The sequence below is a fragment of the Calypte anna genome, chromosome 12, assembly GCF_003957555.1.
Source record: "Calypte anna isolate BGI_N300 chromosome 12, bCalAnn1_v1.p, whole genome shotgun sequence".
Lineage (NCBI taxonomy): Eukaryota > Metazoa > Chordata > Aves > Apodiformes > Trochilidae > Calypte > Calypte anna.
In genome coordinates this window covers 8,194,720-8,266,808 of record NC_044258.1, presented here as the reverse complement: position 1 = coordinate 8,266,808, position 72,089 = coordinate 8,194,720, and positions in this window count along the sequence as shown.

Here is a 72,089-nt window from a genome sequence, read left to right as displayed (position 1 = left end):
TCAAACGTGCACAATTCTAATGCTGAAGAAGCAGCATCTGTAACCAGAAAACCAGACAAGACCAGCAGTGGGTTTCTCTTCCATGAGTCTTTTGTTTGTCTCTGTACAAAAGTGATGAAATGTCAGCTGTTTTCTACATGTGTGAAAAGATCTTGCACAGAGGACTCATGCCTAAGAATGTGCACATGGTGTGTTTACCACAAAACTGATGTTGGTTTGCATTGCCTAGGTATATGGTATTTATACTAGAGTGATGAGAGTTTAAAAAAAAAACCAAAAACCAAAACCCAACCGCTTGGAGGTATTGAGAAAAGACTTGACTTTCCAATAAACTGATTTATTTTTTATTTTTTCAAAGTACATACAAGTAATGAGCCATGGGAAGGTTATGGACTAAGAGAGTAGCAAGGGTAGGCAGAAAAGACGTTTAATTTGGAGCTTGCCAGATACCCTTCTGGCAACTAATTATCAAGGGGTTTATATTCTGTGGGGTGTATCTTGTTTCTTGGGTCAAATTTGGGTGCATACTTTCAAGGGAATGCATTCTTTGGAAGCTGAGACACACTATTCTCTGTCTTCTGAAAGTAAAAGAAGTGGGCAAGAAAGATGTCTTGATATAACCCTTGAATTCAGATTTTTGGTTTTAGACAGTGAATACGGAAACATGCTTTCAAGAGTTAGAGATGACAACTTAAAACAACAAATCTGCAAGGCAGGAAAACGACAACTGTTATTGACTCATTATTATAACCAAACTGACACTAGTCAATTTACTTTCTAATATAACACATAAAAGTTTCATTAAATATCATGTCCCCAGTTCCAATGCCATGCTACTTATGTATATATATATTTACCTTATATACCAGGCATATTTAATACACCACTCACTAGTCTATGTTGATTGAATGTTTGGGTTCTAGTAATTAAGAGATAAATTATTTACAGATTGACTTCAGTTATTCTGTTCTGGGCTCATTAATATTTTAGCTGTGTATTTGGATAAAAATGGCTTAATGGTTTCAATTAAACACTGAGTAAATCCCCTTTAGGGGAGCCAGTTAGAAAGGCATGACCTATTCAGTGTGAGGTATCTGCAGATGATTGATTAAAAAAACTTAGTTCTGGGTTGAGGAACAACTTTTAAATAGCCTCATTTCCAAACATACAGTGACCAAACCACTGGATTGTTTTAGAAGACAATGAAAATGCTTGTATGTAAATCTAACTTTGTCTTGATTACAAATTTGTTTCATAAATTAGAAAAAAAGATCTAAGGTAAGCGTTCAGCTCATCTGGTTTGTAACAGAAACCATGACTACAGTGGATAGGGTACAAAGATGAGCTCATGCAAGAATTCTTCTAAAAGAGTAATTTATCATCTAGGTAATTTTAAAGGTTTCTCATGCCATTGCAAGAGTGGCAGAAGCAGGGTTTTAAAAATATATTCTTTGTAGTATCCTAGTAAATTGATGCTTAAAATGGAATTTCACCAAGGACAGACTTCCCATCCTGTAAATATTGGGTAAAAATTTTCAATTTAAAAATCTATCCTGAAATAGATCACAGAAAATTGATTCTTCTTCCACTAAACAAGGATCACTTCCAGTATCATTAGCAATTGTTCCCAAGAAGATTCTGGTTTGGATTATATTATATATACAATGGGAATTTATCTGAGGTTTCCCAAGTTTACTAGTTCCATTCCCATGAGCTAACAGACAATAGATCAAGTGCTTAACAGTCAAGTATTCCCATGGCAAATATCCACCAACGTCCCTTTCATCTGATGCAATGGCATCGTGCCCATTCTTCTGCTTCATCATTCTCTTTCAGTGCATAGAGTGTTCCATGAAAGGGCCATATCATGTATTAGACTATGTGGGAGACATTAAGCTTAATCTTTAAAACCTTATGGTTCTGTTTCATTTTTTGCTGACCACTGGAAACAATTACAGCACAGACAACACATGAGAACATCTGACAGCTTCTTCAGTCCCTTTGCACTCAGTTGCTTGGTTAGTCTTCAGGTTTTTGTTTATTATAATCACAGTTCAAAATCTATGTTTGCATCAGTATCCTGAAAATGAGCAAGAACCAGGCAACTGTGGCCAAGGTGGCTGTTATTAGATACCTGTCAAGTAGGTAAAATATACTTTTAGGCAGACTTACTTCTGTCATTAGGCCAAGCACCACATCAACAGCCACTGCTATCAATTTATCTGCATTTTTTTGTTCTTGCCATTACAGAAAGCTCATAGTTTTCCTGCTGATTATAGTTATCACATCTTTATAAGCATAATTAGTAAAGTTTACTTGCTGCTGAAAAGCTTTTCCTAATCTTGGCTTTCACCTAAAAACAAGGCAAGAAACAAGATTTGGGCATCCACAGAAAGTAATAAACCAGATAGATTTGGTGACTTTATATACAGTGATTCCAGCAGGACCCATACCTTTCATTCTAGAGAAGTGGAGTCTCTCTCGAAGGTGCCTTCACCAATATGCATAAGGAAGGCTGAGCTGGTCAGAGAATTCAGGAACTTCTGAAGAACAGTTTGAAGATGAAAGTCTGGTGGCTGTGGAAGTGAGAGGGATGACTGATGAACTGTAAAAAAAAAAAAATTAAAAAAATCCTTTAGTCAGGAAACCAAAGCTGATGGAAAGACAACACATTTACAGCCAATTTCTTGTAGAAAAAGTGAAAAATGATAAATTAGGAGGACAGCATTCAGTTTCCAGAGTGGTTCCAAATTCTGACCCTAAACTAGATATTACTGGGGATTCTCTCACCAACAGAGAAGTTTCCAAAGTTATCAACAGGGATGGTTGTTCTTGTACTTATAGTGCACTTTACAGAGGTTTGGTCCCTGTTTATTTTTTAATAAACAATCTAAAATGTCAGTACTTGCTGGTACTTTTGGAAACGTCTTTGTTCTAAAGTGGCATGAAATTCAAAGAAAACTCAGAAGTTCTGTAGACATTATTATTGATGGCTCTACTTTAGGCTTTGACCCCATATATATTTCATGCAATAGTTCTGTCCTGCTCTAATTGACATATTAAAAGGCAGAACCAAAGAAACATTTATACCCCTGAATTTCTTAAATTATAAAAAAATATTGGATTTCAGTGGAACTTTTTGTTCAAAGGTAATTTGGTTTTCATGTTCCCTGAATCAAAGAAAATGTCTTTAGATGCATTTTTAAAAAATTAGTTTAATCAGGCTGTATTCTCTACCTTTGATCTGGTGTGCCTGTGTCTGCTCTCTTGAAATACCTCATGTATAGAGGCCTTTTGAAGCCTTGAGAATTTTACTTGAAATAACAAACATATACAGCTAAATTAATGTGACATCCTGTTCTCTTTGAGCGTGGACATTGAATGAGACAAAAAAAAGGTCTTGTATGTTTGTAAATAGTACTCAGAAGGATTCAGAAAACCAGTACCTTGCTATAGCTTTCCTAAGACTGTCCTTGCATTATTCTTTAGAAAAACAGTAGATTCTTGCAAAAATAAGCAGGAATGTCCAACTAGTCTCTTAGCATTTCTTTTCACACAAGGTTCGAGGTCTTTCTATTACACTCAGCAGAGGAACTTATTTAACGTGTAACTCTGCAGAAAAGTGAAGTACAGAGGATAAAATAAGAATGAGAAAACTCTCAAAGTAATTAAATGTTCCTTTTGCATATGTGAATGATGATCCATTCTTGGCTCAAGAATAAGATAAATATACATTCCTCAGAGGAGAGATGAAGGATTGATGTGGATTTTTCAAGGATTTTTTTCTGAGGAAGACGACATCTTGTTGAAAATGACTGCAATAAATTATAGTGAGTAGGTGTGCATTCTGTTTCTATCATTCAAAAGTCTGAATAATGACTTCTGTTAGGAAAAAAAAGATGGCAGCTATTCAGGCACTGAATTCATACACTATTTATAATTACTTATATACTTATATACTGTACTTATACTACTTATATACTGTAGTTCTTTGAGAATAAATTATGACCATAGAGGTTGCCATCATGCAAAAATAAAAGCATACTAAGCACCACATATGTAGCAACCATTATTTTGCAAAAACTGATCTTATTACAGATTAAGAAGGACTCAAGTCTCTTATTGGTCGTCATAAATACATGCTGCCAGGAACAGTGCTGGCATACAACAGTGTGTGGGCTGTGTGTTCATTCTCTATTAGGATCCCTGGCAAAAGTGCAGGCACAGATAAATTAGCTTTTTTATATACCCAACTCAATTTGTTGGCCTGCCAATGCTTCCTGACAGATGATGTAGGCATTGTAACTTAAAAGGTGTAAACAAAAATCTGGACTGTATAAGGGTAGTTGATTAGAAGGCTGATCTTGCCACAAGTGTAATAATGCCTTGCTCTGCAGGAAGTCCTACTCATTTCATTGGTCTTGAATAAATTACCAGCCAAATTTGCTATGACAAAATCAAACCCATATGCTAAATTAATTAAATTTTTGCTCATTTTTAATCAGAGACAGAGATGTAGTAGACATTTTCCACATGGGTCATGAACCAGCTGATACACTTACTGGTAGACCCATTTTCTCTTAAGTTTACCCTAACCCAAGTGGGCTTCAGCACTTCAGCTTCCCCGAACCCTGGAACACACTAAGCTGCATCTCCGCTCTGGAAGTGGGGTCTCTGAGTCCTGCTGCTAAAGGCTTTGGGGCCAGTGCTTCTCTTGCAGATTGCTCACCAGCTTTGGCATGAGTTTTTATATTGTTAAGGCTGTTCAGCCTGGTTGTGACACGATAATTTTATAATTTAGATAGTGCAAGGAATGTAATAACAATGCAAAATCAGATGCCACCTGAATTAATTTTATTCCTGTGATTTTTCTACTTCTCTTGGAAGTTCATAGAATCATAGAATTGGCTGGGTTGGAAGGGACCTGAGAGATCATCAAGTCCAACCCTTGTTTATATTAAGTTCCTTGTTTATAGGAAGCCATGATGCTTCCTCTCTTCTGTTCCTTGTAAAACTTCTCCTTCAGAGTGTGGCATCAACCCTTACTTTGAGACTTTTCCTCCTGCTTCACATTTGTCTCCTGTCACACTGCTCTTTGCTTCTTTTCCTTTTAAATTCTTTCCTTAAATTGTAGTGAGAGATTCTTTCATTTTGATCTGCCTCAACCCCTCAGTGAAAGGATCAAAGCTTCCCAGCATGTTTTGTCTCCCTTTGCTCTTTTGCTTCCCCTCACTTTCTTTCCACCCTTCTGCTCTTCAGGAGTTCAGAGATGAAAAAAAAAAAAAAAAAAAGTTTTGTCCTAAGTAGAGCAATGTCTTTGCATAAGGAAATTATCTTCAAATGGATAATTAGCACAGTTGAATGGCCTTCAAATATTAATCCTATGCCAAGCATCAGAATTTCTTCTATCCCCCCTTTAGGTTTTAATTCAAAGTTAAACGAAATACAAATGAGACACTAATAAAGTCTTAGTCTCTGAGTACAACATTTGACCTGGCATAAATATAATATGAAACAGAATGCTTAAAGTGGACATGGAAACACACACTGAATCATCAGGCATATGACGTTTTTAAGCCCTGTGAATCTTTTCACCTGCATCTTTCCTGCATGTTTGTACATAATTTACTGCCTTTTTTTCCCCCCCCTGGAGTATGACTAGGATAGCATATTTTACCAAAGAGCAATCTTAACAGAAAACATAACTACATTTACATGGGATTTCCAGAAAGTATTCAGAAATTCCTTGGCTAATAAACTTATTTACCACAAGTGGTAATGTGCAGGTGTGCATTCTTAAATAAGCAAACATCAGCTGAAAATGGGTTACACAAAACCTGTGAATACAAGATGAATCTTGCATACTGTGAACTTTCATAATGCTTTCTTTTATTGTTTTGTGTGTCTCCATGAGTGGAAAGAAATTTAATTTAAATAATAAAGAAGTACTGCAATACAGGAAACTCTCATACCATGGCTCTCATCCCACCTTATTCTGCCTGAGATAAAATGTTCTCCAAGAAGACAATCTGGCACAAGTCCAGCCTTACTGGTGATTGTTTCTCTACTGTATCCAAAGGGCATTTTGCATTTGTTTTCTCTTCTCTTTCACCTTTTAAAAAGTGTTGGGTGCCTTTTGATACCTATTTTTTAATGCTATCTGACTGGAGACCAACGCCAAGCCCTACATTCGCCTGCACTGAACATTTCACCATGACAAACCCAGTGACAGCAATTAATGCACAGAAGAGACTGGACTGCAGCAAGGATCTTGTTGAGAGGGTAGCAGGTTTCCACAACTCTGGCTTCCTTCTTTTGGTGGTTCAATAATTCTATCCTGGACACATTGGCTGCAAGGCCATATATCAGTAATATTTTGCCCAGTCACTCGCTTCACAAGGCAGCTCAGGTTTACAAAGTCTTAGCAGTCTCTTTTCCAAATCAAACCAAACTTGAGATTTTTGGGGTGAGACCAGACTGACCCACATGGCCCTGCACTCCAGTTACCCTCCTTGAATCTAAGAACAGCTGTGCCAGAGGAAGCACGGTGGCTATGTGCTCTCTTTTATAACTAACACAACACTTGCCTGCACCCCAATGTTCAGTCTCAACAAAACCTGTGTGAACACAGAAGGAGAAACCCAGCTTACCCTGCAGAAAGATGCAACTTCCAGCAGATCCCAGCACTGCTTTTGTTGTCCTCGCTCCCAAGGCAATTCTCTGATGAGCAGCAAAAAGGGAGACCTGCCAGGTGGCAGATTCTTCATCTTGGAGTTCCATTTTCTGTTTTGAGAGCATGTACTAACCTGGGTTAATAGCAGGCACGGAAGCCAACAGGAAAGAAACTAATGGATAAACTTATTAGGGACAAACGTAGGTCTGCTTTCATCCCCCATGCTGTGTCACAGTTTGGAATTCTTTGATCACCAGTGGGAGATCTGACAAATTCTAAAGGAAAAGAAGGGATAGGTTTTAAATGCTTGGAGAGATTTCAGTTCTCTGGAACCTGTTTATCTAAACCAAAGCAAACACTATCTTCAGTGACTTGTCCTTGTGACATATTTCCCATACACAGCATAGATTAGTAAAGCATGTTTTTAGATTTGTTGACATTTAATAAAAGCTAAACACTCCATGGGAAAATAAATTGGTTTTATTCTGTAGCCATAGCTGAATTTCCTTTGGGTTGGAATCTTAGCTGGGTGCTTCTACATTTATATTCAATTAGAATCAAATACAGCCAAGAAAAATTAAATCAAGAAGTAGGTCTTTATCAGTAGATGTAGACCATCATTCTGTCATATTCTCACGTGCATTAGAAGAATATATATTCCTATAATTTTACTTGTATTAAAGTCTTAAGAAAACCTGGCAAAAATGTAGATTTGCATGAGTAATCAGAACAGTCATTTAAAGGTTTAGAAAATGGATCATTGACTTAATCCATATGTTTTAGCCTGGATCTCTAAAATGTCCCATGCTTGTTCTGAGATGAAAATAGAGCAGTTTTAAGAAAGTCAGCTGGAAAAAATATAGCTATGTTAAACTTCAAACTATCTGATAATAAAATATGAAACAAAATACATTATGTATACTAGCAACATTCGAAAGACAAAGTATTTTATTGTGAGGTTATGCTAATGCTATTCTCTTGGAAGTTTATTCAGCACTTCATAAAATATAAAATAACCCACTGAGTCTAATTGTACAAAAGTATTGATGTGAGAATATCTATGCACTAGCATCATCACTCTATGTGTATTTATATTCAACACTTTAAGGGTTTAAAAAAATGACACCTAAGAAAGCTGTAATACTCATTAGCAAGTCTTTCCACAGCTTTCAGGTCTGGCCAAACAGAAGTGTTAAAACCCATTTTCACCTAAGAGAATTTGAGCTGATGACTTAAATGGCATCAGGAGGCAACAGACAGGGAACGAAAGTATTGTAAAGCAGGACTTAAGAATGTAAGCTTTTTATGAGCATTTAATACAGGAATGCATACATATGTGCACACACATATATGAACTTCTCATAGTTATTGTTAATTATGGAAACACCAAACAGAATGTTTTCCCCTCTAAGCAATTTATAGGATTCAAGTGCCAAATCTTTACATGCATATTGAACGGAAAATGTATTTTACAATTTACTTTAACTACAGAGTTTGCAGTGTTACTTCTTGCTTTACCAAAACTTGAGGACATATCTCAGATTTCTCCACTATTTTAATAATTTTTTTTTCATTTCCATTATCCTGTGATCTGCTGCAAACAACCAACTCCACTTACTGTTGCTAAAATAGCCTCCCTGTTACATGAAAGGACAGTGCTGGTAGTGAACTGAATATGAAAGGTTTATTCTAGTAATAAGAAAATCTTTTCTTTAATACCACTTTTTCCTACCATCTCATAGTGAAGGCAAGATCAAACACTGTCTTGAACACAGTAGTTCTATACTTCGGCAACAAAATGCTACTTTATAATGTGGAACTAAAAAGAAAAAAAGTCTGTTGTTCAGCAGTCTCTCTGAAAACTATTTGGCTTCTTCTCTCATCTTTGTGTATAATGAACTCCAAATCTGTGCCCTATTACTTTGTAACTCTGCACACGTAGCCTCCCCCACACATCTTCCCACCATCAGACATTGAAGTCGTAGGCAAAGAGCAGATCCACAGTGCTAGTACACATTTCCCTGGGATTTGGAAAAAGCCTTTAAATAGATTTTTATTGGTTTTTAAGAACAAGGTTATTTTGTGCTAATAATGGGCATACATTAGGCTTTAGATAATTGCTTTATGTAACTTAAAGTTCTGCCTTTCAGCTAAACAAACACTGGATGTGTTCACAGGTGTATTGTCCTCAAGGGCATTCTGCTTCTCAGGGTGGCAGCTGCTGCCAAGGTGTTGCTGATACAGTTCTGTGTATAATTTATTTGAAACAGGTGCTGGCTTATGATGAAGATAGACAGGAAACTAAAGCAGACAACATGTTTAACCACCATTTTAAAAGTTCAGGTTCAGAAAGACAATGTGCCTGAGCTATTTGGTTGATGTTGCCAGTGTCTTAGAGTTTACCAGCTCCCAGAAACCACCATAAGGAAGAGATTGTTCATGAGCTGCAGGAATTGCATTCTAACAAGCATTGCATCCAATGGCGCCAATGCTCATTCCTCTCATTTGGAACCATCAAAAATTATAGAATGTGTTCCCAAGTTGATGGTAAAATTACTCTGAAATGAGGTTAATATCTAGAAGAACTCTCAGGTGGAGGATTCTGTGCAGTACATAACTGTCATGTGCACAGGCATCCTGGGACACTTGTATGCTTGCAGGATTCCACAGTTTCCCTCCTGTATTTTACTGTGTGAAGACTACAATGAATAAGTGGTAAACACTGATATGTCAAAGCAAATGTAAATCTGATTTACAAAGAAAGGGACACTCCAGAGGAGAGTTCCTCTGCCACCACTAACTCTGTCACCCCAAACATGTGATGCAGAGGGCAGATGAGGGGGCTACTGTTATGTGGGCTGCTGCTGCACAGCACAATGCAACAGAGCAGAGACCACATCCAGTGCACATGGGAATAGGTGGAAAGCCTTCTTCTGACCTCAGTGGGCTTTGGATCAGATTCCAGAAGAAAAAAATCAACTCCTTTATTTTCTGTGGCCAAGTTAAACCATTAAAGTTACTTAAACATTGCTTTTTCCTCCTCCCTCCCCCCATCTTACTTCCCTTTGCTTTTATTGTAGTTTTAAATAGCTTTTTTTTTTTTAAATAAGAAACTTTTTAATAGGAGTTCATGAGGATGTTTATTCATGGATAGCAGTTTGCATATTTTAGCAAGTAATCTCCAGTTTAATCTTTAGTCTCTATAAGATACATATGTACTAAATATGCATACTAAATATTTTTGAAAGAGGTTGTTAAAGTGTGTGCATAGTCCTTAAACCTCAAACCTTAAATATCTCAATGATTTACATTTTAAAATAATACCCAAAGGCATTAGACCACATTATGGACTAATATCCTGCCAAATTTCATTTTTTTGGGGGGGAATGTTTGAGTTACAATATATGAGTAAAAAGACAACTGAAACAACAAAATTTGGTCAAGAAAATATTGACCCCAGGCTGAGACCCTGTATGCCAAAAATGTTGACAAAACTTTAAACCAACCCTAGCAGGCATGCCATGTTTAATATTGGCAGTATATAGGAAAAACTTCAGCAATTTAATGCTTGTATTAATTTAAAAAGCTTTTATGCAGTGCAGTGGGTATAAGCTTTTACATTACCATTCCTAATTTATACCAGCTTTCCTTCTCTTTCTCAAAGGATAAATGGTCTACAGTAGACAGGAGAGAGGGCCATAGAGAGCAGTCCCCCAAACATAGAAGCCAATGAGGCTGTTTGCTATATCCCACCCAAACCTGCATACCTGACTTGGAGAGATCACCACTTTCATCTGATGGATAATTCCATTTTCATGACATTAACACTCCTGGATTATTTTTTCACATAAATTTTTCATAGGAAAGCAAATAGTTGAAGTAAACCCAAATCTTTTTAAAGAAATATACGTAGAAAACCATTATTTATATTGAAACCTCTTCAAATAAATATTCCCTTAATAAACTTGTGTAAGGAATGATAATGTTTCATACCCTGCTAAGTGATGAAATACGATGCCACAAAACAATTGGGGAAACCTGATGATTGACTATTAGACTTCTTAAGCAAATAAATGTGCACTAATTAAAGGTAGTTCTTTGTGATGAGAGTTCCACTGCACTGATGCTCCATAAGGAAGTAACCAACTCCCTAACGAAGAGCTTTGCATTTTAAAAGTCTACTCTCTACCAAAATAATCTGTGAAACATGGTGGTTCAAGCTCACACATGGTTATTAATCAGTGGTTGAACTGCAACAATCAGCCTGTGAGTGCAGCATGAAAGAAGGGGTGAAGATGCCCTCCCAGGCTGCGGTTGTGCCTTTTGGAGTCAGTCGGAAGGAATTGTGATGGAGCTGTGTGTCATAACCACATGTGAACAAGTTATGCCCTGATGATTAAAGAATGACTAACAAGTCCCTTGCTTGATTACTAAACAAACAAACCCAAACAAGCCCCCCAGGATCAACATTGTGGCAGCTGAGAAGCAGCAGGGCAGCCCTTTTCCCAGCATTGGCTTCGATCATGTCAAAACATGCATTCCTAGCTACACACCCAGGCTGTGCTCTAGCTAGGTACTGGAAATCAAAGCAAAACAAAAAAAAAACAACAACAAAAAGAAGATGACAATACAGCCATTGAATGCTTCACTACAGACAGTGGCTGTTCTAGCATATATAAAACCCACTGGTATGGTCTGGGCACACTTGCTGACCTCAGTCCTACTAGTCCCAAATCAAGGCTAATTCACAGGACTTCAAGGTTATGGAAAGCCAACCTGCAATCCATTCTAACTCAGATCATGAAGGAAACTTGCTAACAATGACTATAAAGGCTGTTCATCCTTTAGCTAAAAGGATTTGAGTCCTGAAGCATTAGGTGATAACCCACACATCTGCATGGACTCCCCTAGTGGGGAGGGTTGTGTGTCTCCACTTCTTGGTGCTATTATGATGAGTGACTCATTCAATATGCTGGAATAAATTTTTATAAACAGTTCTGAGTGAGGAATTACAAATTAATAAATGACTGAAAGTCACTTCTCAACAATCTCAGTAAACATTTGTGGAGATTTTGATAACCGTACTTTCAAAATGGTATCCTCAGCAGATGTTATTTTCCAGTATTGTTGGACTTATATTTTGAATCAGATTAGATGCATCATATCAAAAATATAAAGTAATCAAAGTCAAAATAGAACACTTTAGTTCTGACAAAGTAAAATGATTCACCCAGCTCAGGGTGAATTATTTTTCTCTGACATTCTTCTTTAATGAACATTTGGAATTTTTTGAGCTTTGTTCCAATTTGGAACACAGCCAGATTTCAACACCTTGCATGAGATGGTTCTTCTATGTTTGACAGAGCTCTAATTTGCATCTTTTTCTATGAATGGAAAAAAACCAAAGGATAAACAATTGTTCCCCTGTTTCACACACTGAGCTATGTTGAAAGTGAGCTCCACTTGAGCAACAACTGCAGCAAACTTGTGCATTATACACATCGTTTATATTTTCATATTCAAGACATGAAATCTGCAAGCTTCCTGCACCCTTCTCATGCCACTGCTATATAAAATTTAAAGCTTACCCATCTTTCATCCCAGAAGAATGACTGAAGGAAGTTATTTTTTCCTTCTTCCATCTCCTTTGTTAAACAGGAAGACAGTACATGTAAAAAAAGATAAAAACTTTAAAAATCAGTAATAGTGAATCTATTCTATTAAAGAGGCTATATAGTCAGGTGCAAAATAATTAAGTTTTCTGATTACTTTAAACAGGGACAGAGGAGTGTGGCAGAAAGAGTCATTTGAGTTGCCTGTGTTAAATTGTGCAGCATCTTCCTTCTCCTCAGACCTAGTGGAAATCATGCCAATGGTCACAAAGCTTGACTGTGGCAAACATCTGAAGGCATTGCTGAAGAGTGAGAAAATAGTCATGCCTGGAAATGAATGGAAAAGTCAGTCACCCTCAGTCATACATTGAAAATTTGACAGCAGACAAAGAGCAGGCTTTGAGTAACACAAAGCAAGAGGTATGGACTTCAGACTTCCTGGAATTTAAATAAGGTTACTGAATAATACATGTTTATCTTAGAGATCATTCTTAATTTCCCTGATTCAAACCCTTTTGTTCCATTCCCTGCCCTGAACTGGTACAAAAGCCAGGAGCATCTCTGAGAAGCATGGGTGGCTTTTCATGATGTGTCAAGCACATGGGGAGAACTGGAAGGACACTTTGCCTCTCATATTGGTTAATGCTATGCAGAAGATAAATAGGAATGAACAAATGAGAAGTAGACAAAGAAAAACAACCAGCATCTTGGCTCCCTTCACAGGCACTGAAGACACAAAGGGATTTTTAATAATCTTAATGGTTCCCTAAATTAAAAGTTTCATCCATCTCAGATAAACGTTCACTTTGTCATTTTCCTTGATGTGGTTTGGGTATCTCAGAGGTGATGGCTTCTCTTCCATGGCTGAGACTTGCAAATGAACTGCTTCAAAAACCTCCACTGTATATGTGACTGAATTCAGAAAAGGGGTTTTGGATTTTGAAAAATTAAAGCAGAGTCACACTCCCAATTAAAATTCTAATCCCCCCCAATTAAAATTCTAATCCCCATTAATATTTTTGTTTTATCGATTGCAGAAATAAAAATTTGTAGCCACTCTCCACCATGACAGAAATATGGAAATTCATGTCTTCACCCTCATGTCTCTTCACGGTTGTGGAAATTATAAAATGCTGCCTCTATATTTCAGTAGTGAAAAGGCATTTTGCACTGCCTAGTGAAGTATAAGCAAGTATCAGCAATATTAATTCTGGAAGCAGATTTCATGAGCAATATTTACTTCTGGATATGTAAGTACACAGTAACTACCTATGTGTTTGCAATTGTTCATTTGTCTTAACATGTCTGCAACGTGAAACTTGGAAATTATGCATATCACTGGTGCCAGCAGTCTTAAAAGTGCTTAAATTTCTGAAGTTTTTGTCTCTAGAAACATATCTGTCTCTAGAAAACCTGCAGAAGAGGAATAAATCTAAATATTATTTCAGGAGATCAGATCTTCTGGATTAAATGATTCTGCACCAAATTCAGTGACAGCATAAACAATGCAAATCTTTTCTGAAGGCATCAGGTTTTACACCTGTTTATTCCACAGTTCAGTTTACTTCTCAGTGTGTAAGATGGTTGAAGAGGGATTCACATTTACACAAACACTGCTGTTCCTTGTAATTTAATTACTTACTTTCATTAATCTAAACCCATGACAGACATCTTGATGATGGCAAAAGCTGTTTTAAAGCACCTCTCCATTATCTCATCTGGAGATGCACTGAGTCTTTTCTGGTTGATCTGGAAACAGCAGAGAGAACCAACCTGAAATTACACCAGCAGGAGTAAAAGTCTCCAGGGTCTATTCTGCTGACAGATCTATTTCAAAATATTGAAAATTCTGGCTGTGTCCCATCACTCTCCAAAAGCTAAAATGAGCAGATGTCCAAAAGTGACTAAGCAGCACAATGAGTCCCCTATACCACAAGATCACCAGATGTCCTCTGCAGGCAGCTTAACTTCTCAGTGCTGGGCCAAAGGCAAGAGCAAAGGATCTGGCATGGCTTTAGAAATGATTTTCCTCTTAAGTGTATCCTGTGGTTTTTCTTTTCTCCAAAAACAGAGTCTTGTTTGAAAATAAAATCTTTAAAATATACAGCAGAGATAAATACAGAGCCTCCCCTTATTTCAACAATTTCCAGGGCTGGTCCTTCTGCAGAGCCCTGGTTGGTCCCTAAACTGGAAGGATCCAGTTTTCCCTTGGCTGTCTGACCAAATGTCATTAATTCTAGCTCAAAGTGCAAAGACTTTAGAAGAAGGAAGACAATACCTCTAAGCAACACAGAACTGGAAAAAGAAAAGAGGGTGGGGAACAGGCCTCAAAGGGATTACAAAACAAAGCGAAAGAGTGAAGACAAAGAGACTATAAAACACCACACTTGTGGGACTGTAAGGAATGGAGGAGAAATTCAGTTCATCCTCTGAAGATGTTACCCCCAAGAAAAACCCCCAAGAAATCTTGTTGTACCTGTGCTCCTGAGCCTGGGGCTTTTGATCAGCTCTGGGGCAGCTGCCCCTCTCTTGCTGCCCTGGAGCCTGGGCCAGCACCTTCCAGCAGACACCATGAGGAAACCTCCCAGCAGTTTTCTTATGGAAACATCACCTTGTCATCTCCATCTTCCCCACACGTCCAACATTATATTTGAAGTATTGAAAAAAGAAGCCAGTGAAAATAATGAAATCCATGAAACTGTGACTGATAAAACAAAAAGGCAGCATTAGCTGTGACTGCCCATAATTAAGTTTTCAAAGGCCCGACTGCTGACTGAAAATATTACCTGCTCATCTTCTCCCAGTCTTGTTTGGAATGGATTTGACAATTAGGGGTGCTATTCCTTTCTCAAAACAAGTCTTTTGTTATGTATTTAACAGGCATTCTAAGGATTCTAGCAAAAGGCTAACTTTTTGCATAGTTTCTCTGCATTTTATCAGATGATGCCATAAATCAAGATGAGAAAACAATTTACTCTTGACTTTCCTTTTGGTTTCCTGATCCAAAAAACCAGTGAATCTGCACATGGAATAAAGGGAATCTAAGCAGAAAGTCGCTTAAAAACTTAGACCACTGCTAGAAAAAATTTAAATATACGTAGTTAAAAACATACCTGTGTTTAGACCAGTATTTTTTTTTATTGCATACAAATCTTACAACATATACACAAATTTCTACATGCAAGAATCATATGTGTCTTTCAGTAAAGTTCAAGGACACATGGGACAGCATCTGATGCTGACTGCTGAAGTAGGAAGAAGGTAGAGGCCAAAATTCTCCCCAGTTCCCCAGGAGAGCCACCACACCACATTTTTTAAAATCATATTGTGCACACAAACCCAAACCACACGGACTTATAACTTCGGAGGCAAAATCTGTTTATGGTAGAGAAAAGCAGAACCATCACCATCCATGTCACCTCACTGGGTGCCCTCTGGATCCTCAGGTGCTTGCTGTGCTTTGGCAGTGCCACATGGCATTACTTTCAAGCCAGTGTTTTTTTTCACAACGTCCATTTCCTCAGAAACTCTGGAAAGTGGCCACAGCTCTGGCGCACAACCCCTAAGTAAAACAAACAAATAAACCAACCCAGGCCATTTCATACAATCAGGAAATTCCAGTTGGCTTGACCCAACGACACCACTGGGATCTTAAAAGCTGAGCAGTATAGGAGTGGCTGGTCCTGCTAAAAGGGGGACATGAGTAGGTCTGAAATCTTCATTGGAGATCAGAGCAACCAATTTTGCAGTAAATTAGTTTAAAAACCTGTAATCACAGACTTGTTTTGCATTCAGTTAAAGCAAAATGCACTTGTAAATATAGTTCTGATACATGATCATCACAGAATCAGTACAACTGGTAATGATGTTTTTTTTAAAAAAGACAACAAACTTGTTTTGTTTTGCGTGTAACAAAAGGACAACATGTATAATACAAAATAACTTAATTTCTGCATAAGATATCAAGGAGTTCAAAGCAATACTTGTTCCTCTTTGTGAATGGAGTTTGGATGGGCATCTTAATGAAAGAAAAACTTCCCAGCGATCAAAGTTGCTCTTTTTTCTTTTAATTTACTTGATCCACCCATGAAGGAATATAGAAAACTCTGAAAGCAGTTGTCACTTTGAAATTTCCCAGTGTTTTAATTAAGTTGCAGAGTCTGGAAAAAATTTGTCAATTTTCCCTTTGAAAATAAGGCAGGCTTAACCTTCAAGGCAGTTTCTCTAGGTTGTTAATATAGCTCTAACCCAAAATTGTGTTATGCAGTGAGGTAAGACTAGGTGTGCTTCACACTGTTTTCAAGCTGCTGGAAAGACTTGAGTCTTCAGTGGATTTTGACTCATAATTCTGAATTTCAGTTCATTTAAAATTGTCCCTTTCCCTTCACTAAATGCTCTGTAATTAGTGCTTCTTTGCAAGCAGAAGATGCAGATAGAAGTGTTATATCCCTCTCATGTATGTTCATGCTTAGTTCAGGAAAAACAACTTTTTACCACCTTTTGGATAAGAATATGTATTTTAATTCAGAAGAATTAGAAGACTGGAGGCAAACAAAGCTGAAGCAAAGCTGCAGAGGGCACTCTCTAGCTGATACAAAAGGACGGGACACAGACTGAGAACAGATAAGATGAAAGAGAACAGAAATGGCTGGCTGCATAAGGAAAAATAGGTATAGATTCAACATTTCATTTCCTTATGGAACACTATTGAAGTCAAGAGTCTTGGCACTAGGTTTAAATTAGCATAAACAAAAGGAGAATTTGCCTAAGATTGACACTGGAACACTAAATGGTTAGTCTAGACCTAAACTATGTGTTGTCAAGGGGTTTAAGAACTAATTGTCTGTCCATAAGAGCTGAGCCAAGAGCTGAGAAACTGTTGGACTCTGCAGAACCTAGTGGGAATATTTTTCTGGGAATGGTTGCCATTTCTGGAGTTTTGGTGTCTTCTACCATTAACAAGGGTCCTCTTTTAAGAATAATACTGGAAAAGGACAGATGTCCTAAGAGAAATTGACATTAAAAAGTTGATCATGTGTTTTTCTTTGATGCAACTTTAAAGATAAGATCTGCATTCCACAATGAAAGGACAACAGTCCAATCCAGGTTGGTAATGTAATTTGGCAGTGCAAAGATGAATACCAAGGCGTAAGGTCTTGGCTGCTCATGCATTATTACACCCAGCACTTTGTGTGGGGAAAACTGAAATGGGTTTGGCATGTGAGAGGTAAGAAAGCCCAAGTAACTGGAGATTCCATAGATAAACCTACGTTGTCTACAGAGGGAAAGCCTTTAGCATGCTAGATAATATTTGAGATTAACAGTTTTTGTTTAGTAAAGCTACAGTCAGACATCTTTAATCCAAACACCTTTGTAGAGCCTGTTTTTATGCAGAGCTGTGGGCAATGACCAAAAGTATTATTCCACAATAAGAAAACAAAACTCATTTATGAAATCATATACATTCCTTAATACAGGGGGAAAAAAAGAATAATATACATTTACATATAGCATAAAAATAACTATACATGCCAGACACTTTTTGTCAAAATCTCCTGGACACTTTAAAAGCACAATAAACATCTGGTTTATATCTGAGTGCCAAACCTTAAAAAAAGGACTCTCTTGTTAAAAGTCCAGCTCCTTAGTTTAACTAAATTACCAGGTGTTTATAAAATATCATTCTCTTGTGAAGCTACAGTAAACAGGAAAGATACAAAATCCAGCAAACTGAGAATGCAGGCTTCAGCTGTCAGGATGGTATTGGTAAGCTTCAAGTTGCTATGCTGGTATGCAGTGGTGCAGTGACTTAAGCATAATGTTCACTTGAAGGAAAAGAGAACAAGTTTAGGACAATAAGTAAGATTTCCAAACAACTCATGTTCTAACAAAGGAAAAAAATGACAATGGAAAAGGAAATAAAGAGGAGTAGAGAGTGTCTTATGACCTTTACTGTAATGTAATAGAGTCAATGCTCTGGGCTGTAAAGCAACACCATTTACACTGAATGGATTAAATTCAATCAGAACATCTTTTCTGATAATTTGATTATCTATGAGCAGTGTTTCTGATTATGTCTCTTTTTCTCTTTTCTTTTTTTTTGGGAAGAAAACGCCAAAACATAACATGACATTGCTGCATAACATGGAAAACCTTATCTTGCTTGTATATAAGTACATATACATATATCAAATTAGACAGCTGTCTCTATAAATTAAAAAAAAAAAAAAAAAGTAGAAATATGATGAAGAAAGCTAAGGAGATATATGTTGCTAAGAACAATAAGAAGCTTTTTCAGGACTGTGCTGTCTCCTCTGCAGTTCCTTGAAATGGTACAAACACATTAAATCCACAGTGTTATTAATATTATAGATGAGACAGAAATCATACGTGTAGTATATAGACACATGCAGACACACACATCATCCTGTGTAGTATTGGAAGAGAAAAATGATACAGCCAAATGACACAAAGACCATAAACTCCCTTGCACCACATTTCCAAGGAAGTCACTGTTAAAGTCCTTTTAGTAGAGATTAATATTTTTATATCAAAGAACCCATGCACCAGAAAGCCAAATGCTGCTAGAGAACAGTAGAAATATGCAATGTTGCCAAAGCCAAAGAGAGGGAGCAGAATGATCACAGTAATTACAGGTCAGTTAGTCTGGCATCAGTCCCAAGCAAAGTAATGGAAAAGCTGATAAGGAATTCAAGCAGTGTAAAATTGAAGGATGACAGTATAATTGGTGTCAGTCAGGACAGATTTATGGAAAAATAAATCTTGTCAAACTATTCGATGAAGCTAATAACACAGATATAAGACTTGTAGAAGACATTTAACTTCATAACTTACTATAACATGATTAAAATGTTAGCACTGAGTAAAGTAGTTTATGAGGAGAGTGGAGAATGGTGGTTATTCCTTCATGTGATTGCACACACTAGTTTTCTGCCTGGTATTGCTCTTGCTAACTGTGCAGTCAGGTTAACTATTGGCAGGTTAAGCAAGCAGGAAAGGAGACCAGAAACATCCTATCACCAGAGGACCAAGGCAAGAAAACAAGAAACAGGTATGAAATTGTAAAGGCAGAGGCAATGCCCCACTAACTGCAACAGAGATAGCTTTTCATATCAGCTTTCTAGAGGAACCAAACCCTAGGAAACTTCTGCAGAACTTGTCAAGTAGAGCATGCATTATAAAACATGCACTTAAAATCTGAATGGAGAGCAGTGTCCTAAAATCTGAAGTTCAGAGTCATGGGCAGGTTCGACTCTATTACAGACAGTTTTGGGGGGATTTGTGGCAAAACACATAGACTGATTCCTTAAACATACATCAGGGGATCTGAATCATTGTACATTTCAAGTCCTACTGAACAACTAAGTCCAACAGATTTTGTGTACGTACATCACAACAGGGATACTTTCATGTCTCATTCAAATCTCTAGGGAACACTGTATATTTTGTATGCCTTTTTTTAAGGATTTGCAAACTTCTAAAACTTAGCTGTATTACTACTTTGCTTGTGGGTTCAAGAAAAGAAAGGAATCTATAAACCTTTGATCCACATGCTACAGACGTACTAGGGAGAAAGAAAAGAAAACACAGTGCTGTCAACAGGAAGATCTACTTGTTAGTTTGTATGAATGGGGATAATTACTTCCAAGAAATGGGAATTGTACTTGTTTTCTTATTCATGGAAAATACATTTCTTTGGAAGAGCAATTTTTATATAAAATATTTCAGAGAACATTTTATATCACATTGAATCCCAAAGACACTTTTTCTGGTCTCACCACAAAACATAGAAAGGGCACTCAGTTTCATGGTTGGGTAGAGGAAAGAGAATGTCGAAAAATTTTATTAATCTTTTCATTTTTCATAGTTTTAATAATCTACAAAATTACTAGACCTCATCAAACGTGCTTTAAGTACTGTGTTTCAGAAAGTATGGGCTATGATTTTTGTATATCTCACTATAAGGAACTCTGTGCCCTCACAAGAGAAACAAAAAAGTTGCAGTCAGCAGCATGTTTATTTTAACAGAGAAGTTTACCCAGCAGAACATGCTACTGTGCATCAGACAGCTTCTTATCTGGCAGGTCCAGCTGAAGGGCAGCAAGTGACTATTTGAGGATGGCAGTTTTCCTCCACCTCACCTAGATGGCTTTGAATTGAATCCTAAACAGCTGGGCTTTTGGTTCAAACCAGTTGTCTTGGCTCCCTCTATAGTCGAAGGAAAGACATAGGCACCTCGGGACAGCAGCTGATCTCCCTGGTACCACTGGGCTGTCTTGGGTGGGGTGCCAGGTCCTGTTGCCTGATGGCTACAGAGGGAACCTCAATGAGCAGCTCAGGCTGGAACTCAAACCTTCAACAGGCAACACCAGGTGAGATGAATCAAGAAGTGATTCAACTGATACATACTCAAGTCAAAGTACAACTGTGCCCATTAATTTAGTCATGTGGGTCAGGTTTCAAAGATCTAGATAAGCACTTGAGCCTGACTCAGGCTTTATAAATATCCATTTCATATTTGAGTCAAATGTAGCTATAAACTGAAACGTGAGAACCTTACACATATATTAGAGAGGATTGTTATGAAAATCTCTAACTGAGAAGGCAAAATGAGGGGGTTGCTTTATAGCTTTCCCGTGACTCAAGGGAGGCATGGAGCAAGCTTGCAGTTTTCATTTTGCCAACATTCTCACCAAGAAAATGGGAGAATGCTTGTTCTCCCTTGTTCAGCTTTGGTGCGGGTCTGTGCAAACTATAATTTGAAAGTAATTGTGATAATTGCTATAACTACAAGAGTTAACACACACAAGCTTAATTTTGTTCACATAAAGCTGTGCCAGTAATGGCACCATTCATCATTTTCTTTTAAAACAGTAACAGGTGTTAATCTCCAGCCAGCAACTGGAGCAATGCAAGTGAGCAATAAGCAAAGTGCCAAAAAAGAGAAACCATTCTCAAAGCTCTCTGTCACAGGAAAACAACTTACAGTAATATCTCTGTAACTGGAGTCATCTGAAGAGTGAAGAATTATTTGATTTTTCAGTGATGGGAATTGTTAATAAATTCAGTTTTTCTCTTCTACCTTGGTCAGCTTTCTGCAGAAAACTGAGCAGTACAACAGACATATCTTGTCACTTCTCCCTCTTACAGAAAATTAGTCTTTTTTTTTTTCCCCCTCTTTTTTGATAGGCTGCTGAATTATTACATTTTCAAACATAATGGAAAATAGTGCAGAGTAGAATTTAAATAGGGCCTTAACAGTACTTTTGCTATTTTTCTAGTTTTAACAGCTACTTTGTAATATTAAATGCCTTGCACATCGTTTCCTCCCAGGCACATAACCTGTCCTTCCAGGGTTCTGGAAGTTTCCTGGGAGACACCCTTGGCACTGTATTGTTAGGTCTTCTGTTCACTGCCATACAATGCTTCCTGGACATGGAGGGGAAAAAAAAAAAAAAAAAAAAGAAGAGCACGGTAAGACAGACCAAAACAATTTTTTATAAACCATTTATCAGAGGTCAATCTCAAAGTACTTTACAATGGAAGATCCACCTATTTCCAAAGAAGAAAATAAACCACAGGGAAAGGATATGAATATATGTATATAATGTTGATTAAATTCTGCAAAGTTTAAAATAATTTCTCATAGTATTGATGCTGTACTCTCTAAAGATGATTTGAAATCAGAACCTCCAACCCAAAGTCTATTCTGGAATAATAATAATAATAAAAAATATCACAAAGTATAAAAATGAGCTGAAACATTAGCAATGACATGAGACTGAAAGCTGCAAAACATTGGCACTTACAGCCACTTAAATATTCTATTCACAGTGTTCTTCCTTATTGTGTTATGTTATAGCATTAAGTACATAATTAGTAACATGGTAAAAAAACAAATAATATTAATTATAACAGTGAAACATTTCTTATTGTAGCATATTTCCTACTAAAAACATAAACAAACATAGTGGAGTTTTTTTTCTCCATTGACATTTTTGTTGATAAGAACACATTTCTGCAAAACACTTCAACTGTCAAACACTATTTTTTTCAGAGAACAGTGCTCAGTTTAAACTGTATGTTAAATTTTGTGCCTGTTGATATTATATTGGGTGAGTTTTTTGCTGTGGAATTACTGTCATGTTCAGTGACATCAGCAAAACCCATGTCATTAATTTAGGGGTTCACCACTCAACCACATGTTTAGCTTTCTGGGTTGATGGGTTGAAGAAATTTATTCCTGCTGCTAACATAAGATGAATAGAGATTTAGGTTGCTGAACTGTAAGTGCTGTTTGGAAAAGATGTGCTATTTACATTATACACAAAACTATATGATAAACAGAGACATGAATTAATTACTATATATGCATTTGATATAAACACACAACATTTACATATTGTGAGCTCTATACGTGCCTGTGAAAATGAGATCTTGCAAGACAAAATTTTGAATAATGATCCTACATAAAAGCTTGAATCAAGAAGTGTGTTCTGAAGAACAGATTTTGCCCTAGAAAGCAAAAGGAAGATAGCTATTGACAGAAGAGCTACAATTTCACTGAAGCTGCTGTAGGAGAAACTAAGGCACTTATCTGCCATCAGCAAGTTCAGTGTCTGATGATGCTCACAGTGATACAGAAGCAGAAGGGAGAAGCAGAGCTGGCACCTCCCTGAAACCTGTCACAGCTCCCCCTGACACACACAGACCTCCTGGTGCAGCAGAAAACAGCTAAGACAGGGCTACTGGCACCTATTTATCAGCAAATGAGTGAGGGATGCATTATACTAAGCATATGATTACATTACCTTCATTCCCAAACACTGACTGCTGGTGCACACTCTTGGGGACTCGGGAAGGAATTGTGTGGACTTTCCAGCTGCTGAAAGAAAGCTGACAAAATCATAATGATGACATTTGAAAAAATAAAATCACAAATGTGGCATTTAGTTTGGGGAAAGACTGATGGAAAATGTGAGAAAGAAATAAAAAAAAGAAAGCATTGAGGTGGACACAGATGTTTGGAGCATCCGTGAGTTTATCTTGATTTGTTATAAAGCACAACTGCACCCATACCTAGGGAGCATCTCTAAAACACCTGGGGATACAATTTGACATTATTTGCAATGAACCTGTATGTGTCCTCTGTGTGTTTTAAATACCAAGACTTCTGTGTATTGAGAAACTGAGCCAGTTTTAAGATGTCAGTCAAAGGCAGCCTCTGGCCAGTGTTGCTGCTTGGCTGATGTGATGCAGCTCCTCTGGTTCCAGTGAAGCCTGTGTGGAGCAGCTGGCATGGCTGATCTTCACGCATGATCTCCCCCTGAATTTGCTGGATTTGGGATCAGCTGCAGAGAGCACAAGTATTTAGATAATGGGTTCGCCTTATTTGAAATTTTAGGCTTTGAGAAAGAGCAGCAGCTTTGCAGTGCACCCAGAAACTTGAGCAGGAAATGAAACTTTTTGCAACACAGAGAAAAGAATGCACATAGGTTATATTTTTCATATGAACATCATTAGATATTCTAGATATTCCTTCACCTCTCTGGCTTACAGATTGCCATTTCTGGGAAATTTGTATTTCAGCAAATCCCAGACTCTGTTCTTGGGATTATTTTTTGGTTTTTTGTTTGTTTCTGTTTGCTTCTTAAAAATGAATTTATTTATATTGAGAGAGAACCCTGAAGTTTAAAATCAACTCACATGCAAAAAAAAAATAAATCACAGAAATGGTGTTAGTACTGTAAAACTGACAAAACCCCAGAAATTTGTAAATTTAAATGTAAATTCCACTTTCTTGATCAAGAAAGGACCAACCCCTCCAAAATAAAAAGAAAAAAAAAGAAGGGTTCAAGGGTTAACTACTTTTTTTTTTCCACTATTTTGTTATTATAAATGCCCAGGTAGGGTGCATTTTTTTTCTTCCACCTTTCAACTACTGAATTTATTCTGCCAGTTATTTTTTTTAATAATAGGTTTGTATGCAAAGGTAGATTAAATAAAAGAAATTATGTGTGGGATGTGAGCTCTCATTATACAAAATGTTTCTATCCCTTTGGCATTAGAGATAATTTTCCAAAAATAAATTGCTCCAGTAATTAGTTTCCCTGAGTATATTACCTACTCTTGCATGAATTCTGTGGGGAACAATTATTGTCTGAACCACAGAAAGCAAATACGAATGCTAGGATAAACAGAACTGTTTAGGTCAACTTAAAAAAAAATCCAGCAGCACAGTGATTCTTTTACAGTTATGAAGCTTTTTGAGTTTCATATGTTTTAATGCTGTTTATTTTGCATGGCTCCTTAAGTCCTCTTAAAAATTAAAAAGAAATTAAACATAAGTTACATATTTCTTTACACTATTGTGGCTTAACTCCTCAAACGGGGTAGTTTTAATTCAACAACTACAACAGCACTGTCTTTTATTTGTCTAAGGACATAAAGTCAGTTTTACTGCATTTGTCCTTTTACCATTCCCAGCACTTTGGAGGACCTGAAACTTGCAAAAATAAAAAGAAATTTCTCTGCATTATACTCTGATTAGTTTTCAAAATGTTAACTCCCAAATGTACATGTCCCAGACATGGGCCTCTGGTTCTTTTCTTTTAGTTTTGATTGAGCAAGTTTTAGAACTAAAGCTAGAAGCAGCCATGGGCCACGTGGCTGGTTACAGTAGCATGGGAGAATGCATCTTCCCATAGGGCAGTAAGGACCTATGGATCTCCACATGGAAACTTTGCTCTCAGTGTTGGGGAAAAAAAAATAAAAAAAATCAATAAACTGAGATAGATTTACAGAGAATTTGGAGATACTAAGAAGGAGTAAGTCACCAGAGAGAGAAATTTGGGATGGGAAATGGAGTAATATTGAGGACCCTTTTTGAGCCTTTTAGAGTCAAATGATGTCCCCACAGAAATCCATAGTAACTCTTCCACAGCCTTGCATGGGGCCTGGATTTCATCTTCTACAGCCACGAATACCCTACAGCAAGTTTGTTTGTCAGTGAGGAGAGAAAATAAAAAAACAATGCAAGCATTTCTAGCACACATAGTGAATGAATTAATGGTATTGACTCAGTCAGAATATAATAAAGTCCTGTATCTCATTTTTAAAAATAGTACAGTATGTTGGTATGTGCATCTAAGCCATTCGTTAATTATTTTTTTTTTTTTAATATTGCATGATGACACCACCTAATGATGCATCACTTAGGGATTTTGTGCAGACACTTTAGGTTTATACTAACAGCATAATTTAAGAAAGTATCTTATGTAAATCTGTCAGTCTCCTAGGGTCTAGGAATGAAATGTAATGCTAATTTGATTTAGTAATTTGTTCTTTCTCCCCAGAAACACACAATTACTGCTTTTGAAAGACTTTTTTCTTTTTCCATCATGCTAGGACTAAACTGAAAGTTGAGTCGGCAGCAAGGCCCAGGCTGGGAATGTAGCAGACCTCTGGTACTCAGCCTGTTCCCAGCCAGAACATACAGTGCTGGGAGATTTATTTCTGAAAACGGAATGTTCATTATCTATTTTTTTTTTCCCTTACAAAAAATGGAAACAAAATAAGTCTTCTTGAAATTCTGCAACAATAATCTAAATGTGAAATGAGAGCTGAATATAATGTGCCCCTCCGTGTGTCTAGAAGAGAGGGGACTGGTAGCTGTGAGTCTGCTTGCAGGAGAGAGGCAGGGACATTCTGTGTGTGTGCATGTACAATACTGTAGAAATAGTTCTTCAGATTAGTGGCTTCCTGTCCTGATCTGTAGGTTTTTCTGTGGAAGTAAATGGAAATAATTGATCTGACTTCCATCAGCGCATAAAAGAGATTGTTGGCCATTTGTTTTCTGCAGGGCTACTTAAATACAGGGTGACACAGCAAGCAGAAAAGATCACCCACAAATTCAGCAGCAATCACAAATACATGGTAGGCACACCCAGGGGACTGATACATTCCGTCATTTGCAAAGTATGACTTCCTTTTCTCTCTCTCTCTCTCTCTCCCCCTCCCTCTTTCTTTTCCTTTAAGGTTACACGATGTCCCTCCAGGTTCTGCAGTCTGGGTTTGATTAAATAATTATAATCTTCAAGCAGCAGATCTATCATTTACATTCCTCAACATGCCAACATGTGCCTTTTGTGGGGATGCCAACCAATACCAAAGCTTCTCTCATTATTGTCACTGAAAATACAGTGGTTCAATGTTTGTGCTATTTCCTGGATTTTGGCGATATAATGTTGCCCAGCAATTTGCTGTCAGTGCCAACAACACTAAAGAACTTCATAATAAATCCTTTCTATATTTACTCAGTCCACCACTGTGTCACTGAAATTAGCATTTTACGATCTTATGCTCCAAAGCACCTATTTTCTCTTTTAACTCCATCCTATTATGAATCCTAACAGAAAATCCATCACAGCAGGGTTGGCTTCAGCTTTTCTGTATAATGATTGCTGTCAGTCATGTTTGTTTTCTGAAAGGACGTGGGGCTTTTAGCTCCATGGTACACAACAGTAAAGGTAAACCAAACTAACAAATAAGACAGAGTGTTTAATTTAGGGATACTGCAAAGAGATTGGTTTAAAACATCAGATGTCATCACTTCATGTAGACTAAAGTATAGAAGACAAAATTTACAAACAGAGAAAGATACCACAAAGAAACATGATCAGATCCTGCACTGAGGGCCAGATGGGCCAGCTCCACTCATCTGAGTGACAGGCATAATGAAGAGAGAGTGTTTGTCTGCACTGAATGAAAATACCATGCTAATGGAAGAAAATAATAAGCAGAGCAGAGCCTTTAGCAATAAATTGTTCTCAGGGATACTCCAGCCAACACATCATGGAAACCATGGGACCATTTGGGCTCAAGTATGGCTGTATCTGGGTAACCCAGCCCTTTGCTGGAGAAGAAGAGGCTTGTGAAAAGGGACACTGTGGAGCACAGAGCAATTTTATTTGTTGCTTGCTGAAATAAGTGGAGGTTGGGATTTTATGACTATTAGGAAGAGCATCGTTGATATCCACTGATAACTACAAAAAAGCTCAAAAATTTTGCTGAATATTCTGGCATAGAGCAAGTTCACCAAAAACACCCCCGTGCCCCAGAAAGAAGTATTTTGAAAATGTGCTTGTGTGCACGTGTGGAGTCACAAGGCTGGGAAGGAAAGTGCTCTATAATCTCAGCCCTCATGGCAAAAGCAGCTCCCGAAGCGCTTTGTGATGTGGGTCCACACAAGCTGAGTTAAAAACTTCCCCAGACACAACCTATCGTTATGAAAATCTCACAGCAGAAGTCATTTAACCCATCCTGTCGTGCTCTCGTGCCACGGTTACACCAGTGCAACCCTCAGGGCCACAGCGCGGGCTCTTGTGAAGAGGACATCCTTTGTGGGATCCATTTAGGCATTCTTACTAATAACTGGGCATGGATACTATCAAGGAAAACAAGATACTGCATGTCAAAATAACCCTGTCTGATTTATGAAATAAGAATCAGTGCTATTTGGTTGCACAACAATCAGTGACTACAGAGCTCCCTTCTCTCGATGTGAGACCCGTGGGATTTGCAGCAGGATATCAGCCACCAGAGGACACTCTTATTTCTCCAGGAAAACTGTTCTGGGCAGCACAGAAACACCAACAGGAGACTAAGCCAAGAGGCTCATAAAGCTGGAAAACAACCTGATCCTCAGGTCAGACCAATTTTTAAAACAACTTCCAGAGCATCATTTGCATATTGCTTTCCCTGAGACAGGCTACAAAGCAGGATTTGCTTAAATTGGGTTGTACACCCTGGGACTAAGACACCTATTAAGCTGTTTGATTAAGTGTGATAATGAGACAGGCACATTTGAGTATGCAGAGCAAATGTTTCAGCTGGTTGAATTATTAGGGCAGCAACTGAGCTTTTTCTGTTTAGGACTTTTGTGGTATTCATGCAGCAGTAGTGCTTTTCAAAACTTCAAGGTGATGGAAGGATATTGAAAATGTTAATAAACACAGAAAACAAAAATGTTTATGCAATGCTGCTGACATAGATATCAAGCTGTGTGTGTAGTTAGCTATGTGCCACATGTCATACATGCACTAGCTGAAAACATGGGACCAGGTATAAAAAATGCCCAGTTTATGCCTCTGCAGGGGCCTCTTCCCTTGGCACAGGCATTCCAACTTCCTGAAACTTTGGCAACTCAGCATACAAAACAGTAAAGCGAAACAAAAAAAGAATCCAAACAACAAAACCGACCCCGTCTTTCTGTTTGATTTTTCTGCTCTAGATGTATTGTTCAATTTTTTTTTCTGGTTTAAATTTGTTGACTGTGCGTCAGTCCTAGAATTTGCATGGAGAGGCATTTCTGTTACCATTATAAAACACATCAGTCTCTGGAATAAACCCTTGGAGCATGACATACTATCATGGCTGTATTGTTCATGGGCTCCTTCCTGTCAGCACTGAGGGCAGAGTACAGAAAGAAGGAATTTGGGCTCATACATCTGAGTCAAAAGCAAACTGGGCAAAGGGACTGGCATGGCCTGCAGCTCATCAGATCAATGCCACTGAGCTGAGCGATGAGCCTACACTTTTTATGAGTTTAAGCAGTAAGCAGAGACTGAGCCCGAATTCTTTAGACTTGTGGTGTGACCAGAAGCCACCTCTTTTTCTGCTTCTGATTTTCCTCAGTAGTAAGGAAAACTGCACTACAAGAACAATATTTCACTAACAATTTCTTCTAAAAGTATTCTAATAAAAACATCCTGGAACTAGCATCCACTTACTTCCTTTATAAGTCTTTGTTTGTTCTGGGTTTTAAGATGGTGGTTTAAAACAGTGCTTTTCATCTTAAAGAGCACAAAACAGAGAAAAAATTACTTGCAATAAAAAATGTTTTACCATCCAATTTATGATTAAATTACTAGCTCAAATAGTTATTGAAGGTATAGTAGTCCTTTCCTTAATTTGTTATAAAATGACAGAGAAAACATCTATTCTGGGCTTTTAAAAATCTGAATACAAGCAACTGGAAAAAAAATACATGGGTGACTTTTCAGAGCCTCTGAGATATTGGGGAATACAGAAGATATCAATACTGTTTTAATGTATTTTCTCTGCTTCCATCAGTGCACACTGTACTGTTGGTGTTTTGCAATGCTTGATTTGGTATTTTATACCTCTGTGTATGAAGATTACTTACTCATGTTTTCATTTATGTGACCTCATTCGTTTCACAAACCACGACTGCTAGGATAGAAAAGTCTGCTGAAAGATACAAGACCTCTGTAATACCATGGTGGCAGTGTCCATTCTCACACTGTGACCACTGGGAGGAAAGTGCTCTGGGTTGATTTTGGACATTGTGCTCCTGGACTGATATCTTTGGCAGATTAACAGAAATCAACAGGTTGCATTCTACCAACAGATCTTTGTCAACAGTGTGTAAATACACTTTTAAATTATGGGATTTCTCTTTCAATCACATGTTTGATGATACTGAACCATCCCTACATACTTCTGTGACCAGACATGCTAAAAAAGGAAGCAATGGCACTAACAGACATTATCAAAAGCAAACACCAAAAGGAAGCCTCAGCATCAAAAATGTTCAGCCCATTTCAGGATCTGGGAATTTGATCATTCTCAATGCCATTCTCCACCACTCAGCAGACAGATGCCATGCTGTCACTGTGTCCCACTCATACCTTAGCAAAGTGGAATCCTGGGGTGAGTCCACTCCAATGCTCAGTTATGTGACCCAAAGATAGCTGGGCAGAAGATTGCTGACTTTTTCTTACCTATAATCCCTTCATGTATCCATCTTCACTAATCTATCCATAATGCCAATTACTGTATCTCTGTTTTCCACTTCTACAGCCTCTGAAATCCTTGTCTTCATGCTGCCTTATTGATCATGTTGTGATTTTCTAGTCCAGTCCTTCAAGCCTCTTTAGCACAATCTCTAGACAAGCTCTAAGAAGAGCATTAGACAACTGTTATTGCAAAAATTTAGTTATCCTCTTAGAATTGTATCCTACCTTGTATATGGTTGTATATGTATATCCTACCTTGTATATATCCTACCTTGTATATGTATATGGGCAGGCAATGATGCATGTTCTTTTCCACTTACACCCTTGTCCTTAGCTATGTCAGTCGGATTACATCTGAAAGTGGAGCAGAGATGGATTTGAGGCCCTGAACTTTGCTTTTCCAGTTGTTCTTTTGAGCACTTAGAGCTTCACTGATGCTTTTTAGAAGAGGTTTAAGCTAAATGTAAGATTTAACAGAACTTTTGTTCCTAGTGTCAAGCAAGAGTCTGCCATGATCATCATTAAATATATTGCTGCAAGCAAAAAATTACATTGTGCAAACCAAACATAAACAATCCTTTAGAGCTCTCCCCACAATGTTTTCTCCAAATTCATATACTCATGCTTCAGGAAAGGACTGTAAAAAATCTGGTTTGCTGGGTGGGTGAGGTCTTCACTGGCACTATGCCAGGCCACACATATGAGATTTTGCCATGCTTGCTGTTTTTTTAATCTGGTAAAGGGAGGAAAAGAGTGTGGAAGGTGAGAGCAAATGACGTCCTAAAAAATAATCAAACTACTTTCCATCATTAACCTTCCTAAGAAAGATAACTGTATGTAAGAACAAGGGAGCAGTAAATGAATTAAAGCACAAAGTATCTGTGGATAAAAGTATCTAAGAAAATCTGCAGTGTCAGAGCTATATGAGGGCTCAGTCCTCTGATGGATGCAGCATGCAGTATTTGCAGGAACAAGAGAAGAAAAAAAATTCAAATTGTGTTGCAATTCATCAATTTATGGGAAGACATCTGCTTTATCTCTTTCTGCCATATTCCCATTAATTTACCTGAAATATTAATTTTATACTTTAATCTTTCAACTATACTAATGAGTATCCTGGGATAGATTACAGACATGCCAGTGTACAGCCTCAGCCCTGTGGATTCCCTCACTGTGGGTCTGGAAAATGTTTTCTTCTGGACCCACCTAAGCCAATGGAAGAGTCTAATACCTTCAAGTACTCATGGTCACCTGGCTGTTAGTGCTGTACACTACTATAACAAGGGCTTTCTAGCCTGTTTCTGTCTGGTTGAGATGTATTTTCAAAGACCCACTACATAAACTGTTCCAATGGACCTGGTTTATTTTAGGACTATAATGCTGAAACAGTAGATTAGCTCTTCAAGTCCAGTCACCCGAGACTGCAGCAATCACTGTCTCACACAGAAGAGTTTAGAGAGTATTTCTCTGCACAGCCCAACCACTGTGGCCTGCAGTGGTTCCTCAACATCCACTAGAAAACCCAGGAAGTAAGATAAATGACCAAAATTACGATTTACTTGATTGATAAAGCAAGCAATGAGTCAAGATCTATAAGCAAAGACCGATGTCCCCATGAAAGCAGAGAGTTTAATGAATGCACATAAAGGATTGTTTCAGAAATGGCTTGCATACCATGTCATAGAACAGCTCCCAAACGTGCAGCCTTGCCAGCCTGGCACAGAGGGAAAAATTTCCCCCTAACTCCAAACGAGGAGGCTGATTTATGCCCCAGCTGAAGGAACCAATCAAGTGTTGGGGATTCCCATGTGCCTGACTCACTCTTTGGCAGTGACCAGTCTCCCCAGTACTACTGGTTACAGTAGTACCAGTACGAGTTTCTCAAAACATTTCTGAGAAGATACATAACTCATTAAGACCCCCACAGGTGATCAGCATAAGCACCATTTGCCCATGAGCTCAGAAGGAAGCAGAACACAAGGCCAGCACAGCTCAGCAAGAAAGAGCAGCACCCAACCCAGCAGGAGCCTGGGCAATGAGGAGAAGGCACTGATCTCCTCCAGGCAGGCATGGAGAGAGGCAGGGCTGAAACACTGTGTGTTCCAGTAATTTGGGATGACGGTGAAGACACTGCAGGTTATTACCTCTAGGACACATTGGAGCCTTGGTTTGTGTAACTTTTGTGATATTCTAGGGCTCAGTGCTCTCTCCCCAACCTCTGGGAAAAAGTATGGGGGGAGAAGAAAAGGCAGTAAGAAGGAACAAAACTACTACTATATTCACAGTGTCCCAGTGCAGAGACCAGACCACATTTGGGACTGATTTAGAAAACTATTTGGCAGCATCTGTGGAAAAATGGAAGATCAAATGGCACCTTTCTCTAATCTAAGAAATTTCTAAAAGTTAGATGTGAAGCACCCCAATCAGCCACAATGATAACCCTTCTACTGTTGAGCTCACATTGTCTCTGTCTGATGCCTACACATGTGGCTATATTAATCCATATCTAGTATTTGTCAGTTGGTAGGACCCCAAAAATTTCACAGTGGGTATGAAAATCCTGTTTAGAGCCTTTAGCAATAGGTGGGTGATTTCAGTTACCTCTGAAGGTCCATTTGTCCTAATCCATGGTACCACTCTCTCCTCAGAGGCAGCTGGAAAATAATTGGGTTAAAAAAGAGTGTCAGACTTGACACCTGAGTTAGAGGTAAAGCATCATTAAACTCTTTGGTAAGACTGAGCAAAAGAACATTGATGGAAGAGAGTTTCTTGAAACCATTCCTCAAACACCATTCCTTCACTCCCAATCATGATGATTTCAAATGAGTGAATATTCTCAGATACAATTGTTCTGATATTGAAAGAAAACAGGAGAGGTGTTACTGCCCTGATACAGGACAGTGCTTTAGTCTCTGTGTTTGTATTACAGCTGAGAGAGTTTAAGAAAAGAGCTCTGTAATGTGCATGTCCCCCTGGTGAGTTTATGCGTGCTCTCACAGCTCTAATAAAAACATACGATGAAGGTAAATTAGGGTGGATGACTGCTTCTGTCAACACTGAGCAAACAGCATCTTTAAGGTTTATGTGTGACTTAGAATTCAAGAATGCAGACTTTGTTTTTCATTGATGGGCTTGTTAAAAAAAATACTTTGATAGTTCCAGAGGAAAAAGAAATTATATAGAAATGTGAAGAGATTAAAGCAAAGAAAGAACTTTGACATCAGACGGGAGCTTGTTTGATTAGGTCACCCTATAGACTAGAAATAATTTTTTAAAAAGAAGACAGATGGAGGATGTCAGGTGCTTAAAACAACATCTCGAGTCTTACCAGTGCTTGTGTTCATGTGAGCCAAGACTTCAGGCTTCACAGATGTTGAACGTGTCTTTTGGCTGAGGTTCTCAGGAGGATGAGGAGAGGCACCAGAATGCAGTGAGAGCAAAATGGAGATTGTGCAAGTCTGACAGCAATGAGCAACATTTGCTGCTATTAACAAGCAGCAAAGAAACCTTCCCATCACTGTCCTGAGGCAGACAGACAAACTTGCTTTTAGTCTGGTTGCCTGCCTTTTGCTCCTCACTTGCTGCTGCTGTTTCAGTCTGCCTCTGAATTAATGAAGTGGCTGCTGGCCCCAAGGAGCAACTTGTCTGAGTCCCAGGGGAACTGCTCCTGCCTGCCTGGTGGCTTCAGTGGCAATGCCAGCAGCCTGGCAGGTGGTGGCAGATCAAAAGGAAAAACTCCCACAGAGCTTCTGGGGATTTCCTCACTAATATGCTGATGCATACATTAGTTGACTGACTGACACTGCCTAAATATTTGTCCTTTACTGCTACGTTTGGTATGATTTTACAGCACCTTTGGTGGTTTGTGCCTTAGCCCTGCTAATCACCACTGCAGGATTAGAAGGGTTGACATCAGACCATTTCACCTGAGTTTTCTCTTTCTCAGAGAGAAATGAATAAGTTTTTATCTCCCACACAAGTACTGCAGTCAACAATGGAACATTAATGGACTTTGACAGAAACCAAGGAAGCCTATGCTCATATATTTACCTTACACAACACTGAGGCAAGGAGGAGTTCTCAGTGTCTGGACATCTCTCCAGAAAGTATCTGTACATTTGCTAAATTCCCACTGAGCAGGGACACCTGAAAATGGCACAGATGAGCTACTGCTTCCCAGCCAGCGCCAGGTTCAGCTGTAGCCAGAGGCAAGGGTTGCTCCATAAAAGACTGAGAGAGACCAAGACTGTGAGAGGGCAGCAAACCAGCAATAGCTGTCTTTTCACTGGAGTCACTTGGAAGCTTGATGCTTAACCAGCAGAGACAGAGAGGTAGCATGACTGCTTCAGGTGAGCCTGGAAATACACATTATTTAAGTACCTTCCCCAATTTCACATTATTTAGAACAGATATTACTTGTCCTACTATATAAAATTAAATAAGTAACTTCCTTTTTTTTTTTTTTTTTTTTTTTTTAAGTCAACTTGATAGAATCATGCATTGTATTTAACTGCAGCTATATATACATATGGTTTAGGAATTCAATTATATTTAATTCTTCTCTAATAAAACTAGAACAGCTGGCTGCCAGATCCTTGGAGCATTTCAACTTGGTCAGGAGCATCCAGCATATTTTAAAACCATCTCTTGACCCTACAGAGTAGGTCAATGTTTTTCCTGGCAGCCCACTAGTTATTTTTTAAGTGTCTTGATTTTTTTTTGTGGTGTAATGCAATTTTACTCATTATCACTACAGATGTCAGACCAAGACTAGCAAGATTATAGCAGTAGCTGGAGCATATGGTTGAGTCATATGAATAATCATAAATCCTTCTTGACATTTGCCCATTATTACATCCTGATCATGTCCCCCTGGAATCTCTTGTTTAGTGTAATGTTTAAGCCATTAGAAGGTATCTCTGGAGGTCTAGATTTATAGAGATCTCTATTGGAGAAACACAGTATTAGCAGTATGTTCATACAAACATAAAACACATGAATATTATACACCAATATATCTACATGTAATGTTTATAGAGATGTACAGGAGAAACAATTAATGATTGGTAGTCACTAAAAGAAATGTTTCTGATGACATCTTAAAATCACAGTGTAAGTCAGGACAACAGAGAAGTTGCCTGAGCAGATGTTGTTGAAAAAAGAAAATAAAGTATATGAATAAAAAGAAAAGTGAAAAGAGACAGTCTTTATAGTTTTAAATGGTAGCATTTTTCAAGCTTGTACATTTTATTTTGAGAGGAAGAATGGTGGAACAAGCTGTGAAGACAGCAATAAGTTCCTTCATACCTCACTAAACAAAGCTTTCTCTTTTCAAGAGGATTTTAAAAGCAGAGGTTACCAGTTTCTAGGCCATAGTGACAGGGTTACAAAATTCCTGGGTATGAGAAGTCCAAATTATGAAGAGCTTTTGATCCAAATTTGAATGTGAATGCTCGCTCACTGTATCCATACTGACCTGACATATTATGCTATATCAAGACCTTCAAGGTTTTAAAATACACTCAATCTAAATAACAGAATTACCAAACTCAAGTCACAGTAATATGACAAATCACAAGCAGCTTCCCCAGGGATGAATTTTTGTGGTGGGAGTCCATGCCACAACCAGAGTGAAAACAGGCTCATTTGGGACTAGTGTTAGAGCAGCCTGCAGCTAATTCCCCTTGGATGTAACAGGGACACCCTAAAACTGAACCTTTTGCATTAAGAAAGAACAGGTCTCCACTGAGATACCATGTAATAAGCAGTCTAAATATTTATATGCTTTAAAAAACCACAAGCACGTTAACTGAGCATCATCAAGCAGCACAGTTGACTATAATGTGTTGAAAATTACTTAATTTTTGATAAAGGACATTTCCTCAACCATAATAGATTTTTTTTTACCAATGCCCACCACCAAGCTGTCCCTTCAGTACTCACAGTAGCTGCTGAGCAGGTCTCACCTGATGGCTGAGATGTCAGAGCCATACCTGCCCGGACTTGGAGGTGCACCCTGTCCCCTCTCCTTCCCATCATGTCCCATCACGTCCTTTCTGCCCCACTCCTCTGCTGCTGTTCTGTTTTTAAAGAAGAGGAACATTTACAGGAAATTTGTATTGTTCAAAAACTATTCAGCTTCACTTTGTAGTGACTCTCCCTTTTTCATTTCAGCCGCTATGCTAAGCATACCAGCAGGCAGCTGGAGCATTCCTTTATTTCAGGCTCTGCCTCAAGTGCCTGTCACATCAAGTTTTCATGCAGATTCACAGCTTTCTCTACCAGGAAGACCAGCAGCTAAAACCTCTGCTGTCTCCCAGCACAGGCATGTGCTGCCTGCACTCAGCACCCACCTCCATCAGTTCCACACAGCCTGGAGGAGACGACTGCACGGACAGGCTTGGACCATCTTGCAGATGAAGCCTGGTGAGATGGTGGACTCAGTAATGGGAGAGGTAGCCAACATCTTGATTTGAAAGGGCTTTATTTGGCAAAGATACCTTTGTTGTTACCACTACAAAAGTGAGAAAACAGAATGAAATTAATCTAAACACTAAAATAAAATAAAAGTCACTCTCCAGGCCTGACCAGCTGGCCTGACCATAACTGGAATTTAAATGAACTTGGTACAACTGTGATCATGAAACACTCCAAAGCAAAAACCTAAATGCTTGAAATGATACAGTGTATTGTTGAAAAAAACAGCTCTGCTCTTGAATTAAGTATAAGAGTGTTGTGGGGTGTTTTGGGCTTCTTGTTTTGTTTTTGGTTTTTTAATTTTAATGGAATACTTAGTATTATTGGGAACTGATTCCCAATTTTTTGTTTCTTGCAAATAAGTGAAATATTTTTGTATTTGCCAATTAACAGGGCTTTTGAAACTGCTTCCTACTTGAAGAAATGAGGCAGATTGCGATAGACACAAGTTATCCAAGAGGATACTTTAGACAGATGCACCAGAGATGACATCTCTCTTGTCATCAGTAAAAATGATACAGAGCATATTGCTGAGTTATTCAGCATTTTCCAAAGAATCCTCTTTAATGCACAATAAGAAACAGATCCTGGTTGTCTTTTCATGGATGTCAGACTTAAACAAAAACACAGAATGCACTTGCAACCACTGGTGTGAAAGAGTACTTTCAAGTACAGGCCTATTAACTGAAACATTCTGCTATAAGATATCAAAAGACTGCCTATTTGCCACAAACTGCACAAAGTTATACTCATTTTTCTTAGTGGCAGTAAGTGGTTTTAATGCAAGTAATGGAATTTAAAACCAGAAAGTCCTTATTATAATTCAGAGTGCCCTTTGTCCTTTGATAATGAACACCATATTAGTGTCTTGAAGAAAAAGCAAAACCTTAAAACAGGAAATGTTGTTTCAGCATTTTGAGCTAAGTGACCAAAACTTTGCTATTAGAAGTTGATTGCATTTAATTGCGTATAGACAAAAGTTTAAATACAAGTTCCAAACTCTTAGTCATGCCAGAAATAAGAATAAAATGAAGATGGACTAATGTATTATAAATTAGGAAAAAGTCACGTGTGATATTTGCTATAAATCAATTGTATTTGCTGGAAAAAGACAATAGAGAAAGGAAGGAAGGGAAAAGCAAGACCAGGCAAAGCAGGGGCATGCAGTGCATGAAATGGATCCCAAGAGGCTACTGGCACTGCACGTGTTGCAATTTTAATTACTCTTACCACAAAACTCACTTCCTTAAGAAATGAAAGCAAAATCTTGAACGTAAAAACTACTTCAACTACAAATGCAGAACAAGGCAATACAATTTTTGGCATGGGTAAAATTGATCTCACTAAACCAGGAAAATATTTATTTATATAGTATATATGGTGTCTCAAAAAAAAAAAAAAAAAAAAAAGCATATACTATGTAATATGAAGGTTTAAAGCATATTCCCTAAGTAAAAAATAGAAGGGTAAGAAATGTTCCCACAAAATCAATGAATAAGGAGAACTGCTTAGATTAGACATTTCAGTTGTTACATCTCTACTAGCAATATTTTTAGACCAGATTTGTCTGGTCCTTTTCCATACAAATATGTCTTATGAGATTTTAGTCAAATATTCCTTAATTCTAAAATTGCTCTTAAATTGTAAAATTGCTTTGTAAAATCTCAGAAGGTTGAATGGATGTTTTTGAAGACAACAGTCTGAAATGAAAAAAAGTTCATTAGGCTGTTTTTGTTGTTCTGGTGGGTTTGTTTGGTTGGTTGTTTTTTTGCTTTGTTTTGGTTTTAACCTCAGAATATTTGGAATTTCATTTATAACCTTGTTTTTTCAGGCAGAGATTTTTATAATGCTCTTTTCTTAATGTTTAGTTTCTGGCAAGTCAGTGGAAGCCGACAGTATACAAATCACTGATGCCTAAAATGGCACAAAGATTTGTGATAACTTGCTTCTCCTTAGAATAGACTGAAATACATTGTAGAAGGTGAATAGACAGACATGAACTGAATTGCACTCCTCTCTTCAAAAGTCTTTTAACTACTTTTAAGGTGTCCACAAAAGATGATAAAGTGGAGCAAGCCCATTACCTGTTGCTGTGTTTACCACTCTTTTTTCCAGCACAGCTCTGTTATGGTTAGGACCCCTGTTAACCTCTCGGTGTTGTTTTGCTCTGGACTGGTCCCTGTGGAGATTCTTCTGGTGATGTAAAGTGCTCTCAGAAGTGGCTAAGATATACCAGCTGCAAATGAAAGAAAAATTGACATTTCTAGTCAGATGAGACCTCCTTAATTCAAAATTAGCGTGACATACTGGTTACTATATTATCAGATTAACTCTCTTATTGGCATATCACAAACAAGGAACAAAGAGAACAACAACAAATGCACTGCAAAATTATATAACACTGTCCAAAGATTGAGGACATAGTTCATAATTCTGGAATAAAAATGTGGGGGAAACCAGAATTTTGATTATGGATAAATTTTTTTAAAATGTGGTGTTTTTATTTAAGGTCAGATTGAGTTTACATTTGTTAAGCATTGGGCATTTTGAAGACCAAGCATGTTTTTAAAAACTGGAAACTGTGAATACTGATTAACTTAAGCCATGGAAAATGTGAATAGTGACAAACTCAAACTAGTTTCAGATGAAAAGTCAGAGGTAGGATTATTCTTGAAAGTATATTCCCCTTTATTTTGTCTACTTCATTTATAAATCAGTCAAGCAAAAGTCTATTCAGCCCATCTATTTCCAGATTATTGCAGTGTTGCATCATCTCACAAAATGGGAAAAGTTCCACTCACTTTATTTCTTACTGATCTCCTGATTGAATTCATCCCCAAAACACCCTTCTCCCAAAAAGCTCTCCAACAAAGGCTGTCAGAGATGCCCAGTGGGACTGGGATGAAGCAGAAATCCTACTGCAGTACACAAACCCTCCTCATAGGGAGTGTTGCCATCATCTTTCCCACTGTTTTCTAAATGACTGAAGTTGCTAAGGAGAAACAAAGTGATTTTGGGAACCAGATTCCATCTGGTTGTGATGAAGTCTCATTTGAATGTTTCCCAGATCATACTTAAGTTTTCCCCAAAGCAATACCCTGCTGTGGAGGATGACAGAGTTATAAGGAATAAATGTCACAGTTCCCTCAGGTTATCTGTGTGGCATTACTCTGCATGAGGCTGCTGAGGCAGGAACTGAATGAATACAGACACCAAAAAAAAAAAAAAAAAAAAAAAAGAAGGAGAAAAGGAAGGTCCAACATAACATGGGTTGGGTTGTGATCTGGGAAGGAAAAGTCTATCTGTTGCTCACATTCACTTAATCAAAGGGCATGAACTTTGCATCAGAGAGGGATAGAACCCTTACACATTTCTGGCTCCAAGGGAGGAGAGTTGCAGCAGAGGTGCTAGCAAGGTGAAGTGGATCCTAGGGAAGTGCAGGCAGGAGGTGCTGGCAGCAAGGCAGCTCTCCCTAGCCAAAGGTGACCATCTGACTGAACCAGGTGGGGGGCTGAAGTCTGGACCAAATCAGGAGAAAAGACTCCTTCTCCTGTAATGCTCCTGCCCGTGGCAGGCAGATACCTTGAGGGTCCTCTCTAACTCCCTTTAATCAGTTGTTACCATGATTGTCATACAAAACAGTGTGTTTGGAGGTGAACCTTTTGCACAAATGTGTGCAATAAATTATGGGTGATGATCTGGAAAAAACGGACATAAAAGTGAGGAGTAAGAAACCAAGCTGTAACCATATTTAATGAAATCATATTTACTGCAAGATAACATTCTTCTACCACTCTCTGGATTAACAAGAATAATGTGTAAATCTCCAAAGATTTATAATTAAGTGATAAAGCAGTATTTTAATATGAATTAAACTTATTATTATGAGGGGATTGAGTCCATCATCAGCAAATTCGCAGACGACACTAAGCTGGGGGGGAGTGTTGATCAACTAGAAGGCAGGAGGGCTCTGCAGAGGGACCTGGACAGACTGGAGAGTTGGGCTGATTCCAACGGGATGAGGTTTAACATGGCCAAGTGCTGGGTCCTGCACTTTGGCCACAACAACCCCATGCAGCGCTACATACTGGGGACAGAGTGGCTGGAGAGCAGCCAGGCAGAAAGGGACCTTCGAGTCTGGATCGACAAGAAGCTGAACATGAGCCAGCAGTGTGCCCAGGTGGCCAAGAAAGCCAATGGCATCCTGGCCTGTATCCGGAACAGCATTGCCAGCAGGTCCAAGGAAGTGATTCTGCCCCTGTACTCAGCCCTCGTGAGGCCACACCTTGAGTACTGTGTCCAGTTCTGGGCCCCCCAGTTCAGGAAGGATATCGAGGTCCTGGAGCAGGTCCAAAGGAGGGCAACCAGGCTGGTGAAGGGACTCGAGCATAGACCCTACGAGGAGAGGCTGAGAGAACTGGGGTTGTTCAGCCTAAAGAAGAGGCGGCTCAGGGGAGACCTCATTGCTCTCTACAACTCCCTGAAAGGAGGGTGTAGCCAGGTGGGGGTTGGGCTCTTTTACCAAACGACTTTCAACAAGACAAGAGGGCATGGACTTAAGTTGTGCCAGGGGAAGTTTAGGTTAGATATTAGAAAGAATTTCTTTACGGAAAGAGTGATCCGTCATTGGAATGGGCTGCCCAGTGAAGTGGTGGATTCTCCGTCCCTGGAGATATTTAAAAAAAGACTGGATGTGGCACTCAGTGCCATGGTCTAGCAACCGCAATGGTGGTTCAAGGGTTGGACTCGATCTCTGAGGTCCCTTCCAACCCAGCCAATTCTATGATTCTATGATTCTATGATAAACTGCTCTTTGATTCTCCTAGCAATATGTTGCCACCTTACCGTGACAAGATTTTTAAGTGCTCATATAATTTTCATTATTATTCTCAATGGAGAACATGTATAATCTCTCTGAGAAGAGTATACTGTTTTTAAGCAACAGACAATATTATTGCCTCTAGGAACCAGTATTTCTTTAACAGCAGCCGAAATATTTGTTGCTAATCAGCTGTATAAGTCTTTATACTACCTTGAAGGACAAGACAACTTTGCCTAGACACCACTAAAGGTATGAGACAGCTTTCTTGTCATCAGCAAAATGATATACAGCAAACTATTGAATAATTCAAATAGAAATGCTCAGGGATAACCTCTACAAAATATGAAACAGAACCCTGAGTCATCCTTTGATGTTAAAATTTTACAGAGCAACAATAATGCACTCTGGACAAGGAAGGACATTGCTTTGATAAAATATATGATATTCAGTCCTACATACCTTTTTGACCATGTAACATTGCATTTTCTTTACAAGACTATTTTTTTTAGTACTATAGACACTTCAGAAGAGTAAAAATGTGATGTGTAATAAAGTTGTGACACACAGATGAGTAGTAAAAGACTAGTCTATATTTCCTGGCCCCAGCCAACTGACAGGGTTAAAAAGGTTAATACCCTGACACAGGACACCAGCAGCTACTGTTATATGGGGAAATCTTTTATTTTTTATGTTGCTTGTCATATGAAAAGGCAAAGAATATCTTTAATTTAAAAATTGAGTCAAGCATCCTCAAGCAAATAGCTCAAAAAAGATCCAGATCTAATGAAATTATTACTTATTTTTCCATGTACTTTCAAGATCAGTGCTGGGCTTCTAAAACTATTATATGATGTTATGTATATTACACATGATGACAATACATGAGATTTCTGACTGTTTTTTATAGAGATTTAGAAAGTGGATTTGTTTTCATGCACACACTGATTATATACAAGATTGCTTGTATATTCACTTTTTTACTTTTATGTTAAAATTGAAGACATTTTAAACATTCTGAAGAAGTTCAGATTTCAATAAATAATAAAAATAGACACTTATTGGCACTTATGGTCCTAACTTCCATTTAATTCCATGGAGTTCAGGTGCATGAATGATTTAAAAAATCTTGAAGGGTCTTATATCTCCTTAAGCATAAAACTGCCAATTATTTTCACAGAAAGTAACTTTCTCTTTTCTTAACATTATGTAGTATTAACTTTGCATTAAGTTTGAAAGGTGCTAGTAACTACAATATGGTATTTGAATGGAATATTCAGTGAAATTTGCACTGCAAGTTATGAGCCTTTTGGCTTCAGAGACGCTGCATTTACAAGGATTCCTTTTCAAAGAGAAATTCCAGTCACTGGTCTGGTAATGATATAGCCTTTATCTCAGAAAAACAGACTAAGAGTATTTATGCTTGAGGAAAAGACCTGCCTGTGTAAAAGAATGTTCAGTTTTTCTGTGTTCATATTTCTAGGTTCTCCTGCAAGATACTCTGGAATATATTATTGAAGCTGGAAATAGAACCATCAGAGCTGAGCCTGCTTCACCCCTCCTCACTACAGAAACATCACCTGGTATTAAATCCATCCACAGAATTCTAGGCATTTAAAAATGTTTAGAGGGGGTTTATTTTTTTGTTTTTTTGTTTGTTTGTTTGTTTTAAATAATTCTTAAAGTGTTTGGCATTACCTGAAGAAAAACATTTACATTTGGACAGTATTTCATAGGAGGTGTTTTAAATTTCTAATTCAGGCTTCTATTTACAGAGGAAAACCTTTAATCTGGTATGCTATGGTGGCACAAACTTCTAGTGTGTGTTTTTGCACATATGTAAGCACAACCCTTCATGTTGTGACTGAGAACACTGCTATGGGAGTACCAACAGGTTGGGCCAAATACAAATCTGTCACAACGACTCCCAGGGGGCTGCAGGGTTATCTGCACACCAGGGAACCATCGCCCTTACCGGAGACACTCACAGCAAGGATCATCACTGATTCTCCGTTAGTTTACTATTCACAGGTGACGTTGTTTCCTTCTCCAACAATAAATAATTGCCAATCGTTATTTTACCCTTAGGCGGGTTTCCGGAAGAGCTCAGTTGAAAAATCTCTAAGGAGCAAAATTACAAAGAACTCAATCCTAAACTGCAAGAGCGGCAAACAAAGCGTCCCTGCCCGGAGCCAGCGCTAACTTGACCTGGCTACACCCCCATTTACCAACCCAGTTCATAAGGGTTGCACTCAGAAGACAGCTGAGAAGTGGGGGAAATGCGGGGAACCCGAGGATGCAGACGGGGCTGGAGGGACAGCGGGTGCCCGCCCAGTGCTGCGGGAGTCTGCACCGGGACAGCCCCCGGGTGCCAGGCAGGCACAGAGGCAGCTTCCCCCGGGCACACCCGCAGCATTTCCCCGGGCACACCCGAAGCCTTTCCCCCGCCCAGCAGCCCCACGGGTGGCTGGGGGCTCTCGGGGGTTTGGGGGGTTGTAGCGGGGGGACAGGGCAGCGGCGGGGCCCCTGCAGCAGAGCCGCCCTGTTCGCTCGCTGCTTTACCTCGGTGAAAAAAAAAATCCGCTAGGTTCGAGTGCCCGGGATCCGTGGCAAAGATAATCCTTAGGTCACATAAGCGAGCATGGCTAATTGAGATTCGACAGTGCAGCGTTATACGTTTAAAGTATAAATTATAAACGCTGTATATTTATTCTGACTTGTACCTTTAGGATAGTGCAAGATACCGAGATCCAGGGAGCAGCTTCTGTATGACTGAGCTAACTATAGTACGGTCCTTGTTAATGATGCATAAACCAACCTGAAAAAAAACAAGAACTGCTTAAACTTTAAACTGACTCTGTAGCCAAGCCAAATATTTTCTGGTATATGCAGCTACATCGCTGCTCTGAATTTTTTATTTATTTTTTTTTTCTGTGCTGCATCTTTCTATTTCTCCAGGTCACCCAGCTCTAAGGCCAGTTTCCATTTTATGAGTTAAGGTAAACCAGCAGGTTACGTAGCAGAGAATCTGTTATGTTCTCTGCCAAACACTTTCCTTTTTTGCTGTTGTTAGTATTTGGTTCTTTTTTTTTCTGTCTGTCATCAAACCTAATTTTAAAGTCACAGGCAGTATAAATTTGAGGTTAGATGGTTTTATTTTGGAAAAAGATGGATTATTTATTTTTTTCAGTTGACTTCTGATGGTAGTCATTCAAGAAAAATGTATAACAAATAATAACAATCTATTTTTTCAAATATTATTTTGTCTGGTTATACTAGATGTAATCAGTAAGGGACATAATGTATTCAAAGCACATTAGCTTAAGCAAAAGCAGCAAAAAATACTAACCAAAATTAGATCTACCAGCAAGTACTCACTTTCCTCCAGTGCCATAAATTCACCAGGATCTTATTTCCCAGGTCTATACATTTTACATCTATTGGGCCTGAGAGATGCTATTCTGTAAATACGTTGTGGGTGTGAGAGGAAATGGTGCTTCTACAGCTTTGCAAGCACTGAACTATTTTTTGGAGAGAGGAGGAAAACAATCCCCTTTCCCAAAGACAGATTTTTGCTGTTCCAGCTACCTGCTTGTCCAGTCTCTTTAAATCTAAATTTTTAGAATAGAGAAGAGCTAGTGAAAAAGTGAGCAGAATACTCTAGGCCTGGTGGAAGTGTCAGAAATTCAACATTAGTAGGAGATCTAAAAACGGGAAACTGTAAAAGAGTGAGAAAGCCAGATGCCCCATGCTTACTGGAGTTGGCACAGCAAAGCAGGAGTGATAGGTAGAGCTCCTTTTAAAACTATTTTTCCTTTTATAACAGTTAAAAATAATCCTTGTAAATTTTATAAAAAAAATTTATAAAAACATTTTATAGTCATTTTTATTCATGTGAAAATCCCTAGCTCCTAACTGATGCCTCTGGAATCAGCCACTGTCACAGCAAATGAGCAAGGGAAGGTGAGATGGTGACTTACCCGGCAGCGCAGCGCACGCGACCCCACGCAGCACCCGGGAGCAGGACTGGCTCGAGGAGCTCCACGGTTTGGAGACTAAAGAGCTGATTCCAGAAACTGATTTTTTACTATGTTGAAGTGACCCTGGAGTTGTATGTATTTAACAGTCAGGAAAGCCAAAGCAAGCAAACGGAAGAGTTAATGCGAAGCCAGACATAAAGTGAGCAGCAATGTACCATTACAGCTATCCAGGCTCCCTGCAGATTATCGTCACACAGAGAAAATATGTCTTGTGGTTTCCTGACATGTTCTTTAGTGCAAGATCAGGCTCCAAATGGCTCTGGCTGCATGATGCCAAAAGCAAACCTTGCATACACTGTGACCTCCAAAAGGATCTTAATGCCCAAGGAACCTACCACACACACACACACACAGAGGAAAACAACAGCTTTAAAATGACCTGCAGATTCAGAGGCTCCCTCACATTTCCATCACAGATTATCCCTCCACAGGGATCTGCAGCAACACTTCATACTCTTATATAATGGAGGGGGGAAGAAAATTCATAAATTTTTATTCCATCAGGAAAGTTTCATATTGGTCTTCCTTGTTTTATAGGCTATAGCAATAAGCTAGAGTGGGGGAAGGTATAATGGCAATAACACAGGAAGAGCCCTTTCCTTTCTAGCAGGTATGAACCAGGAGCCTCTTCTGTGGCTGCTGGCAGGTGTGGCCTCCCACCCTCCTTCCAAATACTTACTCAGAAGCATGCAAGGAATGCCCTTACCAGCTGCCCAGCAACAGCATCTGGGGGCTGCGGATCAAATCATTCCACAAAGGTAAACACGGAGATTTCTCCACCAGAAGGTGATGTTGCAACCACTCCCCAGCATGCCTGCTGGCACACCACAGGGCCTGGCCATCCCCTTAAATCTGAGAATGACTTAAAACTCCCTTGATTTCTCTGATTTTACAATAATTAAGTATACAGCTACAGTTCACGTCTATTATCTGATCGTCAGTTTCACTAAAACTGAAATTAATGGATTTGAGGGTTTTCTTCTCTTTTTTGTTAAAGATGCTCTCTTAGGGGGATATTGTGATTGCACCAGCACTGGGGGAATATGAGAATGTGGGGCAAGAAAAACAATGACAAAGAGACTGGGATATCCTTAGATCTTTCTGGCAGTGGTTCAGCTCCCTCCATCACCTCAACAGGTTCCACCACATATGGTCTTTGGCAATGACTATGCAACTATATAGGGAAACAGTTGTTTAAAGAAAAATTGTGGTATTTTTCCATCTTTCAGTGCTGAAATCATTCTGCAAATCCACTCTTTCAAAAGAAGAAAAGAAAAACAATCAAACAAACAAAAAAAAGCAAAAGAACAAACAAATAAACCCAACCCAATGAAAAGCATTTAGTTTTAGAGCTTCACAGCCTCCTCAAGGCTTCATCCATACCTGCAGGGTGCTAAAAGATTCTTACAGATCTTTAATAAACGTGCAAATTACCCCTGAAAATGGTAAGTACTTTAGTGGTTAAAACCACATCTGCAGTCAGTGTCATGCTGCCTGGGAGGAAAGAGGGATCCTGGACTGTACTAGCCTTGGTGTAGCACAAAATAAGAAAGAAGGATGAGAAGAGAGAGATTCCATAAATATATAATCTCTAATATGCTGCAGCTGTCAGAAGAGATCCCATGGAAAAATTAAGAAATCATCATACTATTATGAAACAGTTCAGAATTTGGTATGTATGAGCTTCACTCAATACCACCCAGTTGAAACAAGAAGAAAATTACTTCTGCAAAATTAATATGTAAAAGAATTTTCTTTTTATTTCAGTTGTATTAATGTTACTATAAAAACTAACAGAAGCCAGAGGCTCCTGACTTATCACCCATGTAACTTCTAGTAGAGTGGAAAAAAATCAGTATAAAATAAAGTTATATGGCTTGCCAGCTGTAAGGACTGCATTTTGTTGGCTAGTACTATTCAAATGTGCTCTTTCTTTTCAATTATCATGCCAAGAATAATATTTAATCCATTAGATAATATGCTTTTGTCCAGGGAAGGAAGAACTCTTTCTTACACATATATTTACTTTCTCACTCATACTGAAGACATTTGAGCTCAGCAAAATTCCTAGTAAAGTGCTTATGAGGACATGCACTTTGAAATCTGAGGTTTGCTTCATGGTTTTTAGTGGGGTGGGACACACATCAGTGGAAGAATGTTATAAAGGTAGTACTTGAAAAATACAAATAGAGAGTCATTCTTTATAAATCAAATTAAGGGGGAGTTTGAAGAGGATTATATGCAAGTTCCTCTGTAGAAATGAAGCTTGTGTGTTACAGAACTTAAAAAACACCAAAACTAGGCCTTAGATAGTTATCTTTGTCTGATTTTCTAGGATAGTCACATCCTCCTTTTTGCTAGCAAGCTATTTCCAAGTCAATTTCATAATTTTTTACAAAAAAACTTAAAAATCTCCCATTAACTCAATGAAACTACAGCTCTACTTGAAGACAGCTGAAAAGCCAGTAGCCAATGGGCAATATTTCAGACAAATTGTGTTATAATTACTGTCCACCTGAGCCCCACTCTGTCACTTCCTTCCCAGGCTAGAGGGTACCTAATTCAGATGCAGTATCCAAGATAAACAAACAGAATTGCAGTGTAAATATTATGCCTATACATATTTACAGCCTTTATTCTTTCTATCACTATGCCCACAAATAAAAATAATTTTTAAATCCCTTTATGAAAGAATAAAGAAAGTAAATGAAGTTGTTACAAACACCAAAATAAACCAAGAGAATTGTTGAAACAATTTCTCAAGCAGTATTCACTCTGCTTTATTTAAAGAGTGTACGAAAAGAAAAATGCATTTTGACCAAAGTAATCCAGACCAGAAATCAGAGAATAGGCCATCCACTGAGGCTTAAAAATTAATAAAAGCAATTACTGTAAAACAGCAGAAAGAAGAGAGGAAAGGTGACTGATACTGAAGGATGGCTCCTACCTTTTCTGATGAGCAGTGACCATGGCAGCATGACCCAGATGTTCTCTGATCTGTCTGGCTTCTGGGCTGCGTCCAGTGGCAACATCACTGCTGAACCGAGATGTCTCTTAATGTATAACATTTTTGAATAAAGCATTGCTATTTTAAAGGGGAGATTTCAAAGAGCATGTTAAGAGAGAAAACACATTTCCATACCAGATGTCATTGGAAAAGCTGTTGGGGGCACAGCTCAGACCTCCTCATGCAGAAACCAGAGATATCATGATAGCACAAGGCTAGAACTCTGCTGGGTCCCACTGCAGCTGCAATTCTGCACAGCCCAGAATTTGGGCTTTCTCATGGGCTTGGGACAGACACCCCCTGGAAATGCAGAGGTCCAGGCAAGGGGTGACCCACTGAGCATGCAATGCCCATTGCAGGGTGACTTTGCAGAACAGCACCTTCACTATCTGCCTGTGCCTGGGGGTATTGCCTGCTGCCAAGCAATGAAGCAGAAGCTCCACGAGTTGTCCTACTACTGCAGAACACAGGGAGACTGAGGCAGAAATGAAGCCAGGTACATCATTCAAGGACACTGATAGGTACAGAAGCAGCACTAAGGCATCTCCTGCTGTGCCAGCATTAGCCACTGTATTTCCTCAGAATGTTTCTAATGGCTCTTGCTACTCCATTCAGTGAGTAACAAAGTGCTGGGTTGCTTTTGCAAACCTTAAAACACCCTCATGCCAGTTTACTTCCCAAACCCCTGTTTCTCTCATATATCAGCCTCACAAAAGTATCTACTAACTCAGAAAGGTATTATCATTTTAATACTTAGAAAAGCATACAGTTTTAAGTCATCTGTGGTTTTGTCTGTTCTTTGGGTGTTTTTTTTCCAGGATCATTCAGGAACCTCTGAAATAGGTAGGAGTTAAACATTTTTGATCTTAATAAGATTTGCAAACAGTACATCTTCCAGAGAACACATAAAAGTAAGCAAAATTTAGAAGGGTTTTACCATTCTTTACAGGTATCATTTCCTTTCATAACCTTATACATTTCAGCAGTGATCCAAAAGGACTAGAAAAAACCAAGTGGAAACATAATACTACAATGTAAAATAAAAACACAGATTAATACCAGGAATCTACAGACTATTCCATCTGAGATTGTGTGGGGAAGCCTTTGAAACTATTTTAAGTGACTCCAGCTTTTTTATTTATGGAAAGGACTTGGATGTTGACATTGAAAACAAGTTTTGCAGATTCTCAAATACAGAATCTACAAGAGCAGTAAATGAAGAAAAATGTTGTGAGATTAGGATCATAAACAAATCCCCCAAACTTTTGATCTTTAACATACATTGACTAATGAATGAGAAAGTGACTTTCAGTTTAGATAAGAACCAGTTCTTTGGATCAAATAAATGCTCCAAAACAAAACCAGAGCCCCATTGCTAGTCTGTGTGAGACAATAAAGCTCTACTGACTGCATAGAAGAAGGAATGAATCCTTGAAGCAGACAACAGCAGAAAAGCAAAAGGCTCTAAGACAATGAAAGAAATAGTAATTTGAATCCTAGGTTGCCTTGCTGTCAGAATGCACAGTATGGAGAGAAATGGGAACTGACAATGTTGCCTGCAGAAAAATCACAATTGTTGTAATGGTGTTTAAGTAGCGACAGCAGAGTCACCTCCTGAATTGCCAAAAAGATATCAAAAACAAAAAAGTCAATCAATCAAAAATTCAGTTAATCCACTCCACAATTTTAAAACTTAACTGGATTACAAGATTGGCCCACTTGAGCAGAGTGCTTAAATTAATTGCTTGGATAGTACTAAAATAAAAAAAAAATCCCTAAAAAATAAACCTTAGTTGTTTTCTGTCTGTTCATGCTTTCTTTCTGTCACCCAAACCATCATGGTCACATGCATTTTAAGGCCAGAAACAGCCATTACAACAATTTCCTTTATACTGCTGTAACACAGGCCATGCATTTCATACACTGGTTCCTGCCTCTAGGACAGTATCTTGTAGTCTGAACCCAAACTTCTCTTTTGGAAACTTATCCAAATTTGATGGTAAAACTCACCGTGGCAGAAAACCTAACACATCCTTTGGTAGTCTGTTCCAAATGGCAGTTATTACTATTCCATGTACATTATTTCTACGTTTGCAAAGAATAATATATATATAGTATATATAACAAAAATAAAAAAAATATATAAAATCAATAATATAAAAATAATTCTATGGTTATGTTCTTGCTCCTCTTCCTATTAGCATGCTAAACTTGAGGTTACAGGTCTGAGAAACTTCACTGAGATAAATGAACACCTGAGAAAACACAGGCTTGTTAAAAAATGAAGGTGTATGGCTCTACACGTGGCTCTGTGCCAACCATATGAAAAAGCAACTCCCAGCACCTGCACGTGCATGTACAAGTTTTGATTTTAGCAGATAAGTGAGGGTGCATGCCACCTATTAAAGTACTGTAGAAAAGCTTTGATCCCACTGACATCTTATATATGTGTGTGTGCATGTGTGCACCTATTATATATATGAAAAGGTATTTTAATCATTGGTGTAGGAGATTTTTTAACATTGTTTTGTCAAGATTTTTGTGTTTATCACTTAGTAATACCTAGGATGACTGAGAAGTTGAGAAAGAGGAAAGGCCTATGGTTTCTCTTTTATATGCTTAACTGAGCAAAGCACCTGGAATTAAATGCTTGCTCTATCAAAATCTGTGCCAAAACTTCCACCCATTTCAGCAGGGCCAGAATTTCAAACCCAAGTCAAAAGGTCAGTGCAGGTGCTGAAAGTTAAACATCTGCTCAAGCAGAAAAGAAAGTTCCCTCATTGTTGGCTCAGATGTGTGGACAACACAAGTCAAGACACAGCAGATGAGGCTAAATAGCAGGGTGAAGATTACTTGTCACTGTTAGAAACAGAACTATAATAAACAACATCCTGAATATATGGTTATCAGAGATACCAGAATCCCTGGATAATTATTTTGGAAATATAAAGATTTAGGCTAATTGTAGCAATGAATTTGATGATCTTCATTGCCTCAGTGAGCTTCTTTTTGCCTCCCTGTCAGTTCCTGCCTGGAGCATGCTCTAGGAGCAGGAGCAGTCCTCTGCCTGGGAACAACTCAGCCAGATGCCCCAGCTAGCACTACAAGATGGCAAAACTTTGCAACTCAAAATTATTCCCTTTGAGCTGAACAGGCATTCCTTACCTCTGGCAGATGTTCTTTGCACCAGTACTGAGGTACACAATACACAGGTACTTTGGGAATGAGGACTTGGTGTCTATCTGCTGCCCATCTCCCTGCCTCTAGGCTGACCCTGGCTCACGAATGCCCAATGATGCTGTTTCAGAAGTCACTCTCTACATTTCTCCTTTCAAGGGATGCTTGATAGTAGATGGGAATTAAGATAAGTAAGTTTATAAAACAGTATAAGATCTCAACTCTGCAACAGAAAACAGGTAAACATTATGTCCTTCCAGAAATCTGACCATTTCCAAGCAATTTCTGCTTCTTAGCATTTTAGGCCCTTTCCCTTTCTGCTTCCTCACCAGGCACTTGTGGAAATGAAACCAACCTTCCTCCCCCCCAACCAATGTCTTTATTTCATCCTATATTTAAAAAAGATATCAGCTTCAGCATTCCAGCATTTTTCCAGCCTTTTGAACTAAGTTTAAATTTCTTAAAATTATCAGTGTTTCAGATTACATTTTCCTCTTTCTATTTAAGGATTTTTCTATTCTTCACATTTGTTACAAACAACTGCCATGAGATGTGGCCTCTAAACAGCTCACACGTGGAAGGAACTCAGGAAGGTTTAACAGTGTTTCGTGATCTCCAGTATGGGAAGATCATGTATTGTGGAGCCTTTGCTGCTTGCATTATTCAGTTTAGAGCTAAGCACTGTCATTTCAAACCATTAAGATGACACAGGACATGTTCTTAGGACAATGATAAGTAAAGCTGCCCATAGGATGCTGAGAGAGACTGGAGGAGTCACTCTTGTTGGTGAGAAGAACAAAACTATAATCCTGTCTGTGATGAGCAATCTACAGATGGATCATTGGAAGGGTTTTGTTCATTTCTAGGAGGAACAGCACAATTTCATGGATACATGTAAATTCTCTGTGATATTGAAGAAATAGTTTTAAGGAGGAGGATGCAATTAAAGCCAATTTCTCAACATTGATTTCAGGAGGACACAGTGCAGTATTTTTTCAGAGAACTGAAAACAAATGGTTAAACTATGTTATTCCCTGTCATTAGTGCTTCTAAGCTAATTCACACATCAGTGGGTCTTACAAATGTGAATCTTCAGAGCTGGAAGACTAATGGCTTACATTTACATGGCTACCTTACATTTACATGGCTACCTTACATTTAAGGTAAAAGAAGTTTCTTTCCACCTAATTAAATTCAGTCAAAATATCTACATTCAATAGATTCTGGCCACATCAAAATCAGGGCTGGGAAGCAGCAGGAATTGTTAACTGATATCCATGGTTAGGTTTTCACTCCTTTTTAATCTGCTTTGCTGCACCTGTACAGTTTTGAGTTTGCAGAAAACAGGGGAAGCACTGTCATCTCAAAGTGGACAGAACTACTGTTTTCTTCCAATTGAAAGTTGACTTATTCCCACAAAAGGACCATATAAGGCTCATTCAATATACATTCAAGGCAAGTATATAATATGAACAAGATGGTGCAATTCAGAATTGGGATGTTAGACTTGGAATATCCCAGTATATAATTTCCTGCTTCTGTGCTTTTGAACTAGCATCTTTTTTAAACCAGAAAATCAAGGTATGTGAAAACCAAAGGAACTATTTTTCCTTTTTTTGTCCTATGAAAGATACTGCTTTTTCCTATACCCTTCAATCATTTTTGTCTGCTATTTCTTTAACTACCTCTTGAGCGAATTGATTCTGCCACTCTTTGCAGACCTTTCCTCTAATTGATTCAATATGTGTATTTCCCTTTGGATGAAATACAGTAGTTTCATGTTAAGTTCCTATCTGCTCCTAATTTCCTAGGATGTGCATTGTGTCAACTTATTTTTGTGTTTTTGCCAGTGGGAAAAGTTTGTCTAGGTCAATTTTCTCAGTCTTTTGCATATGAGGAAAAGCACAAGTTCAATCACTACCATCTCTCTCTTTTCCTAGTGAGAACAACCTTATTTTCCTTAACCACTGCTCATTACATAAATCCTTCTGCTTTGCAAGTGCCATGGGTTTTAACATTTTATACAGAGATTTAGATCTCATCACAAAATCACATGGAAAATTTGGATTTGTGGATAGGAACAAGAACATCAAAACTCAAGCAGCACACAATTCTTTGGCAACAACTGCTAATTTTTTCTCCAAATGGAAATTAGTAATTTTCACTATCTTGAATTTCATGGAAATATCACAAGGAGATTCTTGAGGTAAACAAAATTAAACTAGAATTGTATTGTAGTTTCAAAAGTGACACATTAAGTAGCAACAGAGGTTATCATGTTTATTGGCTCTGTGTGACTTTCAGATTAAATTTGGGCAGTCAATGAGATTTACACCAAGCTTCCTAACCATGTTTATTGTAGTTTTTCCCCGTAAAATTAGGGCTATAGCTTTTAACAAAGTTCTCATATTTAACATTTTACAGAAAACTAAAAAAAAATAATAAATAGCAAGTGTGGCAAAGGTAAAAGGACAGTTCTGTAATTGGGATTTTCAATAAGCAAAACACCATTCAGCACCAGTTTGAGACAGAAAATGAAGAAGTAATAGACCTCAAAGAACTGGAAAAGGGAAATACAGGATGAATTTTTCTACTCAAGAGAAAATTTTTTCTCTTCCACTGGTTAGCTAAAAAGAGAATAGAGATGATATGCTTGGGATCCTTGTCCATCAGTAATTATAATGTTTGCCTCAGTGTCTTGGCCCTCTTTAAGAACATCTTACATGGAGGGAAGCATTCTCCTTAGTTGCTTCCCAAGCCTGTAGGGTGTGAGCTGGCTGGTACAAAGCTGTGTAGCTGCATTAACCTGGCACTGATCCCAGGCTCGTCAACCCTGCTGCTTGCACTTCCCAAGTGTGTTAAATTTCCACTAATATTCTGTAGAAAGAGACTGCTAGCAGAAATATTTGCTGATGCAGCTTTCAGAAATGGCCACTGTGGTACTGAACATTAATAATGTACTCAAAAGTATCTCCAACAGCTCTTGCATTACAAATACCAGACTCACACACCCACCAAAAAGAACACACTGTGTAACCTCTGCATTGGACTGTGCAAGATTTAACTATGAACAAATTTAGATTTTCTGTGCATATTTAAAATAACAACTATACTGGATTGGATAAGCTACCCAGTAAGTTAATGACAGTAAGGTTTTTGATGTGACTTCATATACTTCATCTGGAGTAACAAGAACAAGAGTTGAGAGGCTAGAAAATGTCAGAAGAACTGTGAACATGCTCTTATTTACTGACCATATCTAAAACCAGCACTCTATCTATTCTGGAGATGAATTCTTTCTAGAGATCAATACCATTATAATTTTTCTTGTGTAGAATTAATTCACTATTGACATATTCCTTTGTCTTTGACAGATACACAAGTACTACCATGTATATTCTATCTACATTGAATGGCTATTGTTTTTATCTGCCTTGATACCATCCACAAACTGAAGTCAGCTGATAGATTGCTTTTTTCTGAATTTCTTTGACTAAACGGATTTCCACTTGTCTGGATGTTTCCTTACTGTTCTAAGGCTCCCTAATATATCTGTTAATTGTTCTGGTTTGTAATGTTCATATGCTCTCAGATGGGCTTTAAAAGCAGAATAAAACCAGCCACTTTGCAGACCACATGTACTTTCCTCAAGATAAGCAACAGTGAGTGTAGAATTACAATTCTTTTAAAGCTTTCATAGGTACAAATAGTGCACTGGGGGAACACAAAGCTCCCTATTCACATTTATTGCCCTCTCTGTGTCATTTCTCACTTGCCAGGGCACTTCTTGGTGCATTTTGACAAGCTCTGTGGATTTATGCATTTTTAAAAATTCATTCATCTGCAAACTAGTAGTTTATCTCTTATTTTCATTCTCTCAAATTGAATTTTCATTAATCTCTCTCATTTTTCTAGGTTAATGCTTATATTCAGAGGCACAAATGCCAGGGTTTGTTTGATGAGTTAAATAGCCTCACTGCATGACAGATCTGTTTGATGAAAGTCACTTTCCTTCCTGCCCATGCAATACTTTTCCATATTCAGGAAGCATTTTTAAGAGGAGACAGCACTGAGGTAATTCTGCCCCTACTTAAATCCCATGACACCCATATCCGAAACTTAATACATGTAGCACCGAAAATAAGAGCTCTTTAAAAGCCTCAGAGGTAAAAATCACACACAGACAGCATTTAGTCCTTTTGCTGGCATTTTTGCCCTTCTCCTACCAGATGCAGGGGACAATTCTCTTCACTGAGCAATGAAGTGAATGATACAGCACAACACTTTTCCACTTTTTTGTTTGTTTGTGTGTGAGTAACCATGCCACATATGAACAGAAAGCTGTAATTTTGACCTGTACAGACAATATCCTGCCAGATAGTTGTGATACAAATATCAAGGAAGGATGAAAAAGGGCAGATACACATGAAATCCTGGCTCCATTGAAACAGATGGGAATGTTGCCATAGATTTGAATGGAGCCAGGAATTCATTGTGAAAGCATCGTTCAGCTGTAAAACTTGTCACTTTTAAGTCTGTACACCCTCATGCAATCATTCCTAAACTCCTGATGAAAGAATTTGTAATTTCTCATATTGCCCAAATATTTTTTTCTAACAGCTGACCCTTTCTCTTAAACAAAACATCCTTCTCTAAGACATGGATTGAATGCTTTTGTTGACTTTAATATGGCTTTTAGCAACTTTCCCACATTCCAGCAAAGCCTACTTGAGCTATTTATTTCCACTCAATTCATCTTCTTGTTCTTTTCACTTGTGTTAAAATCACTGTGAACACAACTGAAACTAACTGAAAATAATACAGAAGCTGGTTGGACTGTGGGACTCTCTGGTACTCTGATGGCAATACTTTATCATTTTGTATGCTTTTGTTCTTGGCAATACATTTAGATAAACTACTTATCTCCTGTTGTTATCTTTATTATGTCAAACACTTAAGGTACAAATAAAGGGGTGGATGTTTGAGGAAGTTTTATGTGTTTGTTTCATTGGGGAAACTTCTCACTTGCTATCTATATGGCCAGTGCATGTGTCTACCTTCACGCCTGACTTTTGGAGAGGTTCTCTTCTATGTTCATAGAAGAGAAAAAAGAAACCAGGGGGCAAATATTTTATCCTATGCTTACTATAAAATACTCAGTGATGTTCTTTACAATATTGTAACATCACATGACTTACACAAACCCTTAGAAAGTCTGCACAGAAGGAAAGGCTATTACACCATTTAGGACTGTACATTGTCTGAAAAATAAATAAATCACCCAAACCAAGCAAAAATAACCTTAGACAAAATAGCAAATGTACAAGCAATATATTAGTAGTGCAGTGACAGTGCAGAGAGCCTGACCCTGGGCAGACATTGTGGTTCTGACAGTGCTCAGTGGGACCCGAGCACTCAGGGCCCTCCCCTCCCAGCAGCGATCGCTCTCCGTGAGCCTGAGGGACCTGAAAGGCTTTCCCCTCAGACACCCCCCAAGGTATGTTCTCCTCCACAGAAACATTTAGCTGAAAATGATAACATTTTCACTGATAATAATGTCACCGAGCCAGCATATAGTAGAAGAGTAAATTGTCTATCTGAAAGGAGGAAGAAAGCAAACATCTGACCTATGTCTCCTGTGGGCAGAATGAGACCAAAGAGCAGCAGTCAGCCATTGGGCCGACATGAGTTTCCAGAATCCACGCTGCGTTTTGATTAACGCCATGGCAGTGGCTCAACCGCACAAGGCCTCACAGGACCCCAGCTCCTCATCAACACTGAGGAGCACCCTTGCATGGCACCCTCCAGGTCTCATTTACTCCAGAGCATGAAGAGAAATAAAGAGAGTTAAGGGCTTCTCCTCTTATGGCTCTGCCCAGCAGCCCCGTTTGCCATCCTTGGGCCTCCATCCATGAGCTCCTCTGACAGGAGGAATGCAGCTGCCTACCAGTCTGATACTGAAAGCTGAAAGCAGTTTTGCCATGGAAGCAGTCGAAGGGAAACCTGTGAAAATATGTTCCCTAGCTACGTCCCAGGGAAACCTATCCAGAGAACAAGTCACGTGAGTTTAATAAACACATCCTCAAAATAGTTAACGCTTTAACAGAAAATCTTCCAGTGAACCAAGCCCCTGATGGAAGTCTCACAGGGGCTACACCTACAGCTGTCAGACTTGACATATAAAATCAAGGTAATCTGCTTCAGATTAAATTTGAGGAGAAAGAGGCTAAAAATTGATGACAATTGGTTTGGAATGAAATGGCTACTTTGTAGTTCTTGACCCTTTTATTTATAATAAATATTTGGCTTGCCTTGGAGTAATTTTTATTTTGAATGTCTGTAATTAATGACATGGTTCATTAGTCGCAGGGAAGCTAATGTAGCTCTGCTATACAGTAGTTCACATAATTGTGGGAGGTAACTCATTCCACATGCTCAAACATTGTAATTTCAAAATATTTTCCTAATAGTTCTCAAATAGAAATATTTCTAAGCGCTCATCGAAAACTGCCTATATCCAAGTAACGTTAACAGAACGTAGTTGAAGCATAACATTCCAAGAAGTATTATTTTTGGCTCTAACATAATTGATATCACATGCTGTTGCTATTTTATATACTCTTTTCCTTTTTGCTTAACTTTTATTACTTTATATGAGTACAGGTATTACCTGAGGGTGACTTTGCGTAACAAGCTGTAGGTGTATAGTAGGTGCTGGAATTCTAGCCATTTCATTTTCTTGTTTCAAGCTAGAATAAATATATGAAGCAGTTAAAAAAGCTATTCTAACAAATATTTTCCCTTAGCATTTGCCAGAATAAACATAACTATAACGTGGCATCTAAAAAATCAATTTAGATAGGAAAGTGAAGCACAAGATCTAGATTGAATCCGGAAAAAAACAAACAGTGGATACTCCTATATATGTCATTTCTCTGTGGAGTTATTTTACTTAATATATTTCAGTTTCTTTATCCTCCTTACCCATATGATCTTCAGAAACCTGATAAATTACAATTTGTGTCCCAGTAGCTGGGTGGGTCCTTACCCAGTCTTTAAGCTGAATCAGATGCTTATCTTCCACCCTATAAAATTATTTGTATGTGTGCCCACTTAAGATTTATTCTCATCAGTCACTGGCAAGATCCTCAACACTGTTTGCCCAATGCAACTAAGAAATCCCAACAGTCAAAGAGGTAACGGAGTTCAACCCTACAGCGATTTAATGGGGCATATGGGAAGAGAGTAGATACAGCACTGTTAAGAAAGCAAAATATTTACTTGTGTTTACTCTCAAAAACATTACATTGATGTTAAGTATACCCTAGAAGTATTAAAAGGCTGTATACCTCCTGAAACAGAAGACTTCCACCCAAAGTAAATAAGGTGAGTTTATACTTGAGTCCTCATTTCTCAATGCAATGCATTAACAGCTCTCAGTGACTCAAGACTGAATGACAGTGCTTGAACTATTTTGAATGCTTAACAATCATGTAAGTAACCAAACCTGGACTCCAGACTTCAGGTTTGGGTCTAAATCTCAGTGAAATCCATAGAAACCTATCCACTGTCTGAACAGTACTTGGGTAAGGACACTTTCAGGCTGATGGCAGCATGAGTTGGGTGAGTCCTGACCTCAGGTGTGCTCCAGCTCCAGAGGTGAGGACACCCTCATCTCCCTGGGATGGAGCTGAGGCAAACAGACCAGGCAGGGATCCAGCCACTCCATGAGATTTCCTGGTCTGGGCAAGTGGGAGACCAAGACATAGATTGCTACCTCAGGGGTTGCCTGTCCTGTCACATATAATTGGCCCCTGGAAGTAAAAGCAGAGACCACAGAAAGTACCAGTATATTATAATACTTTAAATACACACTTTATATTCAGAGATGAAAACTGATTTCATTCTTGAAAACTCAAGGAAAAAGTGCTAAGTGTGGAGTATTATGATAAGCAGGTGTATTGCATAGGCAATGACATTTTTCAGGAAATGGGACTGGGATAAAAACCAGGAAGAAGTGAGAAGTGTTAGTCCACTTGAGGAAAAAAATCCAAATATTCAGTTGCTTTATTATTTTCAGGTTTAAGCTATATGTCAATAAGACTGAATTGTTTTACTTCATACTGAGGATCTGTAGTCATCTTTCCCATGGAGCTCTGTTACTGCATACTTGTACCTAAAACATTCTGGCATGTTTTTCATATTGGGATTTGATTTCAGTAAGTATTTATAGACAAAGTAAAGTTAGCAAAAGAGAAACATTTATATTTGGAATAGTCATATACAAAAAAGTCAGTGCTATCTGCAGTGAAAATCCTATTATTAGAAAATTAGCTACAATTATCTTATTTAGACAAAATCAGAACTGTTAGATATCAAAATTTATTTTCATGTTGGTGTAAAAATGTATTCCTAAGGGCATTTTAAGAGAAATGCAACTAACAAGAAATATGCTAAAATGAATATCCATTTTGATAGCAGCAAAAGTGATATTTATAAAAGATAAAGATATTTATAAATAAGTGTGTTATTGAAAAGGTAGCCATCTCTCCTAAAGCTTGTTTTCAGGATTAGCTGTCTGTTAAGAATTACAATAGTTATTCCTCTGTGTGAAGAATTCTACTATAAAAGCATAGCAGACACTCTCCAGACAAAAGTGTATCTGACACTATGATATATAAGAAAAGATTTTAAAAAAAAAGAATACTCAAAGCTGCACATCTTGCCTGGGTTTTGCAATCACCCTGTGTGCCAATAGGAGGATGTTAATTGTAGATCCTGGGAAACACCCCCAATTTTTACCCCAGCATCAGCAAAGCAATGAAAAGCATAATTCATATGATATATCCAGGTAGTTCTAAAGTTATTTTGGATAATTATTAGTTATTTGGATAATTATTTTTTAATACCCAGAATAACATCCAACATCAACATAACATGAAAAATCCAGACTGAGATGCAGTTATGTGACAAGTTTTAGTCAACATCAGTACATCAGGCAGGTTTGAAGCAAAACAATTCTGTCACAATTCTATCACATTATATAAGTTATGAAATCTTAGGTACAAAATCCATGTTGACTTAGTATGGACCTCCTACACAGCCTGGAAACCACAAGCTTTTTTTTCCTTTTTCACATATTTTCAGTGTAATCCATCTATTTCTTATTTAAGTCATAACAATCTGTACTTCAAACAGAGGTAGTGCAGCTAAGTCATAAAGAACTCTGGTCAAGTAATATGCACAAATATATGTTGAACCATGGCTATGTCATCAGAAAGTCTAACAGCAACATCAATGGCAAAAATGCTATTTTGTGTGCACTTCTGACAGCATTTTTGGAGGATCAGATACATACCTGTTGAAATACAGGTAGAGATACATACCTGTCCAGAGGGACCTGGACAGACTGGAGAGATGGGCTGACTCCAATGGGATGAGGTTCAACAAGGCCAAGTGCCGGGTCCTGCACTTTGGCCACAACAACCCCATGCAGCGCTACAGGCTGGGGACAGAGTGGCTGGAGAGCAGCCAGGCAGAAAGGGACCTGGGAGTCTGGATTGACAGGAAGCTGAACATGAGCCAGCAGTGTGCCCAGGTGGCCAAGAAGGCCAATGGCATCCTGGCCTGTATCAAAAACAGCGTCACCAGCAGGTCCAAGGAGGTGATTCTGCCCCTATACTCAGCCCTGGTAAGGCCACACCTTGAGTACTGTGTCCAGTTCTGGGCCCCTCAGTTCAAGAAGGATATTGAGGTCCTCGAACAGGTCCAAAGGAGGGCAACTAGGCTGGTGAAGGGACTCGAACACAGATCCTATGAGGAGAGGCTGAGGGAGCTGGGGCTGTTCAGCCTGGAGAAGAGGAGGCTCAGGGGAGACCTCATTGCTCTCTACAACTACCTGAAAGGAGGATGGAGCCAGGCGGGGGTTGGTCTCTTTTCCCAGGCAACTCTCAATAAGACAAGAGGGCATGGTCTTAAATTGTGCCGGGGGAAGTTCAGATTGGATATTAGAAAGAATTTTTTCACGGAAAGGGTGATCAGACATTGGAACGGGCTGCCTGGGGAGGTGGTGGACTCTTCGTCCCTGGAGACATTTAAAAAGCGACTCGATATGGCACTCAGTGCCATAGTCTAGTGACTGTGGCGGTAGCTGATCAAGGGTTGGACTCGATGATCTCTGAGGTCCCTTCCAACCCAGCCTATTCTATGATTCTATGATTCTATGATTCTATGAAATGACTGCCTCACCTGCCTGGCTGGACTTCATGCCATGAAGCTCTGGAGTAACATATGATCTGGATGAACCTGGTCTGGAAGATGTTTCAGGAGCCCCAGTAAAGTCCTGGAGCTGTAATGGGGGATCTGCCCAAGGAATTGGGCTAAACTTTGCCCAGAGTTGAACTCTTGGCTTTATCCCAGGATCTTGGGATGTCAGATTCCCTACACACCTGTGTCATGTTACAGACTTTGTCGTCCTGAGTAGCTTCCTACTGTAGATCCACTATATATTTTTCAAATGTAAATTATAAAGTTTTACTAATTACCAGATCTGTTTCTGGAAAGGCCCATATTCCACCTTCTTCAATGCTTGGTAAATACAGTACTTGCTTCATTAGTAGACTATTGGACTTTCTTTGCCCTATATTTGCCAAAAATAATTTTTAGGTATTCTAAATAACAGGTTATACAAAAAAAAATTAGAAAACCCCCAAACTTTCTCAAAAAATGGTGATGGAAAGATAGTATTTATAATAAAGGAAAGAGAAGCATAACCAGATTATGCCTAATTCACCATGATTTGTGGTTGCAACCAAAACCCTTTGATATCAGAAACACAAGTTGTTCTACTTATGTCAGTTTGTTTTGGATTGGGACTTTTATTACTTAGAATGGGAGTGCTAAACCATGGTGTTTCCTAACTTGTTTAAATCAAAGGGGTTTTTACTACTTCTCATGTTTGATTCAGCAGTGCTGAAGTTAATGGAACTTTGTTCTTGGATTCCATATAAGCTGATTCAATGGTTACCATTAAAAACGTCAGTATAAACCCACAGATACTTCATAAGTAGTAACAGGGATTTGGGACTTCTATCCTAAGTCATATATAATATAATATCTGAAATTCAGAGATAGCATTGTTTAAATGCTAAGCTTTTTTTTTTTTTTTTTTTTTTTTAACTGATGGAAGTCTCTGTGTAGGATATCCAAAAAGTTGTCATCTTCTTATCCATATTTATGAAGGAAATTCTCCATTTTAAAGTTCCTGGTAGGATCCAACCATTTGAGCTAATTTTAATTTCAGAATGGATTAGGCCTGAAAACTCAGCTGGCTATACCAAGAGAACAGACTTCCTTGTATTTACCTCACACATCCCCAGTTTTGGATGTATAGAACATAAAGCAAGACAGGCAGACAGTCGTATTTACTTATAGCAGAGACATTGCCAAGTTTCTAGAAACAACCTTTATCAAAAGTTTTTTTGTTCATTATATTTCTCTTCCAGATACTTTTTGAATTTTCATTTCTTTTCATATTCCCTTAGATACTTTGTTGATTTTTCTGTCTTGGCAACATAGTCTATCATTATATCTTGTTTTAAAATGTGTTGAGTGATTAGAGAGGAGTCAGTGCAAAAATAGCTACAGCCGTGACTGCCTGTGCCTGACCCAAAATACCCAACCCTGAACGCTTTCAGACACATCGAGGTGGTGAGGCCACCCCATGGTAACATCCAGTCAGCATTATTCTCACCAAAAAGCTGTATAACAATTAGAACAGAGCATTAACAAAATCAGGCTTCTATCTCATTGATTTATTTTTAGGACAAAAAATATCTAATTACTCACCCTACGTAACCTACAGTTCAGGTCTGTTGTCTATTCTCTTCCTCTAGTCTAATCCCCTAATCACAATAAAAAAAAACAAATAATTTTTTGTAGCTAACCTTGTATTATATAAATTTTCTTGTAACATATGTATCTGCCACCCTTCTTTTGGCTTTGTTTTTGATTTTGTCTTTGAGAACATAGATGATGCATTTCATTTTTTCACAGAACAAACCATCATCTCGGGACTTACTCTTAAACCCTTCTCAGAACCATTCAGAAACAGCTAACAATCTGCTCACCGATGTTGCTTTCACAGTTTGACTTGGCTGAAGGCCTTTCTTTTAAAAAGAAATTAAAATACCACAATTGGGCTTTTCCTATTAAAGCCAATGTATTGCACTGGAGGCATCTACTTCACATATGTATAAGCTGTCAGTCATAACTTCATTTCCACTCTCATGCCTCCAGTCTACCTCCTACCTTTCTTTAAAGGTACTAACTAATTTTGGTTTATTCATAATTTTGTGTCCCTTTCTCATAATGTATTTCCTGTCATGGACTTTCTATAGATTTTCAGGATAAAAGCAAACCAACTACCATATTTTCTTGTGGATGAAGCTTTGTGTCCTGGCCAAAAGCCATTTTTAGAAGGAATATATCAATTGGAGGCTTCCTCTCCAGTCTAAATGAGAAATTGCTCCTTGTTTTCTTTCATCTTTTAAATATGTTCCGATTTGATCTGAGCAGCTGTCTCTGTTAGATTTATTCCTCTCCTTGTTCACTGATGTTCTCATCTATGCTAATCAGTCTTCCTTTGTACATCTTGGGCATTATCTGCTTAATCAAGTTTATTTTCAGACCCATTTCTTGGCTTGCATGGTCCAGTTCCTCCATTAATTCTTGTAGGTTGAGTTTTCAGACCAGCATGATGCCTGATAATCTGATTTTTATTTTTTTTTTTTTAATGCTGGATTTTCATTTCTCTGGTTCTAGACACTCCTTTCATGAAATTGCTATAGAATATCTGCAAACAGTTTAAGAACAGTAATATCACATTCTATTTCTCTCCCTCCCGATAAACACACACACATGCACATATATAAATATTCCTACACAATTTAAACATGTGGTGGATGTTTCACATTACTGTGTGCTTCCTGGATACACAAAACAGTGTCACTTTTTTATGTGCTTAAGCTTTTCAGAGGTCTGACTTTTGAGTTTTTCTTCTGATGAACAGTTCATGAATGCCATACACAGTAACAGTTTGGTCTATACTTGTTGTCCAGCAACTCATTAATCCTTTGAGAATCTGTTAAAAAGAACCCAGAACAAAAGCCCCCCTGTTCTCATTGTTTAACCAGTCACTATAGTGTGGCAATTTCCAATTTCTGCAGGAATTATCTTTACACCTTTCAGTTCTGAAAGGACTCAACCCCACCAAGCTTAGCAGCTTCTGGCCCAAAGCATCATAGAAATTTTTTGGAGTACACCACAGCCTCCAGAATTAGGGTTTCATTTTGCTGCCTGATTAGTGCTGGTCCTGCTTCAGTTTTGGGATTACATAAAAAGTCTCTAATGATCAGACAAGGGAAGTCATTAAGATACAAAATGGACTCCCCAAGGGAAGGGAAGGGAAGGGAACTACTTCATTCACCCAGGTGCAGAGCTGAGGGTGGCTACACAACCAATCCTTGAGTCTCGTGCAAAGCTAAAAGCACTTCAACCAAAGAATTAATATACTGATTTGTCTTGCTTTATCCTCCTTCCAGCATAAGTTTTGCCAGGAAAAATACTCTTCCTTTTGTCTACCTGCTATCTCTCAGGCAAATTTTCTATAGGATTTTAGGCAGGGAAAATGATGGGGAGGTGCCAGAGCAGCTAACCCTGCCCTCCTCTGCACCTCAGCTCCACACCCAGGTTACCCCTTTTTGCAGCACAAGCACAGATTTTCCTACGATGGGGATGAAGATGGTAGCATGGTGAGCTACTTACACCTTCTTCCTACAGCACTGAATTCTTCTTGACCAAATTTCCAGTTTCTGAGGACAGACTTTACCAACTAAGCAGCTGTGTTGCAAGTCTCACTGTTCACGAATGCCATACACAACAACAGCTGCAGGTCAACATTTACAGCTTTCTCTGTACTTCTATCTACAGGCACTCTGCCACTTTCCCCAGATGCTTTAATTCAATGGAAATTTTGAGAGAAATTTGTCTCCATGCCCAGGGCCTGCAAAGGTCCCATAAACCATTTCAATTTTATTACCTAATCCTGATTATTGAGTGTTTTGCCACTTACCTATAGTTTGCCAGGGTTTTGGTCCAAAACCAGAGCTTAAATAGTACATCAGGCCTTGGAATGGAAATGATCTTCTCCTTTTTTACTGAAAGGAAAGTCTTGACTGCTGCCACTGCCTGTCATTCCCCTGGCATAAATGTGAGTTTCATCAAAATTTTCTTTCTTCAAGCAGAGTTTGAAAGTCACTGCTGTTATAAGAGTAGTGAACAACACGGCACTGTAACAGAGACCTCCAAAGTATTAAAAAAAAAAAAAAAAAAAAAAAAAAAAAAGTTAACAGACTTTGTAAAACCCAAGTAGCAGCTATAAGCCAAACACTGTGGGTGGCTTTCACCTATCCTGCTCTACGCAGCACCAGGATTTATGGAAGATTCCCTTAACATTTGCAATTCAAGGTGCTGTTCTTCGTTCTCACAGCCTGGGAGCTCTGTGCTTTGACAATACCAGCTTGAGTTTCCCTTTGATCTGTGGTTCAAGATGACAGAGGGCATAAAATCTCTGGGGAGCTGTCTGAGCAGCTCAGCTGAAAGCACACTTGGCACCAACATTGTTTCTTACCTGAACCAAGAGCACCCTGGCCAAAGACTGATCCAAGTCCAACACTTGCTCCATGTCCACTTGCTTTTCTTACAGGGAAAGGAGAGTGTAAGAGATACTGATTTAAAAGGGAGCTTTGATTACCACCACTGAACAGCATGGGGCAAACAGATGTTAATGCTGAAGTTCCATGGTATTTTATTGTGGGCTTGCCTTTACAGTGGTCAAATACATGCATGTGAAAAATAAATAAAACCACATAAGCACGGGACTGTTACAGCTAAGGCCAGTTAGTATCAAGTCCCTTGTTTATTATTTTCAATTGAAGATGTTTAGGCATTTAATAGTTTGAGACAGAAACAGGTCGCTCTGTTGGCTTGTGTTCAGACCACGTTGTATTCAAATCCACATTTTGGAAGAAAGCATCCAAAACAAGTGCATACTGAAGTCAAATGATGCATCAGACACTGACCATGGCTCTGGAATATCTTGTGCATATAACCTCACGGCTCTGGGTTTGTGAAGCACTGGGCTTCAAGTAAAGTCCCTTGCTAAGTTAGGCTCTGCTCCAGCAGACATTTATACATGTGCTTAATTTCTAGCAAAAAAAGCTGTTCTACCAAAGCTGATGGAGCTGTGGATGAATCTGAACAAATTTTCTAGTTTAGCACATATTGGACTGGGGCCACTGAATGTTATGCTGCAATATGACGGGGAAAACATATTGAACAGAGACAATGCTGTGTCTCATTCTTCATCTGCTTTTCCCCAAATTGACAACAAGAGGGATCTGAATTATATTTTCTTATTCAAACATGCTGCTATTTATATTCACTCAAATTTTTTATGTAGCTTTACTGATCTCAAAAAAAAAAAAAAAAAAAAAGAACAGGTAGTCAAAAAAACCACATTTGCCATACTAATAAAAAATTTGACATGAAATTCAAAATTACAAACTTTTAGTGGTAGAGAAATGGTTCATTGTGTTTTATCATGTCAGTTCAAAGTAATTTTTTAATTTCAGGTTTTGTTTTTGATTTATGATTTGGAGGGGGTTTTTTGTTTTGGCTTTTTTTTTTTTTAAAGAAAAAAGTGTGGGTTTTTTTTCCTCAGTGAAAAAAATTGCCACAGAAAGAAAAAGGTTACAACCAAACCATACTAAAACTTTTCACTCAAAAATGCCAATCATGATTTAATACAACTTAACAGCTACCTGTACTGTTGTACAATAACTGCCACTTATTTTTGTGCCATGCAGTGTTTCCAGAAAATGTGTCGTTTACCTGTAATGTGCATAAATGATTTTTCAAAGAGGTAATGCATTTTGACAATCAGCAAAATACAAGCATATTTGATATGCCATGCCATTTTAAATGACTACAACTGTTTCTTACAGAGGTACAGCAATTGTTTTTCAGAATTAAGCAGGGAATAAGAAGCCAAAGTGTACACTACATAATTGGCCAATCATCAAAATGACCAAATAAGCTGAGGACTCAGACAGCGTGTTAAACACAGCTAAGGAAGTGGCATAAATTAACTAAGCTTCTGTATTTTATTTTCATTTCAAACCATATTACTAGAGCTGTAAGAGTTTGGGAAAAAACAGTCTGGCAGCACACATTTCTCTAAGAAGCTCTTCAAGGTCTAGAGCCTCAGGAGAGCTTCATTAAAGCCACTCACTATTGCTTTTACATATGCCTCCAACTTTGGTTCAAGAAGTTCTGCCTCTCTGTGCCAAAAACCTAAGCAGGCACTTTTAAATGAACATTTAAAACACAGTAATTGGAAGTTATATAGCACATCTCATCCCCAGGGATGCTGAAGCACTTTACAAAGCCATCAGATTAACTCCATGATTCTCTCACATCGGCCAAATTTCTCATACCTTCAGCTGCAGATTTCCCAGTGAAAAGGCAGCTAGAATTCCCCTCAACTGAGCAAGGAAAGATGGAAGTATGAGAGCATAACTAAACTTGTAGCTGAAGGATGAAACAAAGTCCATTGCTCCCTGCAGAACACTGCTGGGTATCACACACAACTCAGAAAGCAGTGAGAAATTCCCCACTGTAGAAATGATCATCAGATACTGAACAGCAACTACCAGACATTTCTCAGTTCAAGTATCATTGAGAAAAAAAATAGAGTTTAATTAAAGCATTAGCATCAGTCTTGGAAATTATCAACCATGCACTTCTCCTTTCTGAATCAGATGTCTGTCTGATTTATCAATTCTAGATTTCATCTAGAAATATTGCTACAGTTTTTATCTGATTTCCCCAATTCAACACTTACTGTCTGCAGCACTAGCTGAAATGTAATTACAAGTCCTTCTCTTCTGAATGTGTTCAAGAACTTGAAGGGTTTTTTTGTTTGAGGGTTTTTTTGGTGTTTTTTTTTTATTATTTCTGCAAAGATCTACTGATATTTTACATGATTTCCTGGCCAAACTCTATTATTAGAAAACACGAGAGTTAGAAATATGACCCAAGAAAGAATCCTGACCAAACACCCTTCAAAAAGGTGGGAAACACCAAACTCGCCACATCATCTCTCTCCCTCTCCCCCCCCCCTACAGCTATACTTTCAGTTATATTAGGAACAGTTTCCAGCCCATAAAGGTAAATCTCCCTCTGACCTCAGACTTACCCCACACTGAACCAGGCACAAAACACTGCTGGTCAGATTGGACACAGGGCTGTTTCAAAGCTGGGTGGCATTAGCCAACTGAAAACCTTTCAGATTATACCTCCTAATTAAGGGCTTCTCTACACTGGGAAATTTACCAGCATAGTTATAGTAGCTTAATTATAACTGTTACAATTGGGATATAAATATAACTCTCTATTTGGATATTCATATGAGGACTATGATTGCTTATCTCTGGTTTAGCTTATGTCACTTTGAAAGCTGTTTTAGGAGAGAAAGATATCTTTACTCCATACTAAATATATCCAAAGGAGGAGTTATACTGGCCAGACTGGTGTAATTACAGCTGGTATAATTATACCAGTATAACCAAGCCAACAAATGTTCCCCTAAACACAGTCCTTCCTAGCAGACTCCTGTACACATTGAGAGGACAAGAAAGCAGAAGGAAGCCTGTGGAGTCCCCACCTGCAAGTCTCCTTGGAAAGCAAGTGCCCTTCAGCACATCCTGACATTGTGCAGTAGGGGGTGAAGACTGACAGTTCAGATAATATTAAAAAATTACAGTGGGTGATGTAGGTAGGATCATCTACAAACACATTGACTTGATAAGGATACCTGTGCCAAGTGCCAGCATTCAGTAACCAGAACACATCAAGAACTTGGTCCCTAGAGAAACAGCAGCAGCTGAGTTCCTGCCCAAACTGGCTCAGGGCAGGGCAGCATGCCAGCAGCTCAGTGCTGCTTCAAAGACCCACATGCAAAAATAAAAGCAAAAGCCTAAATGGGGCACTTAGGAAGCAGCCCCAGTATTCTACTTCCTCAAGTTAGGAAGCATTTACAGTGCAAATCCAGCATCTTTATTGTTTATTTCTTTCACTAAGTTCTTGACATGTCCCCTCCATACATGGGCCTCCATATATGATTAATGATGCACTTCATTCATCATCATGAAAGAAGAGCACAGAAGCTGGAATCTTTTTGCATCCGTGGAATTTTGAAACACTTATGAGAATACTAATTAAATGTTTTTAAAGAAACTTATTTAAACTAACATTTTCACTGAGCATTTTTCATTATGTTTTTCTAAAGAAAAATCATAGGAAATAATCACAGTAATAGTTCTGAGTACATTCTGAAGAACATCTATTGCCTTTATAACAAACTGACAACACTAGCACTGTGCAGTGTCTTTTAAGCCTTTCACAAGAAAGAAACAAACCCATCAGGATATAATTTGCTGTCAATTAGACAGACAGCTTTAGGTCTTTGAATGTTTCTCTTTAATAGATCTCACCTGGCAGTGCTGTTTTCTACAGAAAATAAGCTAGACTCTTTTCTCAGCAGCAGACTTTCTTAATCACTTTATCAGTTCTGTCCAAAAGCCATTTCCATCTCTTTGCATGACCTCAGTTGCTTTTGATTGCTAAAAATTAAGAACTCCAACTCAAACCAAATGAATTTTCATCAGGCAGAAACCAATTCCACCAGGAACAGGGATACAGAGCCCATGGCATGGGTGAAGATAGAATGACATACTGCTAACTTTGGAAATCCAGGAAATCATCTCCTAAAAACTCAAGAAGATTTACGCCTTTCTAATCCAATCATAATTCACTTCCACAAAACATGGAATGAAATCCACAGAGAATCATCCAAGGAAATTCTTTGAGCAGACATATGGGGAAATTCCACAGTAAAGGTAAAAGGTCATATATTAACTTGATACAACCATAAAAAAGAAAAGAATAATGTTTATAAGAATGGTCATTTTTAAAGAACTGAACAGGAGAAAGAAAAGAGGGAAACCATAGCAGCACCACAGATACAAATAGCATTTCTCTCTTCAGTTGTGTTAACCAGTAGGTTAAATTCACTGCAGGAGCTAGCAGAGGACTGAGCTTGAACCAGAAGATGTTAGGAAGAGCTGGGAGAGTAACACATGATTTAAAACTCTGCTAAGAAAAACAAACTTTAAGTTGCAGAAGCCCAGGAACAGTGAGATTTTGGTCATCCGTGGTCACCTCAAACACCCACAGATGCAGTGGAATACAAAAATCAAGCCCATATGTACTTTTTTCCCTGCTAAAACTGCTTAAAGTACATGTCATGGGTCCTTTCTGGTAGAGTTTCAAGAAAACTCAATAGAAACAGAAGGGAAAATAGCATTTTGTTACAGTCAAGCCTGAAGATAAAGCCAATGTATTTTTCTCTCCCTGAAGCTAAAGGAAAGTTGAACTGACAGGTAAATCTTAAACCACTTATACTCTATATTACTCTTAAGAAAGTAATTTGAAAGTGTATCATGGAATTCAGTTACTTTTGAATACTCCTGCCAAGCCACTTCAAGTAGGACACAAGTGTTAAAAAGCAAATGATGTGACCATATGAATAGGAACTGATGCTAATTGTCTCCAGCAAATCCTTGAGAAAAATGTGAAGTGAAAGCTAACAGAACTGGAAAAAAATGCTGTCATCTGAGGCTTCTCAACTTTTCTAATTCTACATCCCCCCCCCATCCATTGGGTTCTTCAGAGACAGTCCATGCAGGGGGGACAGAAGTGTAGGGAGCATTGTTGTGGAGTGCATGGATAGAGGTGAAGCTGCCACAGTCTTAACATTCACTGGGAAGGGAAAAGAGATGAGGATTTACATTCGCTGTTGAAGACTGCACCAGGAGATTGTGAAAGAGTTATGCTGTCACTTGAGAAGCCAGCTTGAAATATACGTTGCCCATAATATTCCATGAATTACTGCACTCCAGTGCATAGGTATTGACTAGGTTAAGAGGGTGTAATCAGAACCAGAAAGTAAGGATGTTCAAGGATGACATGTTTCTTATCGCTGTCTGCCTAAGTAAAAAAACACTCTTTAACAACATAACTTTTTCCCAGAACTATAATATATACAAATACACATACATATAAAAATACATGCACAAACAAGAGTATCCCCTATTGTACTCTGAAACTAATCTCTGAGATTCTAATGCTAGCAGGCTATATGTAAACCCCCAAAAAGATTCATTGAGCTCTTCATCTTTGATTTGATGCTAAGGTTTGGTTGTTTGTTGGGTGTTTGAAGATTTTTTTCAGAACTCATGGAAAAAAAATGTAAGTAGGAATAG